General features: G+C 42.9%; 3 protein-coding genes and 1 long non-coding RNA gene across 7 annotated transcripts in view; all 4 read left to right on the top strand.

Annotated features, from left to right (window-relative positions):
• Positions 1 to 5,875: 5,875 nt before the first annotated feature.
• On the top strand, positions 5,876 to 34,795 carry znf318 (zinc finger protein 318). Of its 3 annotated transcripts, none has more exons than XM_080740425.1 (18): positions 5,876 to 6,406; positions 7,457 to 7,572; positions 9,341 to 9,737; positions 10,342 to 10,557; positions 12,212 to 12,426; positions 12,856 to 13,081; positions 15,338 to 15,418; positions 16,153 to 16,310; positions 18,794 to 18,940; positions 19,402 to 19,823; positions 20,503 to 20,597; positions 20,951 to 21,050; positions 21,597 to 21,673; positions 22,176 to 22,433; positions 26,848 to 27,042; positions 27,657 to 27,753; positions 28,296 to 28,414; positions 31,030 to 34,795. In XM_080740425.1, the coding sequence occupies exons 1-18, from the start codon at positions 6,071 to 6,073 to the stop codon at positions 34,135 to 34,137; spliced, it is 6,363 nt and encodes a 2,120-aa protein (XP_080596551.1). In that variant the 5' UTR covers positions 5,876 to 6,070; the 3' UTR covers positions 34,138 to 34,795. The 3 variants fall into 3 exon arrangements, with proteins under 3 accessions (XP_080596551.1, XP_080596552.1, XP_080596550.1); XM_080740426.1 differs by having other exon boundaries at positions 12,880 to 13,081; positions 26,845 to 27,042; XM_080740424.1 differs by having other exon boundaries at positions 26,845 to 27,042; positions 31,030 to 34,794.
• Positions 34,796 to 38,639: 3,844 nt separating this feature from the next.
• LOC308296517 lies at positions 38,640 to 39,485 on the top strand. Its single transcript, XR_013962627.1, has 3 exons — positions 38,640 to 38,769; positions 38,996 to 39,116; positions 39,351 to 39,485. It is a non-coding gene; the product is annotated as an uncharacterized lncRNA (long non-coding RNA).
• A 3,991-nt stretch (positions 39,486 to 43,476) lies between these two features.
• LOC308297037 (uncharacterized protein) lies at positions 43,477 to 58,834 on the top strand. Of its 2 annotated transcripts, XR_013962655.1 has the most exons (7): positions 43,477 to 43,595; positions 49,911 to 50,116; positions 50,902 to 51,058; positions 52,237 to 52,366; positions 52,961 to 53,064; positions 56,946 to 57,056; positions 58,778 to 58,834. XR_013962655.1 is itself a non-coding variant. In XM_080740417.1 (5 exons), the coding sequence occupies exons 1-5, from the start codon at positions 43,500 to 43,502 to the stop codon at positions 53,815 to 53,817; spliced, it is 1,446 nt and encodes a 481-aa protein (XP_080596543.1). In that variant the 5' UTR covers positions 43,477 to 43,499; the 3' UTR covers positions 53,818 to 54,125. The 2 variants fall into 2 exon arrangements, 1 of the variants encoding a protein (XP_080596543.1); XM_080740417.1 differs by lacking the exons at positions 56,946 to 57,056; positions 58,778 to 58,834 and having other exon boundaries at positions 52,961 to 54,125.
• Positions 58,835 to 58,979: 145 nt separating this feature from the next.
• The window catches only part of arhgef33 (Rho guanine nucleotide exchange factor (GEF) 33), a gene marked incomplete at its 3' end in the record, with an annotated part of 19,284 nt that continues 15,763 nt past the window's right edge, over positions 58,980 to 62,500 (top strand). The window contains exons 1-2 of the mRNA XM_080740575.1: positions 58,980 to 59,080; positions 61,459 to 61,502. Coding sequence (XP_080596701.1) covers positions 58,993 to 59,080; positions 61,459 to 61,502 — 132 coding nt within the window. The 5' untranslated portion in view covers positions 58,980 to 58,992. The remainder of the gene's footprint in view (positions 59,081 to 61,458; positions 61,503 to 62,500) is intronic.

Here is a 62,500-nt window from a genome sequence, read left to right on the forward strand (position 1 = left end):
ATTCAGGTCCCTTAGGTCCAGATTTGAGAAGGATGAGAACACGGCGCCAAAGGCCTCACATTTTTTCCACATGCTCTCCATCACCAACCAACTTTCAATGTTTGATGGGAACCACTTCATCAACATGTTGGAACTAAGGTAGCCATCTTGGATATGTGTAATATCCATGTGCCAATATCTTGGCTTCCAAGATTGCCCTACTCGGCCCGAAAACGTCGGGTCGGGTAGAGTCTGCTTCAGGAAGAATTTGAGAACTCTATCACAGAGTAAAAGTAATATAAATAATAGAATTATATTTTTTCTTTTTTCATCGAGTCCGAGACCCGGCCCAACCAATTAGCATACATTTTAGGCCCATCATTCACACAGATCTTTTCTACCCTTTATTTAATAAAGCCAGCCCTTTATAATATCCATTGGCTCATGGAGAGGGCCCCAAACTAGCAGAAATAGCCGATATACAAGCTCACAGCGCGTTGCTATCTGAAAAGTTGGGAGATGGTTGATTGGCTATATTCACAAAAGCTATGTCCTACATTGAAAATAACTAGGCTACTACTCTCAAAAAAGCATTTCATGTTATCTTTAAAGATTTCATGTTTGGTGAAATGCATTTTAATGCATGTGGTAAGGCTTGAACCAGGGACTTTTGGACTGAAGAGCACAGACCTTACCAGCTGAGCCATTGAATTTCCAGGAACTGGAAAATGATTCCACAAATATGAGTTTTCTTCCTTTATTTAACAAAGCCAGCCTTTTATAATATTCATTGGCTCATGGACGCTTCATTTTTTCACGCACACACTTATCTTTCATCGGGACATTAGATGAAGGTCCTTAGATTGTATGTAGAATGTTTCATCCAAATTGCTCAAAAATCCCAGAATAGTGTTTAACTTAAACTGCTCAAAATGGCGGAAAATCTAAGGGCGGAGCTTACTGAACAAAGAGACAGATGTGTTCCTCATGAGTTAAGATAATTGGACAACTGGAGTAAGATTGGTTTCAGTGATATTTGGGCTAACCCTTTATATTTTTGCAAAGTGTCATGAAAATGTGACTGCATGTAGGGCAGAAGAATTTTCATAAAACCACAATATTCATTGGCTTATAAAATGTTATTCTTTCACATACAAACTTCTCACGAAGACAGATTTTAGATATTGGTCCAAAGTTCATGTGAAAAAATTTTTTTTTAACTGTTTTTATACTTCTAAATGGTGGGAGATCTAAAGTCAGAGGTCAAAAGTCACAGCGTCAAAGTTGGTCGGCATGAGGAGACGCACATGTGTAATGAAGTTTCATGGATGTAGGTCAACATGGCATGAGTTATAGCCTTCCTGTTCAAAGTTTGGATTTTCAATTGAGTGCTATAGCGCCACCCTCTGGCCAATGTTTGTGAATTTCATTTCTTGGACGTTTTGCATTCGTGCTTGGCCCCTAATAAAAAGGCCGAAAGTAGGCTACAGTTGAAGTCTCCAGCTGGCCTACATTGCATTGTGTTAAAACAGAGCTATTGTCACATTGTGTTAAACCAAGGGTCTTCAACAGGGGGTCTGGAACCTAATACAGTATCTGGCTTAAAGTCCTGTTTGCAATTTGGTGTTAGGGGAGTTTCTCACCTGAACTGAGTCAGTGGGTCCCTAGACATGATAAATCACCGAGGTGCTCGTCCGCCATAGTGCCACGAATGGCGCAATGGCCATATCAAATATGGCTGCCATCGGCTATGATGAAAATCCAACTTTTCTGTTTTTGGGTGTATATGCACATGTAATATCTCTATTTGGACTAATTGTGGTGTGGGGAATTCATTTCTGATATTGTTTTGACCATTTTGGGTGATTTGGACCTCAAAAGGTCATGGTCAAGGTCATTTTGCTATTCCGAAGACCGTGGGCCATAACTTGGCCATTGTTAGGAGTAAAAACAGGTGCAGTAGGTCTAAATCAACTAATGCTGACATGTATAATTCATTTCTGACATTGTTTTGACCATTAAGGACCATCTTGTCTTTGAAATATCAAGGTCAATGCCATTTTTCAAAAACGATTTTGTTCATTACTTGCACTTTTATAGTATTTTTTGTAAGTTTGTTACTATTTTATAGTAAGTTTGTTTTGTTTATAACAAAAGACATACTAGTGAGAAATACAACAAGTAAACATCCACATTTAACTTTAAAGGGGTGTTTAAAATGGGTGTTTAAATGAGCAAATAAGACTATTTACGATTAAAAGTGACAAATAAAATTACACAACGAAATCAAACACAAAATTAAATAACAATTTCCCTCAAAGTGCACCATATTGTGATTGTGTGCATACAAGTTAGTATGAGGTGTTTTTACGGGATGGATTTGTCATTGTTCCATGGCAAAATATGATGCACAGAACTGTGTCGAGTGTCTTGCTTCAGACATGGTAGGAGTGTACTAAAGTCAAAGTGCTCCTTCCATCCATCAGAGCTTGACATTGACTTTTTGAGGCAGTTCCCATTTCCCATTCACTTGTCCGGGGACAAAAGTCACTTGTCCGGATAAAAATGTCATACATTGAAATAATAACAAAAGGACGGCTAATGACCCCCCTTGCTCCCTCCACTCCATAGTATGGGCACTTAGATATTGTACTCGGTCAGAAGCCATAACTACATGTTTAATCCTCACCTGGCCCATGCAGTCATCTCCTGTCTCCAAGGCATATGTGCCTTGATCACTGTCTTGGCTAGTGGTGCTCCAAGATGAGACTGCTTGATGCAGTGGAAGTGAGTCTCACCAGTGCCATACTGCTGCCAGATCTCCTTCATCCCCAGTGCTTGGAAATATGGGGTGTAGTATAGCAGTAATGTGAAGGAGACAACAACTCTCTGCGGTCTGCTCATAGTTCCGACATCCCATTATTTTGACCATTAGGTTAGTGAAGGTTAGGGTTAGGCTTAGTTATAATGGAGGCTGTACATGCACCAGGTGTCAGCCTCCTCAATCCTATTCAAGATGTCTGCGATCTCTTCTCCACTAGCGACATCATCAACAGAGACAACAGAGCTGATAATGGTAAATGGACTGCATTTACAGTATATAGCGCTCTTCTCCAAAGCGCTGTACAATGTATTTCACATTCGCCCATTAACACACACATTCACACACACATTCTCACCATGAAACCATGCAAGGTGCCCATCGGGAGCAGTTAGGGGTTCAGTGTCTTGCTTAAAGGGGAAGACCACCCATTTTCAATATTGAACTATGTCATTAATATACCTTAGAGGAGTTTGTGTGGAAATAAAAAAAAGTTCCCCCTATTCTGTGTTGCCTAGAACTGGAGGATTGATTTTGGGGTTTGTATTGCAAATTACAACTTGATGACATCACACATTGTACTTTAGCAGGATAAGCAGGAGGCAGCCGTTCTACCTACATCGCCACAAGCTTGAATGGACACCATATTCCGAACACACAGCTGGAGAGCTGTTTGTTCTCCTCAGACACCCAGAATTTGTAAAGTTGATGAGGGATGGGTGCGTCTGTCGACTCTGTTATCTCTGATGATGAGTGGCTCCCTGCAAAAGGGACTGGAGGTGAAGAGATCCCAAAGATTTAACTAGATTGAGGAGGCTGTCACCAAGCTGCTGATACATGTGGAGTCAACTGGCCCCATTATAACTAAACATACCCATAACCCTAACCTAATGGAGGGAATAATGGGTCGCCAGGATTATGAGTGGACCCCAGAGAGTTGTCGTAGTGATACTTCCAAGCACTGGGGATGAAGTAGATCTGGTAGCAGTATGGCACTAGGTGTGCAGCGGCATATGCTTCTACAGCATCAAGCAGTCTCTCATCTTATTGGAGCACCACAAGACAGTGATCAGGGGACATATTATGCCTTGGAAACTGGAGATGACTGCATGGGCCAGGTGGGGACTAAGCATGCAGCTATGGCTTCTGACCGAATACAATATCTAACAAACTTTGGAGAGGCAAAGACCTTGACAGAACAAGACACAGCATTGGTAGCAGAAAAGTACAACTGCTGAGACAAACAAGGCACCTTTCTAGTGCATGTCTTGCCACCTGCTTGCAACAGCCAAGGAACCTGAGGAAAGACTACTAGAACCAATGGAACATGGATGGATGCAAGGAACACTTCGACACTCGAGGATATGGCTGCCTTGCTGATGGATATCGGTGCATCATATTTTGCCATGGAACAATGGCAAATACATCCTGTAAAAACACATCATACTGACTTGGATGCACACAATCACAATATGGTGCACTTTGAGGGAAATTGTTATTTAATTTTGTGTGTGCTTTAGTTGTGTGATTTTATTTGTCACTTTTATTCGTAAATAGTCTTATTTGCTCATTTAAACACCCATTTTAAACACCCCTTTAAAGTTAAATGTGGATGTTTACTTGTTGTATTTCTCACTGTATTTTGTTATAAACAAAACAAACTTACTATAAAATAGTAACAAACTTATAAAAATACTATAAAAGTGCAAGTAATGAACAAAATCGTTTTTGAACAATGGCATTGACCTTGATATTTCAAAGACAAGATGGTCCTTAATGGTCAAAACAATGTCAGAAATGAATTATACATGTCAGCATTAGTTGATTTAGACCTACTGCACCTGTTTTTACTCCTAACAATGGCCAAGTTATGGCCCACGGTCTTCGGAATAGCAAAATGACCTTGACCATGACCTTTTGAGGTCCAAATCACCCAAAATGGTCAAAACAATATCAGAAATGAATTCCCCACACCACAATTAGTCCAAATAGAGGTATTACATGTGCATATACACCCAGAAACAGAAATGTTGGATTTTCATCATAGCCGATGGCAGCCATATTTGATATGGCCATTGCGCCATTCGTGGCACTATGGCGGACGAGCACCTCGGTGATTTTTCATGTCTAGAGACCCACTGACTCAGTTCAGGTGAGAAACTCCCCTAACACCAAATTGCGAACAGGACTTTAAGCCAGATACTGTATTAACCCCTTGGGATCCTCAGAGACAGTTACTAGAGGGGGTCCTCCAAATCAGTTTTTCTTCTTTTATATTAACCACTTGAACCCTAGCGTCGAGGTTTGGAGTAGAGGGGAAAAAGAGCAGACTAAGTACAGAGTGAAAGGTCACGTTTATTGACGGTTCAAGTGGTTATCTGAAAACACAAATTCACATGAATCCAAAATACACTGATGATTGTGCTGTCAAAGTAAACAATTAAACGTTATGGAATCTATGAAAAGGTTGTTGGGGTGGTCCCTGATTCATCTCTCTCTCGACCAAGGGGTCCTTGGCTTGGCCTGAAAACGTTGAAGACCCCTGTAAAACAGAGCTATGCTCACTTCGTAAGTAACGTCGCCTCGTTGTAAACATGTAATTATACAGTAATTATGGGAATAAGCTGTCGTGTCTATTCTTTACCAGTGGAGGGCAGCAACATACAAGCGTGTGTGCGTCCAAAACAGAAGATCACAACATCAGACAGTAAGATCCGGAGTATTCTTTCAGTACAAGAGCTTAGGTGTGTGTGTGTGTGTGTGTGTGTGTGTGTGTGTGTGCGTGTGTGCGTGTGCGTGTGTGTGTGTGTGTGTGTGTGTGTGTGTGTGTGTGTGTGTGTGTGTGTGTGTGTGTGTGTGTGTGTGTGTGTGTGTGTGCGTGCGCGTGCGTGCGTGCGTGTGTGTTATGCTATTCCATATTATAATTATGATTTTTCATCAGTTTTTCAGCTCTGGACTGGTTTTTCATAACTACGTAACACAGTGTTTTATTTTGAAAAGCACAACCGGAAGTGCGTGTCATTGCTACGGTGGCTTAACTTGACGCTCGAGCGCCAAGCGCCGCCATGATGAAGAAGAAGCCTACTTTCATTTAGAGAAGAAACGCTGCCTCTCCATGGGGTTTATGCGCGTGTTGTTGTTGTTTATTATTTCCACAGATAAGACAGCGGTGTGAACGAATTTAATTTAAATTTTAAACACGTAGCTTTGCGTCGTGTCGCTGCACTACAGGATAAAAGAAGCAGAAGGCAGACAGAGCAGAACAGCGTGATGTACCGTGGACGGCCTCCGCCGAGAGGAGGCTATAACTCGGCTCCTCCGTATGAAGGAGGAGGAGGCCGCGGTCCTCCCGGGCCGTATGAAGGAGGAGGTGGAGGGAGGCCCGGGCCCTACAACCCTGCTCCCTCCTATCGGGACGAGCGCGGCGGTGGCGGCCGCTCCAGGCCTCCTCCTCACTACCACCACTACGGAGGAGGAGGAGGAGGAGGCCGCTCCCCGGGCCGCCGCTCCCCGCCACCCCGCCGTAGGTACCCTTCCCCCGGGGCCGGGGGAGACCGCGGCCCGCCGCCCGACTACTGGCCCTCCTCTGGACCCAAAGTTAGAGAGGTATGACTCTAACAACAAAAACAACAACACGGCTGCTTATATCGTTAAATACTGCTATCACATAACTACTGTTATCACACAGCTATAGTTGCCTGCCTGCTGTGGTGTTCTATTAGTTGATGTATTGTTATGATTCTGGTTGATTTTACATTTAGTTTTTTTTAGATAGATTTTTAGGTAGTTTTATTCTGTTTATGTTGTTTAGAAGATACTCAAATGAGCACTTAATGCTAGATGGAACACTCAAGCAATGCATCTGGTATCTGTGACAGTCTGTCACAGTCTGTGTTATTGTGATGTTCTTAATTGTCAAAATAATAATGGAAACAAATAACATGAATTTACTCTTATTAGACTGAATAACTATTGTAACGGTTTAATTAAACAAGTTTGATTGATTGAACATATTATTTATACCATTAAGACGAAAAGCGAGGTCACGCCATCTGTCTTAATTGGCCATCTGTCTTGGCCATATATGGATTCTGTTAGTGTGGTTTTCTTAACAGGGCATCATCTGGGATACAATCCTTTTTATGCCCACAGCCCTTATGGGGATCCCTAACAGAATCCCTTTTATGCCCATATATGGAGATCCCTACTCTGAGTATCTGACAACACTGTGATGTCACCTGTTTATGCCCATATATGGAGATCCCTACTCTGAGTATCTGACATCACTGTGATGCCACCTGTTTATGCCCATATATGGAGATCCCTGCTCTGAGTATCTGACATCACTATGATGTCACCTGTGATATCATAGTGATATCCCCTGACACATCATAGTGATGTGTCAGGGGAACCACAGTGTCAGGTGTTACCCGTCCGGTCGGATACGGTCAAGCTGTGACGGTTCTGATGGTAAACTATAGATCTGCTTTTTTCACAATAGAACCGTGCTATGTAAAATGTAATGCCTCAACTCTTAGTGCTCGTAGGGTGTTGGGGGGGGTCCCAAGTTAAAATATGTTTATTTTGGGGTTCGCGGCCTGAAAAGGTTGAGAACCACTGCTTTATTCCATGTGTGTTTTTGTTTTTTCTTTTCAGAGATCTCCCTCTCCGCGGGGAGGAGGGATGCCACTAGATCATAACCTTGTCATCACCGTTGGCAATGAGTTGACAGGGCCGTCTGGCCCCGCCCCCCCTCGCCACCTACAGAACAGGTAACCGTAGGAGACACACACACACACACACACACACACACACACACACACACACACACACCAGTCCTTCTAGTCGTGCCACATCTGAATTTGATTGGCTATCGCCGCCTAAAGATAAAATATTTTCATGTTTTTGGACGACGCTCTTCTGCCCCCTTTTCGCCCCATCACCTGCTATCGCCAGTAGTTGCCTGGTCCCATAGACAAATGACGCACTTCTGAAAAATACAGACGACCATCGCCCGCTGCTAAAATGCACCGCAAGGCCACGTACACACTAGGGCTACGTATACACTAGGAGTGGGTTCGATTAATTCATACTCCCGACGATGGGTGAATCGATAGAGGCTGCAGCTGCTGTATCGATACGGAGTTATGTGAGTGACACAGTTTTGACAAATGTGTCCGTTTATACCGGGGTAGTGTTGCCAAATCGCACTCTCTTCCCAGACCTCTTAATACACGTCTTCTCAGAGTATGTTTAGTCTTCAGTACAGTTCATATTATCATCATAACACTGTCCTGTACATATTCCAGTTCATACTGACATCATATCCGTCTCTATTACATATTCCAGTTCATATTAACATCATAGCATTGTCCAGTACATACTCCACTTTGTATTGACATCATATGTCTCTGTTCTTCGATATTTCAGTTCATATGACTGCTAGGGATGTTAATCAACGCATTATTTGCGAATCGACGGATCGAGACCAAAAATCGAAGCATCGATCGATTTTCTTCACTTTTCTTTTTTTGTTTTGCGCTAAGCAGCATTACTTTAAGCAAAACAACTTATGCAGCTGCACCCATCATGTTTAGAACTGGCATCAAAGCCCTAATAATGATGACAAATGTTTGCGTTGGCATGGAGTCTGTTCTTGAGAGACTAGAAGCGGAGAACGTTGCGGGAGTGCTCAGGCTGGCTAGTGTATCAAATGTGGAGGTTTGGTCTGCCTCGCTCTACCTCCCTGACCGCGTCCACGGGTGTGTCGCATTCAGTGTTTGCGACGCAATATATTTACATAAACGCCAGGTCGGCTGCCACTCTTAGTTCTTTTAGATAGCCTTTTAAACCACCCTTGCTATGATGAGAACATGGGCTAATGCAATTCATGCAGCAGTGAAGAACATCTGTGTTACTTTGTTTATATGCATGGTGTGGTTGTGTGTGTCCTGCCAGCAGCAGGCTGCTGTTTACTGTGTGCGCTACTGTGAGGTGACGTTTGGGCAGAAATAGTGTTCTCTGATTTTCACAACAAAATGTCACCGGCCCCTGTCTAGTCCCGTACCGCCCATCCCCGTGCTGTACTCGCAAACTTATAAAAGTATATTTTCTGCCCGTTTAAGCCCGTGAAATGCGGGTCCTCGCCGTTGCAGGACCCTGCTCTGAGTGCCAGGCCTGAGTTTCCCAAGTTATTAATTAAAATCGCAAAAACAAAAATGTTTCCAAATGCTAAAAACAGGACCGGAAAAGCCTGCAGATCCTGTCACATGGCCTGCAGCATTTCTTGCTAGCTTGTCTGCTTATAGCATGCTAATCTTTGGTCGCGCCAGGGAGTCTTTCAGTGACCGTCTCTGTATGGCATCGTACATGTGGATTTAGCGATTGTGCACGTGCCTCGTGCACGCGCAAAAAGCGGCAATCACATAAAAAGGGAAGAAATGTATATTTTATCGCGGCAGGCAACCGCGAAATCGCAGTTTTTTTCTTGGCAGTAAATAAGTTTTAACAACATCATGTACATATTTATTATCTTTACAGAGATTCTCCACCGAGGTCCAGCCATGACCGTGGCACCAGGAGGCGGAGTCCAAGCAGGAACAGGGAAAGGGGGCGGAGCAGGGGCAGGAGCCGCAGCCAGGAGCGAAGCAGGGCCAAGAGCCGCGGGCGGAGCAAGAGTCGCCCCCGGAGCCGAACCCGCAGCCCCAGCCCGGACCGCTCCAGGGCTCACAGTCGCGCTCGCAGCCGGGTTCGAACCCCCAGCCCGGACCGGACCCGAGCCAAGAGCCGAGGCCGTAGCAAGAGCCGGACCCGAGCCAGCAGCCGGGGCCGGAGCAAGAGTCGGCCGCGCAGCAGATCCAAGACTAGATCCAGGTCCAGGTCCAGGTCTAGGAGTCGCAGCAGAGGTCATAGCAGAGGCCGGAGCGCAGTGCGCAAGGTACTACTTACTGCTGTTTTGATTAATCTGTTGATGAGGCCTGAGGCTGATTCTGCAAATGCCTTCTCCATATTAGGTTCTTGGTTTACCTACGATCCTAGATGACTAGTTCTATGCATTTGATGTATTAGCTTGTGCTGTCCTTGCTTATTGTAGGTCGCTCTGGATTAGTCCTGAACACAGAGATTTTTGAAAAATGGATTAATGTGTGCAAGTCTTTGAATATATTGACCCCTATTCTATGTATATTCTATGTTTCTATGTTATTGGTGCCACAACTTTTTCATGTCAAGGATCCCCAAAATGATATGTATTTGGCCATGGACCCCCATCTCAAAATATTTCGTTCCAGGGAGTCAGGGACCCCCAGAAGCAAAATTTGAGTTACAAACGTTTGCTCTAAAAATACATATATTCAAAGATTTGCACACAATTTTCACGATTTTTCAAAAATAGCAGATCTACAAGCTCGCAGCACGGCACTCGGTGACGCCCTGTGAGCTTGTATGTCTGCTATTTCTCAATAGATAAAGCATTAAATAATTCTAGGAGCGTCTGCTAAATGCCTACATTGTAAATTGATGAAACACTCGACTCTTTTCAGCCAAGTCGCGAGCGCAGCCGCAGCGTGAGCACCAGCAGCACCAGCAGCAGCCAGAGCAGTGGCGGCGGCGACGACGATAAGAAGGTAAAGAAACGCGAGTTCAAGGAGCTGGACATGGCCAGGAGGAGGAAGGCCCTGGAGGAGACCCTCACCCAGCCCACCAAGTCCATCCTGAAGAGGAGGCTGGACTCTGAGGAATCCACACCCATCAGGGGGGTACGTACCCTACTACTGGGAGAACTGGTCTATTTTAATATATTTATTTGAGTACTTGTCATATCTACAGACAGACAATGTTCAATTGAATGTACGTACATACTCTCCGTACACAGAACATGAAATAAGTAATGGCATGTCTTTAAATACAATAAAATACATATTTTTAGCTACATGTCTTTAACTCACTGAGGGGCATTTTCCACTAGCAAAGAACCGGTTCAGGTTCTTTGTCCTGCCTATGGGATGAACCAGAGGTAAGCTTTTCCACCGAGAACCAAGTTGGTTCCGAACCGTAAAAGTTGGTTTGCGGTCGGTTCGCAAGAACACACCAAGGTTCCAAGAAAGTTGCCATCCCATAGGCGGGAGAAAGAGCCCAAACCTGTTCTTTGCCGGTGGAAAAGGCCCCTGACTGCTAGAATCAAAAATCGTCTTTTCCAGTTGCCTGCCACGCTAATTTTATTAATTTCTTACCTTTTAATGTGCTTGCACTGTGTCCATCGTGCACAACGCTAGATAGCGAATTAGCACAACATGATAGGGTGCAGACTGACAGAGAAATGAATCAGAGAAAAGGGGGGTTTCTTCCATGGCTTAACATTGGAGTGAATGGACAATCTGTTTCCTGCTTCTGGCCTAAACCGGAAGTACAACAAACTGGGCAATAAAACAATTAACTCGTCAAACTCGGCACTGGCGCATTGGACAGCCTTTATAACTCGCCAAACTCGTCACGTGGCAGTCGGTAAGTTAAGTACAGTAGCATTAATGTTAATGGACCTTTTTTAAAGGCTGAAATGTTAAGCCTCGATACATCGTATACTCATATGTCCCAAACTGTTACTTTTCAGGATTCAAATTAAAAAATGGCAAAAGCAGCAGATCTACAAGCTCAAAACGCATCGCTTCTCATAGCGTTTCGAGGCTTGTGGATCTGCTACTTTTGATGCTTTTGTGTGACGCTGTACTACGATCTAGTAGGCCAGGATTTTCATTTAACGACCGCGGTTTTCCCAGTGAACCTGAGTGCAAAGGTGGGGGCGTTATTGCCGATGATGGAGAGGATGGACATAGCTTTTATGTATTGAGAGGAACTCTTGCCGATTTCGTAAGAGACTCGTGCCTATTGCAAGATATTTAAAAGTTATTTGGGGCCATGATGATAACCTCTTCCTCCCACTACTAGACTAATAAGGATTTATATTGTCTGTGTTATTGTTTACAACCACAATTAGTCACGTGTGGCAAGATCGCGGTTCTACTAGTGTTATAGTAGGTTAGTGTAGGCTTAGATTAGAAGCATTTTCAGAAGTTAATTTAATGTTTTCCATTTAATGATTTCCTTTATCCTCATCTAATCTTGCGCTAATGCACGCAAGTGTTTTCGCCAGGTTTTAAGGCTTAGTAGGCTTTTCAGAAGTTAATTGAAAGTTTTCCATTTAATGATTTCCTTTATCGTCATCTTGCGCTAATGCACGCAACTGTTTTTGCCAGGTTTTAAGGTCTTATTTTAGTTGTTTCTTATAAGCTCGAGACCCTCCTTGCCCATCGGCCCCCACCGCTGCGCTTAGGTTCACCGTGGAAAACCGTGGTCGCGTTCATTTATGAAAAAAAAAAAAAGTTAAGACGTTCTCCTTCCTGTTTCCTGTCCCAGAGCATGGACTCTCCCAGAGGACTGGACACGTCCAGCATGTCCCGCGTGGCGGAGCGCCTCCTGGGGGCCGTGAAGGGCATGGAGCCCGACTCCCTGGCCTCCATGCTGGCCCAGCTCAGAGAGCACCCCCACATGGCCCAGCGCGCCGGCCTCGACCAATCGGAGATGGCCGGCCTGCTGGAGCTGCTGGGGGGAGGAGCCAAGCAGGACGAGAGGTACGGAGAGGGAGTCAAAAACCAACGGGACGTTTTAGTGCAGCGGTTCTCACATGTGTTAATGTCAAGGATGACCAGTTTGATATGCATTAAGGCACTAGACTGATAGTGTTCAAATGGACCCATTTGTACACTCTTTCTATAAATTACACTCCTCATGAAGCCTTGAATTTGAGGATATTTCTTTTCGTTTTTGTCATAGGCCGCATTCTGTCTCCAAAATTATTAGCATTGTTAGCCGAATATAATGAAATAAAAATGAATATAATGAAATAAAAATATGACATAGTTTCACCGTAAATCAATGTCATACATCACTTAACCTACCTAACCTTTAATGGTACACTTAATTATTATATAAGGAAAGATTTAATGAAAATACTAATAACGATGCACACAATTGTGATTAACCCGAACTATTGCGATCAGGCGATTCCTTACTAACCGTGACAGGCCCAAGGACGACATCGACGACGAGGAGAAGTTCCTGTACGGAGACAGCAGCGAGGAGCCCAGAGCTCCTGCTGGCGGCAGCTCCTCCTCCCACCACCACCCGGGCTACTCTGACCTGTACGCTGACGTCACCGAGGACTCTCTGTACGGAGACCTGTACCCCTCTCAACCACCCCAACAACAGCATGTATACATGACACAGGTTAGTGTTAGACCTGTACCCTCCTCAACCACCACAACAACAGCATGTATACATGACACAGGTTAGTGTTAGACCTGTACCCTCCTCAACCACCCCAACAACAGCATGTATACATGACACAGGTTAGTGTTAGACCTGTACCCTCCTCAACCACCCCAACAACAGCATGTATACATGACACAGGTTAGTGTTAGACCTGTACCCTCCTCAACCACCCCAACAACAACATGTATACATCACACAGGTTAGTGTTAGACCTGTACCCTCCTCAACCACCCCAGCAACAACATGTATACATGACACAGGTTAGTGTTAGACCTGTACCCTCCTCAACCACCCCAGCAACAACATGTATACATGACACAGGTTAGTGTTAGACCTGTACCCTCCTTAACCACCACAACAACAGCATGTATACATGACACAGGTTAGTGTTAGACCTGTACCCTCCTCAACCACCCCAACAACAACATGTATACATGACACAGGTTAGTGTTAGACCTGTACCCTCCTCAACCACCCCAGCAACAGCATGTATACATGACACAGGTTAGTGTTAGACCTGTACCCTCCTTAACCACCACAACAACAGCATGTATACATGACACAGGTTAGTGTTAGACCTGTACCCTCCTCAACCACCCCAACAACAACATGTATACATCACACAGGTTAGTGTTAGACCTGTACCCTCCTCAACCACCCCAACAACAACATGTATACATCACACAGGTTAGTGTTAGACCTGTACCCTCCTCAACCACCCCAGCAACAACATGTATACATGACACAGGTTAGTGTTAGACCTGTACCCTCCTCAACCACCCCAGCAACAACATGTATACATGACACAGGTTAGTGTTAGACCTGTACCCTCCTTAACCACCACAACAACAGCATGTATACATGACACAGGTTAGTGTTAGACCTGTACCCTCCTCAACCACCCCAACAACAGCATGTATACATGACACAGGTTAGTGTTAGACCTGTACCCTCCTCAACCACCCCAACAACAGCATGTATACATGACACAGGTTAGTGTTAGACCTGTACCCTCCTCAACCACCCCAACAACAGCATGTATACATGACACAGGTTAGTGTTACAGGGCTCCCATGGTCATGACATTCCTGGAAATATTTTGAAATTAGAAAAATAATTTTTCCAGTACTGGAAAAGTTTTGGAATTTATCAAGGGTCCTGGAAGGTCCTGGAAAAAATAGCTATGCATTGTCTTTGGTTATTGATTTTGTTAATACCTCTGAAATGACAAATTAAACATGGGCCAAATTGTCAAATATTAGAGGCAGAAATTGTGAAAATAGCCGATCTACATGCTCACAACGCCTCGCAACGCGAGGCGTCGTGAGCGTGTAGATCTGCTATTTTCACAATAGAACCGTGTTATACAAAATTCCTCAACTCTTAGTGCTCGTCAGGGTGCCGGGTCCCCAGTTAAAATATGATTATTTCGGGGGTCACAGCCTGAAAAGGTTGAGAACCACTGGCATACAATACCTGTCTTTGGGCATTGCGCATAGGAGTAAGCGACTTGTTATTGAGCTGAATTATTGTTATATAGTCCTGGAAATTGGGTTAAATATTCTGGAAAAGTTTTGGAAAAGTTTTCGAAATCAATTGGTAAAAATGTGTGGGAACCCTGGCTCCACAACCACCACAACAACAACATGTATACATGACACAGGTTAGTGTTAGACCTGTACACTCTACAATCACCACAACAACAACAACAACAACATGTAAACTAGGGGTGGGCGATATGGTGATAAATATCGTTGAGAACATACAGTGTCTCCACAATATGCCTTTTCAGAGATATCGTATATGTCGTGATACAATGAGGGAGAGCCTTTAAAAAAAAATCCTGTTGAATTGTTAATACAGAGATTCATTGCAGAATACATTTAAATGTTGGTCTAAATCAGTAGTTCTCAAACTTTAAAATGCCAAGATCTCCCCTTAACTCTGACAGTTTATAAATGAAACCAAATAGACCTGTAAGGGTCCATTTGGTTTAATGTGTATACTGTCAGAGTTGTATACTCTGACAGTATACATATACACATTGCATACTGCCAAATGGACCAGACTAAACTAGATTTAGTCAAATGAAATCACATGATATTTTGTTGACTAATCTAAAACTTTTCAGATGTCTAATACACAACTAAAACAGTTAAACTAAATGGAAATGTATCCAGAAGATTATGACTAAATGAACACTGTCTTCAGGTGCAGTCCAGTGGTCCAGAGGTAACGTACCAGAGCAGCAGCAGACCCAGTCTGACTCCAGACCAAAACATCACAGTTCAGGTACAATGTCCTCTTAATGCACTCTTTCCCCAATCAGGCCAGACCGCACCAGTGCAACTAGTCGCAACTCCTTGCAACAAAACAGTTTTAAGGCCATGACAGTCACACCAATGTCAGTTGTTTGGCCTTAAAACTGTCATGATGAGTAAATGTCCTTTTTCGTTTCCTAAATTAGCCAGTAGCTATGCCCCTCCCCTAAAAGCTTTTGTCCAATGCTAGCTTAGCAACCGGCAGCTTGCCAAGGCTGTTGCCAAGGCAAACCTTGGCAAGCAGGAAGTTATTCTAAGCTAGCATTGGACAAAAGCTTTTTGGGAGGGGCATAGCTACTGGCTAATTGTTTTAAATTATTTTCTCATCCAAAGTCCCCTTTGAGCCACCGTAGTCCCCTACAGCTCATTTGGGACACAAACACTGTGGACAGTGTGATGTCATTGTGGACGACAAATATCTACTTTTGCTTTCTCCGGAGCGATACAATTATGCGATTTAGCGTTGTACCCCACCGCTCACAGTCGGAGCTGCGGTGAAACTCAACCACTCATTCTCTGATATCATAACATCACCTCTGCGTGTCCCGATGAAGCTGGTCGATTTGACATATGGCCCAAGTGCGTGGCACCAAAACTGTGGTAGGGGTAGACCTTCAGGGGCAACCACACTAATAACTTGTGAAACCTGTCAGACGGCAGTAAATGAGTTGAGGTAATTAAACTGGTCTGGAATTCTCCTTCAAGGTGTCCAACAACCCCCCGGCCTCGTCCTACCCCCCCGCCGTGGAGCCCCTGGAGGAGAGCGACCGCCAGGCGGTGGAGGAGTACGAGAAGCTCCAGGACCTCCTGAAGACCATCGGCCTGGACCTGGGCGTGGCCGACATCAGCAAGATGGCCGCCAGGTAGGTTGGAGGGCGTTAGCAAAGACTTTTAATAATGAAGATAGCGCAACCTCATTGGATCCACTAGAGTGCGGCATTGTACACAAAGCCTACAAATAGCCTCCTAAGTGGGCACCGGCTCTGATGGCAAATCTTGCGAACGTCCTATTTACTGGTGCTATAGATCCGGCAAGAGTGTGTTTACTTGTGCTAGAGTCCCGCACGAGTGTGTTACTGGGACAGCTAAAGGGCGATAATAAAGTTGATTTTCTCCTTTTTTGTGTAGCTGAAAAAAGCCACTTTAGTATGACAATTTTGGTAATATTATGTGACTGGTGAAGATCAGGTCCAATATTTAGTTCAGTGACCATGGAGCAAAATAATAGCTCAGAAGCTGTTCACGTTAGCTCTCTCTCTTTGTAAATGAATAGACTCCAAACATGCTTCCGCTTCCTAAAAAGGTATCCACCTATGTCACGCAGAAACGGGAAGTACGGGTCTCTTTTGCCCTCTTGCTATCGCCCTCTTGGGCGTTAGCTAGTTCATAATGACAATTGGAACATTCCAATGTCCTTCTTGTAAATATATAATCATGATTTATAAGAATTGTTTTCCTACATCTTCTTATTTGACTTCCTATTTGTCATGTAAAAACTACCATGCCTGCATCTCAAATGGCACAAAACATTTTTGATTAAAGAATATAATGTGCAATCCACAATATAATGTTTATTTTGGCTAGCTGTATGTCCAGTGGTGTGTTGTGTGTGCACACTTGACGTCATTAAAATACCGTACCGAAGGAAATTATAAAAAAATAATTTTAGTTTATCGTTGCTATCAGGCATGAACCAAATTAATTCATTTTCAAATTCAGTCATTTAACCCTTAAGTTCTGTTCGGGTCATTTTGACCCGTTTTACATTTTCATTTGGAAAAAAAATGTAGAAGTTTACATTTTTTCCACCTGAAACTCACTGGCCTTAAAGATTCTTCTGAGATGAACATGTAAAAAAAATATTTTTGCACTACACCCATGCTACACCCCCCTCATATTTTTTGAACCGTAAGTGCTGTTCGGGTCATTTTGACCCGGGAAGCACAGATGCACAGAAATACACAGTATTATGCCAAAACACAGACACACAGTCACCCCCACTTCTAACCCCCCCCTTCCAAAGCCCCATTCCGAACCCCCCCCCCCCCCACCCTCACTTCCCCCCCTCACACCTAACCCCCCCCCCCCTCCCCTGATGCACAGAAATACAAGGAATCATGTACAAACACAGATACACAATCACCCCCTAACCCCTTCCACCCCTCCCCCCTCCAACCCCCCTCACCTCACCCTTACCTCCTCCTCCCCTCCAAACCCCCCAACCCAACCCCACTCCCCCCCCCGCCACCCCAGATGCACAGAAATAAAAGAAAGCATGTATACTAACACAGACAAAAATTCATCTCCTCCCCCCCCCCCCCCCCCACACACACACACACACACCCTTCACCCCCTCTCCTCCTCACCCCTCAACCCTCACCCTCACCCCTCACTTATCTGAAGTTTTCCTTGTGACTGTACTGTATCTTAGGGGAAATTTTACATTATTCAACATAAGGTGCTGTAAAGTAACACTGTAATTCAGGGGTGCTGTGGATGAAAATGTTGTTTACAGGGGTGCCCTGAGACCAAGGTGTTTGAAAACCTCTGTCCTAGTGTATACGTTCAAGTGTATATTCATATGTGACGTTCATGTGTGTTCACATGTGTGTTCAGCTCTATATGTAAGAATGATGTCCTGTTCTTGAACCACAAGTATTCAATTAATGGGCATGTTGGAAAAAAAAAAAAAGTTCATAAAAACATTGTCTGATTTTTTTCATTGTTTCCTATAAGCATGAGCAATATTGTATTGCCCAGTATTAAATAAAGTAGTTTTTTTTACATGAATTTCAGCTAAATCAGTAAAAACGCCTAGCTCTTTCAGTGTTTAATGTGATATAGCAAAGCAGAAATGCAAACATTTACCATATATATCATATGAATTGTTTGGTATTGAGTCAAAGTCAATGTATCATGATGATTTGTTAAGTTAAAATTTATATTAGTGTTGTTTTTTTAAAACCAAATATCCCCCGGGTCAAAATGACCCGAACAGAACGAAGGTGTAGTGAATCTGAACAGAACTTAAGGGTTAAGGCCTCACTTCATCATACAAGAGCGTCGGGAAGCAATAGTGAAAATAGCAGCTCTACAAGTTCACAATGCGTCGCGAGACGCATTTTGAAAATGCTTCTCTGAAAATATTCGTCTCTTTCCCTGAAAAGTAAAGGTTTTGGACAATATCAATATCCTCAGCGATATTTACTCTCATGTTACGGACTGTAGACAGACATTGTACCAGCTGCCTTCTAAAGTTTGTATATGTGACCTGATGGTCGCTTATCTCCCGATTAGGGAGTCTTACTGGTTTAATGGTAAAATGTGCGCCCCTACCCCCTCCCAGGACCAAGGAGCGTCTCCAGGGCAACAAGCCCCCGCCCAAGACCCCCACCCGCCGCCCCGACAGGAGGAGCGAGCGGCGGGACTCGTCAGGGAGGAGCTCTGACGGCAGCGAGCGTGGAGGGAGGCACCGCAAGAGACGGAGGAGGAGGTTTGTTAGTTTTGTTCTGTCATGGTACCAGAGTTCATTTTGACAGCATGCTTTGATTTAGTTTTAGTCAGTCTTTTGAATATTTAGTTTTAGTCATATTTTAGTCTTCTGTTTTACTTTTAGTCTAGTTTTAGTTGAGTAAACATCATAAGACTGTGTCTCTTTGCTGTGTGTCATTCCCCTCTCTTCCAATACTGTAATATCAATAAAGGCAAAAATCCATTACAAAAAAAGTAATTCATGTAATGAATTCTTAAAAAAAAAGAGTGGTGTACTATTTCCATGAGTATTTGTAAAATCTACGAGCTTGTAGATCGGCTATTAATCTGCTTAGAGTGTGTGCTAGGACCAATCGAATATCACAATCTATTTTTTTATTAGTTGGTTATTGTTATTTTGACGGTAATATCGTATTCACTATAATATGTATTCCTAATGTTTCAAATATTAATTTGTTTCAGTGACAGTCGCAGCTCAGACAGCAGCCGGAGCAGCAGCAGGGGGCGGAGCTGGAGCAGCGACGAGGACCGCAGCAAGACGCGCCACAACCACTCTCCTCCCTCCTCCACCTCCTCGGTGCCCCGCAGCGTCAAGGAGGTGAAGCCTGCCGCTGCTCCTCCTCCTCCCGCGGCCCAGCACCCCCAGCCCATCCCCCACCACCCCGCCGCCATGTCCCCTTACGGCCAGACCCCTCCCCCCGGCATGGTGCCTCCCAACTACCCCCCGCCGGGCTACTACATGCCCTACATGCCCCAGCAGTGGCCGCCCATGTACCCTCCCCCTGGCATGGTCCCGCCCCCCCAGCAGAGCACCCACGACGACTACGGAAGTCCCCCGGACCCCTACAAGCAGGCCTACATGAAACCAGTCAAGGCTGACCCGGGTAAGAGCAGTAAAACCAGTCTAGACTGACCCTAAAGTGCTGTCCATACTGTACGAATATACGCAAAGGGTTTTACTTTTTTAGACCTTTCCGTCACACGGAGCCGGCGTTTTGGGTTTCCGAATACTCAAATCTTTGAAACCGTCTCCCAGAGTGAATACATCTGAAGACGCAGCCTTCGCGTCTCCGTGTGTACAACCAAATACGCATATTTCCGAATGATATATAGTCTGGAACTATACCTCCCGAACGGCAAGTATCGGAAGTAGTCTGCTGCACGGAACTGTAGTCCCATTGGAAACATAACAGAAGCACACTATTACAGACAGTCATTCGAGCGGCATATTCTTGTTATGCGTGTATGGTTTCAGAAAACATTTGCAAACATTATGGAAGTAACTCCCAACAACACCAGAGAAAGACGAAATAACTCCCCAAAAAATTGAAAGAAGACATAACGCTTTCAGTAAGACTTGTTATCGCTACTGCGCCAAGGGAGCGGGTGCGTCACATCCGCTTTATCCCATACTCATCATAAGACTTCCGTTGCCCCAGACTGTATGACGGGAGCACTTGCAAATCGGGGGAAGACTAAGTAGCCTTAGACCAGTAAACCGGGGGGAGGTTAAGTGTCGAACCCTTATCCCATCGGTATTAAAACGTGTAATGTTTCCATCAGGTTTGCAGAGTTCTGTTCAGGACAAGAGGGAGAGCAGAACAAGTCGAGATTCCAGCGTCTCTGATGAGCAGAACAACCAGAGTCAAAAACAAAAGGTTTGGACAAAACACACCATAATGCTCGACACGAACACAACGTGATATGTCTTATCATTTTTGCAAATTAAAACATTATTAGCATTAGTGATTAACGTGATGTTATGATATGATATAATATCGTCTCTGTCGGGTGGAAACCTCATATGTCCAAAACTATTACTTTTCAGGATTCAAATTCAAAAATGGCAAAAAAGCAGCATATAAAAATTAAGCATTGCGCTGCATTTCGAGCTTGTGAATCTGCTACTTTTGATGCTTTTGTGTGATGCTGTTGTATGATCAAGTAGGGCATTAATTAACGGCGGTATGATAACTCTTATGGTTATTCTCTTATTGTTTTATGTGTGTAGGTTCTAGAGGAGAGGGAGAAGCTGCGGACGGAGAGAGACATTCGTATGAAAAAGAAAGAGTATCTGATGAAGGAGCTGGAGAGACTCCGGAAACAACAAGGTGAACCAGCAACCCATGCCTTGCCCGGGGGCATCTCCAGCCCTCTCTCTGTCTTCTCCACAGCTGTACGATGATGTAGACTAGAGATACCATCTCTGAACGTCATTACATTTGACAGAAACACTGCTGCATTGTTCCGTTTCAAACAGTCCGAACTCTAGAAATGAACGTATAAAATGTATTTCTACACTCATAAGAATCGGTGACAATGCAACCAAAAGGACCTACAGTTGTAACTATGAATGCAAATAACCTTCAGGTTAGTCTGGAACTACACCTCCTCAAAGCCATGACTAGAAGCTGTCATCTGATTATTTTGATTTATATTAGGACAAATTTGTGCGACTGGAAAGACGAAACGGAAGCAATTATCCTCTGATCATATTCAGAGTTTTCTTTGCTCCAGACTGTATGACAGAAGCATTTGGAAGTCGTAGGCGGCAACAATCTGGCTGGCGAGACTATGTCCAGGTTACTATTACTGGTCACATTTTTTGCACTTTGGCTGTGTGTGACTGTGTGTGTGTGTGTGTGTATGTGTGGTAGGTGAGCTGCTCAGAAAGAAGCGCAGAGAGAAGGATGGTCATAAAGACCCTCTGTTATCAGAGATCAGCCGTCTGCAGGTAGGCATGTTTTACTTTTAACCCTGAGTTAAAACCTCACAATTAATCCTAGAGGTTCAGTAGAATCATGTAACAAAAACAAAACAAAAAAGCATTCTCTACATTAAATTAAGTATCTTTTCCAAAATAAATGTAGAAGTTAAAATAACAGTAATATGGATGAAGAGCCTTGTAGTCAACATGAATGTTGACTACAAGGCTACATCCACTACATTTACTTAACTTTCGTTATTTTATAATTTTTGTTTTAAAATACTAAATTACTCCTTTTTTTGTCATGGCTGGTATGGCTGACTTTATCAATCTGCAATTTTAAATATTGTGCTAATTGTTTATGATACAAAGTTTCATGCCGTTTCACAAGGAACCTTTGTTAGACTTGACATTCAGTAATGGGGTCTTGTGATCAAAATAAGAGCATTTATAATGGTGTGTAAAAAAGAAAATCTAAAATTGTCCACGGACGCATTCGTCCAATATTGACGCCCCTGCCGTCTTGCAGGAGGAGGTGATGACTCAGATCTCTGAGCTGAGGAAGGAGCACGAGGCGGCGGAGAAGAAGCGCTCGGAGATCGACAAGGTGGCGTTGATCCTGGGCCTGACGCCGTCCGACCGGCCGCGCCGCTCCGCCCGGCCTCCCGCCGCCAAGGAGCCGGAAGACGACGACTCGCCGCCACCGCCGCCCAAGAAGAAACGCGACCGAGGCGGCAGTCCTGAGCAACGTGCCCGCGACGACTCCCCCTCCGACGCCCCGGCCAAGGTAGTAAACGCACAAACACCATAGATGGCGCCGGCCGTAGACATGAAAAGGTAGACGCCTCCTCCTAGGGATGGGACGATAATCGCCATTATTGTTTATCGTGCTTAAAAAAACTCTCACAATAATCGTATTGTGGAGATTAGAATTTGTCGTGAAATTATCGTCCGTCATGCACTGGGATCAATTCACCTTTTTATTTGCTGAGCTGCATTTGCTGAGCTGCATATCATTTTAAACCCTCTATAATTGGTAAAAGGGACCTGGAAATGACTTGATGCAGTCTGAAATAGCCGATCTACAAAACACATTGTGAGCTTGTAGATCTGCTATTTTTTGGCAAATGTTCCGCCCCAGTATAATGGATCTTGGGGATATTTTCATTATCGCGAGTAATATCGTAAATCACAATTTCTTTGGTCTCAATAATCGTGACATGAAAGTTTCTGATCGTCCCATCCCTACCTCCTCCAGCTCTGGGGCGTCTGTAAAAAAGGGAAGGCAATTTTTAAGGCAAGCTTCCGGAATTCTGAAGCACGCTTCCGCGTGCGTCACAGAAGGGGCCGTTCGGTATAGGCCAATTAGAGGCACTCATTTGGCAATGTAAACATTTGTTTCCTCATGCCAATAAAGTTCCTTTTGAATTGAATTTAAAGTCCCGGAAAAGACGCGCTGTGATTGGCCAGTAGTCACTTTGAGTGGCAGCGTGCCTTCCGCACTTCCGCCTTACCTTTTTTACAGGTTGCTCCAATGAACTGTAGCGGCGAATGAGGTATCTAGGTTTTTATATCTAGGCATAGTGCCACTCACAGACACGTGGCAGTAAATACACCAGTTAGTAAACAGCTAGTTGTAATGCTAATAATTAACTATATAATTATGTTTTTAAAAACAGTTTATGGCACAGGGCAGATGACATCATAACTTATAAAGAAATCACTGTTATTTAATAATTTGAACGTTAAAAAAATGTATACAGTGGAAATAGCTATAATATAGAGAACACACTACATTATAGAGAACAGTCTTAACAAGATTATAGACTAGAGAACACATAACTGTCTTATGTTACAGAGAACACAGTGACATTTACTAACATTATGACATAATGAACATTCTTTATTGATAGAGAGGTTTCTAGAGGGAACACCTTTAACAGAGTTAATCTAATAGAGTATAAGAGCAGCTCAGGGTGGCTACAGACATAATTATGCCAGTCACTGAGCCGTATTTAGACCGTTATATAGGTGAGTATGTAGCTAGGTAGATGGATATGGAGATAAAAGAAATGTTATTAAAAAAAGCTGCAATCCATAACTCTCACGTTGTACCTGGGATTCGAACCCGGCTCCACAGCGCCAGCGAACACATTTCTACTGTTGAGCTGTAATGGACTTCCAAGTTTGAGCGCAGGCTACTGTACATTGTGTTGGTTATATATTGTATTAACTTAACAGATTGCTTGTAGTAATCTTTTATTCACGCGTTAAAACAATAAATGGATTGCAGCTTTTAAGAACCAATCGACAGTGGGGGAAAACGTTTCACAAAGCTACCACAGACCTGAGTTAGTCTGAAGAAAGCACCACGGAACCCCAGCGCAGCCAGATGGAACCATACCGCCACCATACCTGCTGTGCTGTCGGACTAGGAGGGAATTCATAATCATCCGTTGTTGTTGGGCAGAAACCTCTTCTCTCCATATTTTTACTACAGCGTCACTCAAAAGCAGTAGATCTGCGAGCTGTCGATCTGCTACTTTTGTTTAATTTTTCATTGGAATCCTGAAAAGTAACAGTTTTTAGACAAGACGAGGTTTCCACCCAACAGACGTTGTGATGATTCTCTATTTAAAGACTTACATCAGACTGAGCTATAGAATCATAAGTTAGTGACTAAGACCTTTTGTTTTAGTCTGTTTTTATCTTTGGTGTTTGTGTTACAGTATTCTTTAGATATACTTCACACAAAAACCTTTAACTCGCAATGATATAAATGAATATATCACATGTCTTTTGTTTTTGAAATCAAATAATTAAGGGTGCGTTCGGATATAGGCACTGAGCGCACTTGGTGTGCCCTTTTGTCGTTCCTTTATTCGGTGCACTCCTTGCGTTGTCGTTCGAGTATCGAATGTGCTGCGCCCCGGGTGTGCTGAGTGTGCCGCACTGACCGACCCTACTCAGGAGTAGGGGTTTGCCAGTGTTGAGTGAGTGTTTTAACTGGTCGTTCGTAAATAAGCCACACTCGGTGCACTCTGCCCTGTGAACTAAAGGTGCGCATATCCCAACGCACCCTAAATTATAGTGCTGTTACAGCGATTCAGTGTTAAACAGTTTCAGGCCATAATGTGATGAACGCTGAATAAATGGTGAATGATACTTCTCTTGCTGTATCATGACCGACAGCAGTGCTTCTCGACCTTTTCAGGCAGTGTGGCCCCGCCCAAAATAAATCATATTTGAAGTGGGGACCCCCCAAAATAAATCATATTTGAAGTGGGGACCGCCCAAAATAATATTTGAAGTGGGGGACTGCCCCGCAGGTTGAGAACCACTGACCTACATTATGGAGGGCCATTCACATCAAGCATCATAACTAGAACTAATGATAACAATAATTATAATTATTTGAGCGACCACACATTGATGATGAACGTTATGGTGTTTTGGTGTGAATAGAAGGATCATGTTCATTAGCCTGGTAAAAAAAAAAACATCCCAGTCGGGTGAATTATTACACATCATTTGGGGCCTGGAACCAAACCGGTTATGCAGAAGACGCATGACGATGTGATTTGGTTTAATCCATTCATTTACATCACAATTATTATTATTATTGTTATTATGAACTGGATGTTATTTGGAAAATGTTCTTGACATTTCGATTGCAGCGGTGTGCCCGTGGAGGGCTTTGATCCATTCATGGACAATAACAGGACCAGTCTCAATAAGTTATTGTTCACATAATAGTACCGATCATCGCTGTTGGGAAACCTTGTTGTTCCATATTTCGTGCGTTTGTTTTGTTTGTTTTTATCCATCAGTGTGTGCTTCATTTAGGCGTGTGTTATTCTTTGTCGCATGACGGTGTCGTGCAGAAATAGCTGATCTTAAAGGTCACCATGCAACGAGTTGTGAGCTTACTACTTTTGATCTATACGTTTTTTAAGTGTTCACCTATATGATCAAAATGGGGAGAACAGCTTGAACATGTTTAAGAGTGTCTGTCGATCTTGTTGTGACTAAATTATAATTACACTTGATCCATTGGATCCATTGTTTTTGTTTTTTAACAGTTTGGACATACAAGGTTCCCACATTGAGGTCTTATCTTAACCCTTTAAGTGCCTATCCCGAACATGTTCGGGATATTCGGGATCAAAAACAATTTTTTATTTGCTATTTTACTTACCCCGAGCTGCTTGGAGCAACGTGGGTGGTCCCGGCTCGCCCAGCGCTCACCAACGAGAGACGCTAGATGCTCCGACGATTTATTCCATTGAAAATGGTTTAAAATAAAGTTTAGACCCCCCCCCCCAATGTTCACCGAATGTTCATTGTAGGCGGCGCAACGTATTCCAGGGTGCCTATCCCGAACATGTCCGGGATATTTAATAAAATGAATTATTTTATCGGAGGCCTCAACAAAGCCCCGGTCTAGACGTCCATCCTTGGCCGGGACTTAGACTCGGCCATCCACGGGCCGTATTCGCGCCGCCCACTCCAATAATAAATCACATCTTTAGACAGGATTTTCTCCGGATTGTGTCCCCAGACCCAAAGAGAAAGTTTTTTGCGGCTGAAATAGCTTTAGATCGGGCTTCTAAATGGGTTAGCATTTTGGCTACGTGTCAGCTAGCTTCCTCCTCTCGACACCCATAGCATTGACTGGAGTGAAAACACAAGCCAGTTGGGAGAGGGTCGACGAAAGCTATAAAGAAGGTCTATGGAGAAATTTCTGGCACTCTAGCACCCCTTGTGGCCGGATGGCACTGTATGAGTTAAGAGTGTAGACTTTTTATGTATTTGCAGGGACCGATTGAGAGTTTGAGACGATTATTTACGATAATTTTAGTGTTAATGTGATGACAAGGCGGTTGTGTGGATTGTTTTGTATTGGTCCTCAGCGCTGGACACAGTCATTATGCCGTTATGACACAGATTGTGTGCTCCTAAATTTTCGTAAATATCGGTTGAGTAACGTCATCCTGTCTGGGACCCAGATCAACTCTGTGGAAGGTAAGATATTTTATCTTTTCAGGGGATGAGTTTTAAACAAAATCATTCTTCAGATTGTCAGATTGTTTCTGCACTTGTGTGTGTGTGAGTGTGTGTGTGTGACTGTTTGTGTGTGTGTGTGCTTGTGTTCCTGTAAAAAAAAGAAAATAACCTCATTAACTTGTGTTTCTTAGCAGAGCGCCGCTTCGTTGAAAAACCAGTCTCCGGAAAAAGCAGAGCTGTCCGTCACTGCCCAGGCGCCGCCCCCGACTCCCCCCGCCGAGCTGTTTGAATATTATGACGCGGGAAACCACTGGTGCCAAAACTGTAACCTCACCTCGGGGTCCATGTTTGATTTTTTCACTCACTTGCACTGCAAATCGCACCGGAAGGTTTGTGTCTGTAATTTCTATAATAATCACGGTTCTATGAACACTTGAAATGTTTTATGTCACTTGTGTTGCATTACCAAGGGCTGTGAATGTGTTTCTGAAATGCAGTATTTTGTCACTTGTTTTACAATCGTAAGAGCTATGAACGCATACTATTTATGTCAATGGTTTTACGTTCTCAAGTTGCACGAGCATGGCGTATCATAGGACCATATTTCATACATTAGTCTCTTCCTTTGTTAGTAATACTGCTAATTTGAGACATTACCAATATAACTCTTATATTGGCAATTTTACTGTGATATTTTATTAGCAATATTACCAACATTGACTTGTTTTTGTTCATTGAAATAGGATTTGGGTGTCGTCCACTTTGCTTAATAGTATTCACGGTGGTTAGTGTTCCGAACATTCAAGATGAAACATAACAGTATCGAGAATATATGCTATGAACTTTACAGCATTACGAATAATGCAATAGAAACTCTACAGTAATAAGAAAATATGGTGTGAACTTTGACTGGTCATAAACGGCAGCTTTGCACCCATTTTCATGATCCAACATTTAATTGTCTGTGCTTAACTTACTCTAATTCTGGCCCCCTTTTCCTCAGACGCTGGACCCGTACAACAGACCTTGGGCCTCCAACCCGTCCAAAACAAGCAGCAAGACTTACTCTGCTGATGAGAAGATGACCAAACCGGCTAAAGGTACTTCACCGTCACCAGGGGATTTCACCAATCCTGAAGCTTTGTTTAAATGTTTTTTTTCCTTTATTTAATGATTGAGCTGTTAAATGTTTTAGTAATCCCCTCCCTTCAGGTTTCGGCTGTCTCTGCTGCATCTGCTGTTGTTGTGTGTCTTTAAGAAAACCTTGACTCTGAAGTTCTGAAACACTTCGTCTGCTGTGCGGAACTGACTCACGTTCCGATGAGCTCCACTGTCCCTGCATCAAAAAAAAAAAAAAGAGAGAAAGAAAAAAATAACGCTTTTCACTGTTCTCATTAAGTTCATGTGGATAATATTATGCATTGAGCTTCTATTATGCAGCATATTCCGTTTTAAAGAAAAAGAGAATATTGTCCTTAGATGAAATGTTGTTGTTGACTGAGTTTGACTAACCGTTGTCGTCTCATGACAGGTTGTGAGATCAGGCCGGCCGGCATCCAGGTAAACATGAATGAAGTGCAGCCGTGTGGTGATGTCTTTCAGGTTAACTCTGCTTTTGCTTTCTCTCTGTTTTTGCTTCCAGGATCAGAGTTCTTGCTCCCCGTCAGAGGGTTCTTCTGTGTGCTGTGCAAAGAGTTTTATGGCGACGCCATCTGTGCGGAGGAGCACGTGACGACGCACGCCCACAATGAGAAATACAAGGTACCCCACTGCGTGGAGAGAGTAGACCATTGGTTGATTTTGATTGAATACTTTGTTAGACAGAAATGTAAACTGGTACATGAGGTACAGTCAGACATTTAGGCCAAGGGTCTTCAACAGGGGGTCCGGGACCCTTAGGGGGTCACCAGAGTTACTAAAGGGGGTCCTCCAAATCTTTGAGTGATAGAAACTTTTTTCTTCTTTTTTTATATTAACCACTTGAACCCTAGTGTCCATATTCTGGGAACTTTAGCCCAAAATAGACAATCTAGACTGTAGATCGTAGGCCCCTGCACAGGCCTAAAATGTGGGCTCGGGCCCGGCCCTGGCCCGTGGACTTCAGTCCAGGCCCGGCCCGTGGCCCGTTTGGTGCTGCTATTTAAAGCCCGAGCCCGGCCCGAAGCCCGTCACCTTATTATTAATTAATTATTTGTGTGCGCTGCGCGCTGCTGCAGCTACACTCTCAAGGGGAGTCCATACTGTCACAGACCACCGAAATTTGCGTCGGAAAGGTCCAGTTCAACTACAAAATGACATCTCTTGCAACTTCTGAAAAGGATTACTCCTAATTTGAGTTCGGAAAGCTGCACGCACGTCAGAAAGTCGAAACTTTCCGACAAAAACTATGGTCGGAGAGGACGGAGACTGAGAGATGTATGTACAGCCCTCTATAGCTGTGCTCGTCTTGCGCTCTGATTAAAAGAAAGAAGTCAACACAACACAACACAACAGCACAGCAAGTAATTACACACACATCACATCACAACGCAAGAAATCTTCCTCCACCCACCGTTTGTTATGTTACTGTATATCTTCACAGCAATTAGATATTGATATTATTGTCGGCTTGCCGCCCGTGGCCATCTCGTAAAATACAGAGTATCGTCGCACGCATCCCGTAACTGATACGGGACTCGGGAGGTCGGGGAATCATTACAGGGCGATTTATTTGAGAAATGACGGTGAAATGGGTGAAACTGCAGTAGTGCTCCTAATGTTCTAGTCTCGCTGTGTTCGCAGAGTAGACTTGTGTGACTGTGAGAAGAAAGAAAAGCCGTCAAGCCCTCGGCTCGTTGCGGCTCTCCATTGGCTAATGTACTCATGTCACGACCAATCAGAGCCGTGGTTGCTATAGATACGGATAGAACCCATAGCCTAGAAGGCTATTAGCCTAGAAGGCTATGGGAGGCAGCACTCACTCACACACCACACTCCATTCTAGCTAAGCGCACACACAGAGACGTCATGTGTGAAATTCACAGCGCGAAATGTTCCGAGCATGGTTCTAAGCCCGGGCCCGGCCCTAGGCCCGTTGGTGAGTTTCGAAACGAGCCCAAGCCCGGCCCGTTTTGGCGGGCCGGGCCGGGCCCTGGTCGGGTCCCGTCGGGCTTGCAGGGGCCTAGTAGATCGGCTATTTTTGGCAAAGAGGTTTGGTGTAGAGGGGAAAAAGAGCAAACTTAAAGGGTCAAGTTTATCAAGTATTGACAGTTCAAGTGGTTAAGTATCTGAAAACACAAATTGACATGAATCCAAAATACATTGATTCTGCTGATCAAACAATTAAACAATGGAATCTCTGGAAAGGTTGTGGGGGTCCCCGCTTCATCTCCCTCAACTAAGGGGTCCTTGGCCTGAAAACGTTGAATACCCCTGATTTAGGCTAAAAGTGTAACAAAAAAAGGGCCCTCCCAGTGGGGGCCCCTCTCTGGGAGGTGGGCCAGTAGGCTACCTACTCCCAGTGGGGGCTCCTCACTGACAGTTGTAGCTCCTACAACTGCGGCGGGAGCACAGAAATGTGTGGGGAGGAGGACTAAATTGGCAGAATAAAAAGGAGGTGTATATATACTGTAATTGGTTACTCTAAATTTTTAATTACAAATTAGCAAATATTAATAATACTACATTTATTATTAATGTTTCTTTCTACATTACAAACGGATAATCCAAAAGCAAATATATCTCCCCTTTGACTTACATTGCACAACAGTGAAACAAATCTAAAAGTCCCGCTTTTACCATACAACAAACACCAAGTCGATTCTGCCAATGTATAAAATTGCAAAAGGTTTTAATAAAAATGTCAAATGTTATTACAGTATTTTAATTAGAAAAAGATCCAGACTGGATCAGGATATTCAAATGGCAAAATCAACAGAGGTTATTTTGGATCATCAGTTTTCAATTGAACTATTGAAGATATTACGCCAACATTTGCAGTTAACATCATGGCAAAGTAACAACTAAATTGTTGAAACATCTGCAACGATAAATGTTTAGTTTGTATCCAAGGAATCAGTGATTAGAATGGTTCACAGATCTGACAGAGCTGACAGTCGTGTTCCCCTTCGGTTGATATCACATTTCTTTTTATATAACTGTCGATCTCAACGATTGATAGATCTTTGTTTCAGCATTTCTACCAGGGAGAGAGGTTAGAATAAGCACGTCATGCTTAATTTAAATCTTCATTTTCTTATTCTTTTAAGATAAAACATTTTGACAAATGAAGCATTTGAAATGATGTTCTTGGTTGATGAGCACAAATGTGAGCCGAAAAGAATCCAAACGTGTGTTTGTGTGTGTGTGTGTGTGTGTGTGTGTGTGGGGTCCAACAGAAACAGATGTACGAGAACCCCCTCTATGAACAGAGGAGGAACTTGGACCGTCAGGCCGGCCTCACGCTGGAGGAGAAAAAGAAACGCAAACACGACGAGGAGCTGGGAAATGGCAAGGAGGAGAAATCAAAACACAAAAAAGACAAGAAGGACAAAGACAAAAAGAAGGACAAAGAAGAGGAGGTGAAGAAAGTGGAGAAAGCGGAGGACAAAGACAAGCTCAAAACACAAGAGAAAATCAAGAAAGAGGAAATTAAACCTGCCAAGAAGGAGGAGGAAGAGAAATCCACCGCACACGACAAGAAGAATGAAGATGACGGAAGGTTCAAACCCATCAGCAAGAGGGAAGATAAGGGCAAGTACAGAGAGAGAGAGGAGGATGAGGAGGACAGGCCCAGGTACAGTAAGAGAGATGAAGAGGACCGCTACAGATACAGCAAGGAGGAAGAGAGTAGAGAGTACAGTAGAGAGTATCGCTCCCACAGGGAGGAGGAACGCTCCAAATACGGCCGTTATGCAGAGCCCAGGTCCCCCAGGTCCAAGTACGACAGGGAGAGAGAAGACGTCAGAACCAAGAATGAAAAGGAATCCAAGCCGTTCAGAAAGCCAGAGCCTTCCAAAGAGGAGAAGAGACCAGAACCCAAAAAGGAACCCGGGCCTCCGCCAAAACCATATGATCCACCTAAAGTCATGTGTGGTCCCAGTCCGGCCATGAGAGCCAAGCTGCGCAAGCAGAGCGCCGAAACGGCTAAAACCACGGCCCCGCCCACCCCCACCACTACCACCACCACCACCACCACCGCCACCACCGCCACACCTGCGCCATTTGGGAAGTTTGTCTGGAAGAAGAAGGAGAACGTCTTAGCCAAGGAGGCTGAGCAAATCGCGGCCCAGTTCCTGAAAGAAGATGAAGCCGCTTTCAAGGAGCGGGAAACCGTTCTAGCCGAAGACTCGTTTGCAAAGTCTGTGGCCGTCGCACAGGAGATAGCTCAGAAGCTGGCTGGTGGACGCGGGGCCGCCCCTGCTCCCTGGATCAACCAGGGCGCCGGCCGGGGAAGGATCCGACCCAACCTCCCCGCTCCCAGCCCAGCCATGATGATGAGGAAGTCGGCCATGTTCACCAAACCAGCTCCTCTCCCTTCCTTCCTCAACTACGTCTCACCCAGACCTCCCGTCTTCGCCACACCTGGTCCGTTGGGACAACCAGGTGTGGTGGTCAACCCAGTGGTCCATGGTTACCAACCCAGTACACCTGCACCTGTGGTTCCACCACAGAGTACAGCTGAGGTGAAGGATTCCGCCGCTACAGAAACCACTGCATTGCCATCACCATCTACGGTAACGGCTAGAGAAAATATAACAGTGTGGCCTGTGGCGAAGGTGACCGAATCTGTGGTAATGGCTACAGAAAGTATATCGACCAGAGGAACTGTGGCAAAAGCTAAAGGATCTGTGGTAACAGCTACAGAAAATATAATGGCCAGAGGAGCTATGGCAAAACCTACAGAATCTGTGTTGGCGGCTACAGAAGATTTGGCAGCCAGAGCAATGCACTACGCTTCTGCATCTATGGTAACAACGGCTAGGGAAACTATGGTAACGGCTACAGAACCCATGGCCTATCCATTTCCACCCCCTGTTTTTACCCCTACAAACACCATGGCCTATCCATGTCCACCCCCTACAAACACCGCCATGATGGCAATGGAGCCTGATGTATACGTGCCAGGTGTCCCACGGAGCGAGCAGACTCGGGCTGTGTTCGTCAAACCTCCACCTTTCATGAATAGTGGCGATGGAGCTCAGAAGTCTGAGAAACTCAAGTCCAACCTGGCCGCAGCCAAAGCTAAAGATCTGTTTGATATTTTCTATAGCAGCATTGGACCCTCCGCTCTGTGCACAACAGAAAAGAAATCTGGCAGTGGCAACAAGAAGAACAACTCTCCTGCCTCGCAAGCACAGCTTCAGGCAAATACGAGTCAAGCAGAAGCGCCACAGTCCACTGTAGCCCAATCCAAACCAACCCCACAACCCCAACCCATGCCACTGGCCCAGAAAGTACCTGAAAGCAGCCACATTGAAGTTAGCTCATTGGCTCCTAAATCTGAGCCGGTGGTGTCCCTACCTACACCCCAAAAAACACCTGAGACCCAGCCACCTCCCCTGACCCAACCCCTTCCCGAGATCAAGACCCAACCACTTCCTGAGATCCAACCATCTCCTGAGATCCAACCACCTCCCCAAACCCAGTCACCACCTCAGACCCAACCCCTTCCTGAGATCCAACCATCTCCTGAGATCCAACCACCTCCCCAAACCCAGTCACCACCTCAGACCCAACCCCTTCCTGAGATCCAACCATCTCCTGAGATCCAACCACCTCCCCAAACCCAGTCACCACCTAAGACCCAACCCCTTTCTGAGATCCAGACCCAACCCCTTCCCGAGATCCAGACCCAACCACCTCCCGAGATCCAACCACCACCCCAAACCCAGTCACCACCTCAGAAAGAAACACTTCCTGAGACCCAACCGCCACCCCAGACCCAGCTAGAGACAGACACCAAACCATCACCGCAGACATCGCTACTTTCCGAGACCCAATCACTTCCCCAGACCCAACCACCTCCCCAGACCCAGCCTGAATCCCAATCTGCCCCAGAACCCCATCCATCCCCAGATCCCCTTCTTCAGCCCACGCTAGACAGCCAACCCCTCCTCCTTCAGCACGAAGCTGAAGCTGAAGCTGATCCCGACCCCAAGCCTACCCCTAAAGGTAAAACCAAAACCCCCCCTCAGGGCCGGGGGCGAGGCCGGGGTCGGGGCCGTGGTCGGGGCCGGGGTCGTGGTACCCGATCACAGACCCGCAAGCAGCAGCAACAGCAGGAGCAATCCGACCCAGAATCCGACTCTGTTCTGGAGTGTTCTGAGCAGCAGACCTTGCAGGAGACCAGTGACCTGGGTTCCCAGGCTGAGAATGTTGCGCCCCAAGACGACACGTCTAACGCAGAGAACCCTGAAACTCCAACAACCCCCACCACCGAAACCTTAGGGCTCCCATCAGACATGATGACGTTGGGCTTTGAGTATGACTTCAACTTTGACTAGAAACTGAACCAGGGGCCTGTTTTAATTTCAGTGTAGCGTTAAAGATGGTCAGTAGATGATAAACGGCCTGTTAGTTCAGGCGACCTGCAGGGCAGCTTGAGATGCGACTCAACGGCCTAGAGCTGAAAGACTTGACTCTGAAACCATCAACCTTTTTGAGTTGATAAAAGCAAATGCTGTCTTTTACAAACCTTTGGAGGAGGTATATTTGTCCCTGGTTCTGACAGCAAATCTCTTTATCTTTCAAAGTAACATACTGTATACTGTGTGTGTTGACGAGCTTCAGACTCATCATGTGTTTATTTCTTCTTTTTGTTTTATTTCCTCGTTACGTCAAGACGAGGTGTTATTGATTACAGGAGCCACAGATCTCATGGTCACCAAGAAAGCCACAGATGGTAAAAGTAGCTCAGCATGGACCAAACGATTCCCCTGAAGAATGTTGGTTTGTATGACAACCTCATCTTGCGATGTTCCCCTTTATAGCACAGAGAAATCACATATTCCACCACAAAACAAAAAACATTAACAATTGTTTTTGTTATTTCCTAGCCTGCTGATCTGTGTACTTGTGTAGCTGAAAGAATCAAAGAAAATGCCCCCTAAAAAAAGCTTGTCCTGATAATGTTGCTTAATTTGTGTTCAAAATAAATAAATAAACGTTGACAGTTGTACAGCCATGTTTGTAGTTTCATTCAAATGAAAGTCCTTTACGTTACAGTAAGTCCAGTTGATAGTATGCTGTAGCCTCACTGCATAACGGAATTTAAACTAAATTTATACCCTTCCCCATGACAGTCTCTTGCCAAAGAGATGTATGCGTTTTAGAAGTTAAAAAGAAATCTACCGTAATACTTTCAGAAATTGAAAAGAAATTTAAAAAATGATTCAACAGAATTAGTGAAAACAGCAGCTCTACCAGCTCGCACCACATAGCAATGCGACTTGTGTGCTTTTAAATCTGCTATTTTCACTAGTTTGGGTCCCGGAGAGGCATCAGATTTCTCTTTTTGGTCTGGAAATACACTAGCCTGATTATCAGACTGAAACTATCCTGGGATAAATACCATTTTAACCACCTCTATTCTAGCCTGGGACCAATACCATTTAACCACCTCTATTCTAGCCTGGGACCAATACCACTTAAGCCACCTCTATACTAGCCTGGGACCAATACCATTTTAACCACCTCTATACTAGCCTGGGACCAATACCATTTTAACCACCTCTATTCTAGCCTGGGACCAATACCACTTAAGCCACCTCTATACTAGCCTGGGACCAATACCATTTTAACCACCTTTATACTAGCCTGGGACCAATGCCATTTTCGGATTTCTGATCTGGTCGGAGGGGAAATAACTTAGTGTCCAAAACCACCGACCAGAACCACTGGTGCCCTGCACCTCCAAAATGATTCTCCTGGTTAAATTTGGTTTAAATTCGTATAATCCTTTTTTTTTTCTTTTTTTTTTTATAATTGTTTGGTATGTTCATTTTTTATTGTAACTTCTTGTAGCGACTAGGGAGAATAAGTTGATTTGCATTCAAGGGGAAAACCACCCATTTTCAACGTTGAACTATGTACTTAATTTGTGTGGAAATAGAAAAAAGTCCCCCTTCTGTGTTGCCTAGAACTGGAGGGTTGATTGTGGCCAATGTGGGGTCATGGCTTGCAGAGTAAATCTTGATGTCATCAACAATGCGCCGCAAAACATAAGCTTTGCGGTGATAGAGATCAGGCCACAGATGTTGTGGTGGTCAGTTGTCCAGGTGCCCACCTCTCCAAGTGCCCAGATGTTTTTTGTGGCCAGTTGTCCAGGTGCCCTCATGTCCCTAGTTACCAGTTGTCCAGGTTCTCACAGGTTATTTTTTTTGTTTGTTATATTTTTAACACAGAAACATCATTTTCTTTGTATATCTTTGTTATTTATATTTTTAATGTGCATATATCAAGTGCTAGATTGTCATGGCTTCAGGGGTACCCTTATTCTGAAGTGATTGACAACCGGAAGTCTGGACTGCGCACGCTCTCAGCGTGCTGATCATAATCACTTCACAGAGGCTGCTGGAAGAACATTCAGTCTTTCGCCCCCTCGTAGCGGGAGAAAAAGAAAATACATCTGGGAACTCAGATTAGAAGAACAGGCCTGTCTGTAGGGGTAAACAACGAATGTTTCAGTTCTGAACACTGCAAACTTTGACTATAACCCCAGTCACTAGGATAACTCTTGCACAATGACAATGTACAGTGTAACAGACAGTAGCAGCATGATGGCTAACTAGCTGCTGATACTATGTTCCACTATCAGGTTCTACTGTAAATAGTAAATACACGTATCATTTGAACGAGTCGAGGAATATGGATCAACAAAGGTCTAACGTTGCTACAGGTAAGAAACTGCATCAACTGGAGTTTTTGCTCCTGGATTACCCTGAAATATGACGGTCGGTGATAACATGACGTACGACCGTCATGGATGAGGATTCACCTGCGTTGGTGGAGGCGAATTCGGCAGCCTATTACAAACTACACAAACATTCAGATTTCAGAAAAAAGTGCTTTATAAAGTCTCAAACCTGTTTAAATACTGTCCGGTATTGTATAATTACCCGGAACCTCCGTGTTCTTTAATAAGAAGCCTTTTTATCCGATATTTCTCTGTTTTCCGGACCCATTTTTGTAAGGCCACGCCCACACCCCAGTAATAGATCTGGGGTTTGTGCGCATGGGGAACATCAGGAAATGCATGGGAAAACGATCATAAAAAGGCTTCTTATTTAAGAACACGGTGAATCCGGGTAATTATACAACGCCGGCCAGTATTTAAAGAGGTTTGAGACTTTATAAAGCACTTTGTTTGTGAAATCTGAATGTTTGTGTAGTTTGTATATAGGCTGGCGAATTCGCGTCCACCAACGCAGGCAAATCCTCATCCATGACTGACGTACGTCATTTCATCAGCAATAATGTATTAAAAGGTTGCATAGGACAAAGTACAGTTTCATGACAGTACAAATCACTGGTACAAGGTCAACTAAAAGAAGATCCTAGTAAGCTTTTCGGCTTATTTACACAGGAACCACTATGTATCTCCTATAACATTGAAAAGACAGACGGATAGAACACAGTAGGCCTACTTTTCATAGGAAATTATCAATAACAAAAGGGGAAAATGCAGTCATAAAATAAGGAGAAACGAAATAATAGTAATAAAGAGAAATAGGAGACAATGGAAAGGGGGAGGTATGGGATTGTCAGCATGATACTGTATGTAACTGATCTGCACAAAAATAAATTAAGGTCTAAAGTGAATATTAATAAGACAATACATGTATGTGTGCAAAAAGACCATTAAAACACAGTTCAGTCTGTGAAGTCTGTTTTTTTAGTTCATCCTATTTGCATTAATAATTATGGGGAAAATGTAGGAAAGAAGAACATTTCGAAATTTAGAGATTTACTTACGACCCATAAGAAAACCATCCACGACACAAATGGATCCCGACTTGGAAACAGTGGTCTACTCTACAGTATACTTGGGGAAATGTCTGTATGTCTGTGTCTTATAGTTAATGAACTAAACATGCCAGACCACCACCGGTATGGTCAGTTAATCCACTAGACTAGAGAATATTTATATTTACTCTCGGTCTCCATCTAATTTGGACCAACTCTATTTGCAATAATCGTGCTGAGAGACGTTGTCCCTGACAACCTTTCCTTCATCCCCACTTCCAGGAGGCCAACTGACCTGCTCCACCTTGTCGCTGATGGTTCCAACCTTGCGTCTGATGTCAGCGTTTGCCTGGCAGGTGGTTCAGCATTGTAACGTGGTGCATTATGGGAAGGTGGAGGAGCTGGTGCAGTTGGTGACGGAGGTGGTTCCCAGCCTGCTGAGTGACACAGAGAAGGTTCACCTTCTGATCGGACTGAGAGCAACGGTGAGATGGACTTTAGTAGGAGATCAGTGGTTCGCTACCTTTTCTTTTTGGAAACATTTACATCTGACAAAAGGCTTTGCCAAGCGTCTATACGAACACAATAATTGCCAGGCGGGGAGGGTGATAATTGTCATTGCTCGTATTCCCATGGGCTGGGGCGGCAGTGCGGCACCTGTCAATCTTGGGAGGGAGGAGTAGAACAAAGGCTCTACTTCTTCCCGGTGGGGCCTCCTGGTGAGTCAGTAGGATACAACGGCAGTGACAACACACAGATGTGTGTGGGAGGAATAGAGGTTATGCGCATTGCATGAAGTGAATGGCAAATCGAGTGGAAATTGGCAAAGTGGGTTTAATGTTGTTTAATGCAATCAGACAAGACTTTTCTGTTTGGATGTATGGGCTGTCAAGGCCAGAAAGTAGTTTTTTGCCACCCGTATAAATTCCTGGTATGATGAGGATGTCACACGCATACCCTCTGTATTCATTGGCATAATGAGTAGAGTACATTTTTCAAGTTTCAAGACCTTTTGTAAATGAGTGATGACGAATATAATTAAGTGAGCGTGTGTGTGTGTGTGTGTATGTGTGTGTACTCAGGAGGAGTTCCCAGAAGCAGACTTACTGGCACTGGTGTGGGAATTCATCTCCAGATTGGATAAACTGCTGCCTTTACCAAACATCAAACAGGTACCGTATAAAAGAATAAACTGTAGACTTGACTTTGTTATTTAGATGACTCTGGTTCAGGGTGAATTAGGCTATAAGATGTCAGTGTCTTGTTCATGGACACTTCGGGAATAGAAACTGCAGCAGTTATGGGACAGAGTTGTGAGCTAGTGTATAGAGCACAATTCGAAATTTAAACACTTTGTTTTATTTGTAAATACAATTGGGTTACTCTTGTTACCTTCAGACAGCAGAGTTACTCAGCGCTGACCCCTTTCTTCTTGAAGAATGTGGTCAACTGGAGTTTGAACCGGACCAACTAAAGACACTGTTACATCATCACACACAGCAGAGAAATGCCAAAGAACGTATGTTGGAAAATAATTATGTTATCATTATTATATTTTTTACACACACAATTGAAAGCAACTGGCACAAATCTATATGCATAGCTCTATGTTACATGATTTCTCATTTGAAATGCGTGATCACGTTTAGTCTAATTTAGTTTAGTTTGCCTCAGAAGAAAGCCACAACAATTATCTGTAAACAAGAGTAAGTTTTCATTCATGAATAATTCTTAAATGTTCCATCTTTCCCAGGTTCCTGGGTTCAGAGTCAGGGTACCGTTCCATCCACAGCATCGTCTCCTCAGAGCAAACCACAGCAGAACTGCTCCAACAGAAAGAGGTGCAGGTGGTCTGGGAGGAAGCCGTCACAACACAGGACTGAGGAGGACAAAGACGGACACTCTGATCACAGCATAGAGGAAGAGGAGGGTGCTGAGGGGAAGCAGAGTGATGAAGAATGGCTTCCCGAGGACTGCAGTAAAGTGATTCTTCAAAGTGATGAAGAATCGCTTCCAGTGAACAATCACAGCATTGAGGAAGAGGAGGGTGCTGGGGGGAAGCAGAGTGATGAAGAGTGGCTTCCCGAGGACTGCAGTAAAGTGATTCTTCAAAGTGATGAAGAATCGCTTCCAGTGAACAATCACAGCATTGAGGAAGAGGAGGGTGCTGGGGGGAAGCAGAGTGATGAAGAGTGGCTTCCCGAGGACGGCAGTAAAAGAAAAAAGAAAAAGAATATACATGTAAATAAAGATTTGAAGGAAGAGCAATCAATCATCTCATCATCAGTGAGGAGTTCAGGTACAGTAGGATACTTCATAGTAGAATGATGTGCCTGGAGCCTCTATGTGCGTTTGTGCGTGTGTGTGTGTGTGTGTGTGTGTGTGTGTGTGTGTGTGTGTGTGTGTGTGTGTGTGTGTGTGTGTGTGTGTGTGTGTGTGTGTGTGTGTGTGTGTGTGTGTGTGTGTGTGTCGGCCCAATTGTTTCATCCCGGGGAGAACATGCAAACTCACACAGAACGGAACCTACTAATTGACAAATTAAGCACTGCTGTTTTCCACAGAAAATGAATGTAGCTTCCAGTGTTTACATAGCATTACACTTGGATTACTACAGCAAGTCATAATCAGTTCTCTTTAATTATTTCTTTCACGTAATGTCTTTCAGGCGTTGATCTCTACACACGACCGGGGTTGCACGCATGCTCTCAGTGTTCGTTCTCTCACAGCCAAGAAGACGCCATTCTGCAACACATCAGACAGGAGCACACCGCCAAACATGACCATCTGCCTCACTCTGACATGAAGCGCAACAAGAGACCAATTCACAGGTGCAGCTACTGTGGCCTTGAGTTTACCCAACTTCATCTTCTGACAGGTCACATAGGAATCCACACGATGCCCTTCCACTGCGACCATTGTGACAAGCGCTATGCGCGGAAAAAATCTCTGATCACGCACCGTCGCTTGCACACAGGCGAGCGGCCCTTCACATGCTCGCACTGCGGGCGTGGGTTCGTGCAGAAGGCCCATATGCAGGAACACTTGCGCACGCACACTGGCGAACGTCGTTATAAGTGTCACATCTGCGGGAAGACGTCGAACCAGCACCTGACAAGACATATGCGCATGCACAAAGGGGAAAAGAACTACTTGTGCACAGAGTGCGGGAAGGCGTTTTTGACATCCGGAGAGCTCAGGAAGCACACAAGATCCCATACTGGTGAAAGGCCGTACACGTGCAAGCAGTGTGGGAAGGGGTTCATTGCCAGTTGCCTCCTTACTGTTCACATGAGGAGTCACACCGGGGAAAAACCTTACAGTTGCACTCACTGCTCCAAAGCCTTCTTCACCAGAAAAGACCTCAAAAGACATACGTTTATTCACTCCGACAAAAAACCTTTTGAGTGTTCTAAATGTGGCAAGGGGTTTACACAACGCTGGAATCAGAAAGTGCACATGCGGACATGTAAAAAGGATATAAAATGATTTCTCAGAGCGGCAACCATAACTGCGGTGTCAAGCGGCACCTATGTGTGTTGCAGCGTGCTGGGAAATAAATATTATCTGGAGAGGTGATAAAGCCCACCAGAAAAACCAAACTGGTTTAAAGTTGCACACATAAAAGCTGTGTGGGAAGGGGTGCGTTGCCAATGGTTATCTTACTGTTCACATGAGGACACACACTGGGGACAAAACGTACAGTTGCACAAAGTCTTCCCCTCCGCAAGTAAACTGAAAAGACACATGTTCATTCACTCTGGAAAAACATTTTTTATTTCGGTTTTATCTATTAGTTTGGTCATAAAGGTCCACAGTATGAGAGGCCTGCTCTGCCGGAAACATCGCGAAAAAACTCACTGTGATGACTGAAAACATCACTTTTCACAGTTTTGTGTGGCCGTTTTTAGAGGAATGTGTTTCGTGCAAAACAAATGCTTGTGATGGATCCAGAATCATGAAAAGAAAACCTAGTTTGACCCTTCACGTGCTACTTAAAGCATGATTCGGCAGAGCAGGCCTCTCATTCTGTGGACCTTAATGACCAAACTAAAAGTACGGCATGACATCACCAATCATCTCACATTTTGGCTATCTTCCTTGTTTCCCAGGTTTGATTGATTGATTGAAGACTTTATTAGAAGTTTGCATAGGAAAAGGTACAGTTTCATGACGGTACAGTTCACTGGTACAAGGTGAAGATCCTAGAAAAGACTAAGCTTATTTCCACAGGAAACCATTTAAGTATCTCATATAACATTGAATGACAGACGAATAGAACACAGTACTATGCAGTATATATGTAAATAAAATAAAGGTCAATTTGTAATGGCTATGCACTCCAGGGAACAGCATTTATCGATTTAGATTATTTTTCCCCTTCTTTTTGTTATTAAAAAGAATGTAATACAGAAAAATAATTTGAGTTTTATAACTACATTTAAATGGTTAATTTATATTCTAAATGTGCATATCATGTGCAAATGAATCGAGTTTCAATGGCTTCAGGGGTACTCTTATTCTGAAGAGATCGGCCACCGGAAGTCTTAGTGTTGCTCACTTCACATAGGCTACGCTCAGCGCGGGTACTATCATTCCACTCTGGTTGTTCCAATCATATCTATGGTTCCAATTAAATTCAAATCCATACCAGCCCTGAATCCTTATTCTGAAGTGATCGACAACCGGAAGTCTGGACTGCGTACCCTCTGTTCACTTCGCGCGTTGTTTTACGGTGTAGGGCAGGCCAGGCTGGCTAGATAACTCGCGTCTTGTATTTTTCTTCATTCGCACCAGGATTCACTGCTTTTTCAACATATTTTTCAACGTTGCTGTATTTCTATCGAGTCTTGATTAGGAAAACCTTTTTATTTATAATCATGAAGGACTGCAAATTCCCTGGTTGCCTGAACAAACGCACAACTGCAACCTGCAAGCGTAAAAGCTTCCATAGTATTCCTCTAGCAGATCCCGAAGTGAGAAGACTTTGGCTCACAACCTTGCGAATAGATTGCGACACTTCTGCAGAAATAACTAAACATTGGATAGTTTGCAGTGATCACTTTGAACCGGAGGATTTCTACCCTAAAGAACCGGAGTTGGAATCTACCTCAACAAAACAAAGAGCAGGGCTTCGAAAAAATAAACAAAAAAGAAACCCAAAGAAAGAGCGCACCAGACTGAGACCTCACGCGGTGCCAAGGAGCTCAGAGGTAAATAAACGACGAAAATCGTTATTTTATTTATTACTTAAGAAGTCATCTTTCCGCTGGAAAGATTAACTTCAATGATACATCCTAAATAGATTTCGTTTTTACATGACCTTGTCACCCACTTTGATTGATCTGCTTTTTGTTATAAAAAAATGTAATACAGAAAAATAATTTGAGTTAAATGCTTAATTTATATTCTAAATGTGCATATGTGCAAATTAATCGAGTTTCAATGGCTTCAGGGGTACTCTTATTCTGAAGAGATCGGCCACCGGAAGTCTTATTGCTACTAGCTTAGTGCTGCTCACTTCACATAGGCTACGCTCAGCGCGGGTATCATTCCACTCTGGTTGTTCCAAATTCCAATCCATACCAGCCCTGTAGCCATTGAAGAACGATTAATTACTTTTGAGTCTTTACTTTAATATCAACCTTTATTATTTTATAACATGAGGGAGTGCCAATATCCTGGCTGTTCTAACAAAAGAAGCACGGCCACTCTAAAGCATAAGAGCTTTCATTCCATACCTTCAATGGACGCTGAACTGAGGAAACTTTGGCTGACGGTTTTAAAAATGGATACAAATATCCCTCATGAAAGGACCGAAAACTGGAGGATCTGTAGTGACCATTTTCAACCGGACGATTTCTACCCAAGAGAACCACAGAAGGCTGATGATGATACACTGCCAATGAAGAGACATGGGCTTAGAAATGCCAAGCAAAAAAGAAATCCAAAGCGAGAGCGTGTCAGAATCAGACCTCACGCTGTTCCAAGGACACCAGAGGTACATTTCTTCAGCGGTTTAATATATTCTGCATTCAAAAAGCCATGACTATGTATAATAGCATTTAGGGCTACTAATACACTTTTTGGTTTGTATAAACCTCGGAGTGAATACCATAATAGTTCTTGAAAAGCTATATATTTGGGTTCTGCTATTAAAAAGTAGACCGTTCATGGGGGTCTATTTCATCCTTGTTTACAATGTTTTCAAATGAACAGTGTTATTATGAAACACAAGACGGGTTGATAATGGTGGTCAACATCCTTGTGTGTGATGATTTCTTGTCTTTTGTGTAGTCCACCCTCCTCCATTATCACCTTTTCCGCTCAGGACAGACATTAGAAAGTACTATAAAACAACACGGCTCCACAGATATATTGACAGCAACTAGAGATGGGACGTTCGCGAACGAATCGAGTGTTTTGAACGGCTCTTGGAAATGCACGATGGGATCCAGTTCGCACTAGGGAGCTGTTCCGCCCTATTCACGGCCCGCCCACTCAGCATCCCCCTGGTGCTGAAGTCACGCTTTGAAGGGGAAACCTTACTAAAGGCCCATAGAGTTAACACAGAAATCGCAAATTTAATGCAATTTCCGAATAAAGTATAAAATACAGCTAGCATGATCAAGAACACAAGATAGTAAAAGGCACAAAGCATTATAATTTACTTTACCGTTCGAAATAATGATTTGTTGGCTTTAAGTCCAGCTATTTCTGTTATAGTTTCCCCTTCTAAAATTACGTCAGCACCAGGAAGTTGCTGAGAAATGTGCTGAGTGGGCGGGCCGTGAATAGGGCTTTACTTATGTAAAAGTATCAATAGGCCTACTGCAATGTAGAAATACTCTGCCACAAGTAGAAGTTTGGAAATAAAATGTAGCCTACTTGAGTAAAAGTACAAAAGTTATTGGTATCAAAATGCTCTTAAAGTACTATTAGTGTAGTAGAAAGTACTCATTATACATAAGTTTTCCAATAAATAAAATGTAGAAAAAAACATTTGAAAATAGCAGATCTACAAGCTCACACTGTGTTGCAGCGTGAAATGTGTAGACCTATGCTCTCTATATATATGGCCAAACGTCTCCCCATAAAAATGTATATAGGATTGAAGTGATTTGTAATTATAATAAACATCTACAAAGTAACTAAATAACTTAGTCTTTTGAACGGCTCTTTGAAAGGAACGGATCCCAGAGATCCGGCTCACTTCAAAGAACCATAAATCCCACCAGGAAGTGATTCTCTCTGACTGGAGCGCATGCGCACAGCGGCGCGGGCATTTTTCCACTCTGGTTGTTCCAAATTCCAGTTTGCTACCTGAGCAGAAAGAGTATACATTCGAGCACATTATTTAGTATCGACCTTTATTCTTTTATAACATGAAGGAGTGCCAATATCCCGGCTGTCCTAACAAAAGATCTAGGGTCAATCTAAGGTGTAAGAGCTTTCATCGCATACCCTCAGTGAACGCTGAAATGAGGAAACTTTGGCTGACGGTTTTAAAAATTGATACAAATATCCCACATGAACGGACCCAAAACTGGACGGTTTGCAGTGACCATTTTACACCGGACGATTTCTTCCCAAGAGAACCACAGAAGGATGATGATGCAATGCCAGTGAAAAGACCTGGCCTCAGAAAGATAAAGAAAAAGCCAAAACAAAAGAGAGTTCATACCTCGATAAAACCAACGGCAGTTCCAAAGGCTCTATTAGAGGTAATTAATTATTATTATTATTATTATTATTGATTATAAATTTTCTTCTAATCCGTGAGTATTGTGTAAATTATAGTAGTATTTAGCAGCGTTATTCTACCAGGCTTATTCTACCAATCATTGTTCTTCTATAGGCTCTAAAATAATAGTTTGACTTGTTTTGAAAGGCAATTTTATTAAGAGTGTAAAAGTGTTTTTCCGATAAAAAAAAATTAACTTTCTGAACGGAATAACACTATAGTCTCCACTCTCCAGTTCCATTGATCGTCAGCTCCTGCAACGGGTTCTCGTCGTTTCAAGCAGAAAGACGTGCATTGTTTTAACACATCTGTTGCCATGGCTTATTTCTGTCTGTACTGTGCTCTTGCCATGTTTTTGACCAACTTCGAAGACAGCCTCAGCATTCAGTTTTATCGTGACAAAATCACACAACACATCGAATGAAAGAGGAGATTCTCTAGTTTCACCCGGTCCAAGAACCATGTTTCTACGATGTTCGCTTCTGTATTTATAGGCCAGACAAAAAAAAAAAAGCGGCCAAAAATGACCCCTTTTTAGACCTTGTTTTGAGAAAAACAGCTTTTAGTGAATGATACTGTATCAGGCTGAAAACTCACTTGATCTTTTTAGCTTTGACTTCAATGACTTCAATATTGTATTTACAGTATTTTTCCTTCAAAGAAATACAAAAGAATAAGACAAATAAGTGTTTTTTATTTTGTTTCTTTACCGTTTTCAATCAAGTGTATTCTTGCTAGTTCAGTGTTTCTCTGGCTTGTTCACATTGTTTCTCACATTGTGCGTGTGCGCGCGTGCATGCGTGCGCCTGTATGTGTGCACGTTCACAGTTCAGAGTCCGCATGCGTGCTCGTGTGCGTGTGCATGTTCACAGTTCAGAGGCTGCGTGCGTGTTCACAGTTCAGAGGCTGCGTGCGTGCACGTGTGAGTTGAGATGAGGCCGGTCAGAAACAGCGGGCAAGGAAAGTTTTCAGTTCTCCAAAGGGAAGTCAGTAGGCTCCTCTGCACGAACCACTACCTATAAATATAGAAAAATAAAATCCATTTACAATACAATGTGTCTCACACGCACGCGCGCGCACACACACACACACACACACACACACACACACACACACACACCACAATACATGTTCTCTATCCCTCTCTCTCTCACACAATAAAATACATTTCCTCTATCCCACACACACACACACACACACACACACACACACACACACACACACACACACACACACACACTTTCTTTCTTTCTATCCCTCCCTCCCTCTCTCTCTCTCCTTCATTTCTCTCCTCCCTCCCTCTTTCTCTCTCCCTATCCCTCCCGCCCTCTCTCTCTTTCACACACACACACACACACACACACACACACACACACACACACACACACACACACACACACACACACACAATACATTTTCTTTCTATCCCTCCCTCCCTCCCTCTCCTTCATTTCTCTCCTCCCTCCCTCTTTCTCTCTCTCTCACACACACACACACACACACACACACACACACACACACACCCCAAGAGAAAACATTTTCTCTCTCTCTTCCTCCCCCCTCCTCTCTCTCTCTCACACACACACAAACCACAATAACCGTTTTACTAAACAATAATCTTACCTTCAGGGGCATCACGTGACACATGATGGTCATCATCATTATCTCCAACAGTATCGTCTGATTCTGAGTCTAAATAAATAACAGATGGGAGGGGGAAAAAAGCACAAATCAATTTACACCTTTAGCCTAAAAGTTTTAGGGGTTTAGAAGACACATTTATCCTACCCAGAGCAACTTAGATTATAAAACATACATTGATTCATCTGACGATTATATATAGGCTATATATATATATATATATATATATATATATATTCTGAGAGCTGAATGGACTCTCCGACATCTGTGAATGATTGAATAGATACATTCTAAATGTAATCGTGGATCACTACTATACCGGCAGTTCGCGATACAAATACAACTTCAGAAACAGAAGGGGGGGGGGGAGAAAGAAAGAAACATTTACCTAACGAGCTGCTGGTTTGGCACGTTCACGACGGGGCCTGTGTGTGGGCTGCGGGCCGTCCCCGCAGCCAGCTGGGGAGAAGCGACCGGGTCCGCCTCTGGTGGTTCTGGCTCCGGTTCTGGCTCACAGAAACCTCCGACTCAGTGTCAGGCCTCGGGGCAGAATGCTGTATTGGCTGTATAGGGCTCTCTCATAGGGCTCGATCATCATGTCCACTCGTCCAGGGCTCAGTGGGTCAACCCGCGGTCGCGGTGTTGCGCTGTTGCGCTGAGTCGGATTACCTCCGTAGTTGAAGTTGGAACCAGACAAGAACGCGATCCACAGTGAGGAGAGGCCGCCGTCCGATGGCTCCACTATGGACGCGTACATATTGCATTCTGCTCCGAGGTCTCTCGCTCTCTCTCTCTCTGTGACAAATGTCCGACTACAACTCGCTCAAACAGGTATGTTTTAGACTCCATTATATAGGTTCAGGCGATGGATTCTTCCTTTGATCGTGGCTGTTTGTTTTGTATTCCAGGGTCGAAGGAACGCAAAAGTAGATTGTCTAGCTGCTGCTGTAGCGCCACCGTCTTTTGACATTGTTGTGATGACTGATGAAGTAGAAAATGTTTGTCACAGTGACCCACTAATGCCAGGACATTCACAGCAGCCCGTGATAGCACTAGAGTTAGTTGTGATGACGATGATTATGAGGAAGAATATGTTGTTTGTCACCGCGACCGACTAATTCCAGGGCTGCATAGCAGCCCGTGATCTAGAGTTATTGTTTTGACCTGGGGGAAACACCCTGGATTCAATCCATTGGTTTCACACAACAGGGCTTCCACTAATCTGACAATAGCGCCATCGTGTGTAATAAAGGTGCAATTGACTAGCCTAATGCACGGAAAGCAGTTCAAAGCAGTGAAATGCATTTCTGGTTTAGAGCGAGTAATGAAGTTAGATATTTGAGCCATTTGAGCCATAGTTTAGCAATATTGTGGTTCATGGGAAGCATTTGTATTTGTTTTTGCTCACATCACTTGTTGAATATGTGATTTCTGACTTTTTTTTTAATCACAGAAGCACCAAAATTTGTCACAAGATGGGGGAGAGTGTAATTAACCTAATTAAGTAATTAAACCCAAACTCGGGAAACTTGGGGTTGGCACAGCGGTCTATTTGAAATCAAACTCGGGAAACTCGGGGTTGGCACCATATGTGTTAAGACGACGATAGGCTAATTACTTTTGAGTCATTTTCAAACGTTATGTTTTATAACACTAGACCTTACCCGTTCGAAGATATGTGCTCCAAAATATGTCAAACGCGAAAGTGAAAAGTGAAAGTGTGTGAGAGAGAGAGAGAGAGAGAGAGAGAAACATTCCTAACTGTGAGAGAAAGGGGTGTGTGTGTGGGGCTACAGATCCCATGGCCTGGAGGAACGGACCGTAACCCTGGCAACAGACAGCAGAGTTCAACAGAAGTGGTTAAGAAAACGCTAATTTAAACTGCTTTAATTTGGGAGAAATGAAATTCGGGCTCCGTCAGTGTTGGTATAATGCTAATGGCCAATACCATGTGAACTTTGGGATCAGTTGCTGAAGCGAGTGAATAGATAAACGTAGATAAGCGTGAGCGTTAGAGCGTGAGCGTTAGAGCGTTAGAGCGTGAGTTTTTCTCTTCGCAGATGAGTAAGCCTGGCTACGCGAGGCTAGTAGGATGGAGTGCTTATATCCTGGCTGTTCCAATAAAAGAAGTAAGGCCACTCGGAGGTATAAGAGCTTTCATCGCATACCCTCAGTGGACGCTGAAATGAGGAAACTTTGGCTGACGGTTTTAAAAATTGATACAAATATCCCTCATGAACCGACCCAAAACTGGACGGTTTGCAGTGACCATTTTACACCGGACGATTTCCTCCCAAGAGAACCACAGAAGGCAGATGATGCAATGCCAGTGAAGAGAGCTGGGCTTAGAAAAGTAACAAAAAAGCCAAATCCAAAGAGAGTACATATCTGGATCAGGCCGACCGCTGTTCCAAGGGCTACGTTAGAGGTAATTTAATCGGCTAAATCATTGGTGGAGAAAGTAAAAGTATCAATACTGCAATGAAGAAATACTCTGCTACACGTAAAAGTCAGGATTTACAAATGTAGCTACAGTACTACTAGTAAAAGTACTGCTATCAAAATGTACTTAAAAGTACCAAAAGTAAAAGTACTCCTGTAAGTGTTTCTCTCTGACTGGAGCGCATGCGCATTGCGCTCAGCGCGGGCATTCCACTGTTGTTCCAAATTCCAATCCATGACCATACCAGCCGTTCAGTGTTTTCCTAACAGCAGAAAGATAGACATTCGGAATCGGTAGCCCACGTGTTTATAATAATATATAACGTTAGATGATAAGAGATATGTTTTTTTTTAGTGCATAAGAAAAGCACTGACTCCTGCTTCATCTCTCTCTCTCAACTACGGAGTCCTTGGCCTGAAAACATTGAAGACCCCTGCAGTTTAAAATGTGGTTGTAATGTCAAACATTGTTTGGTATCTCTTTACTAGTTGAAGGAGGAGCCTGAGACTGCAGTTAAGAAGGAAGAGGAGGAGTCTGTGGTTGCAGTGACCGTGAAGGAGGAGGGGGAGGAGTCTAAGGCTGCAGTGACGGTGACAGTGGAGGAAGGGCAGGACTATGTGGTGGAGAAGGTGCTGGATCGACATGAGCTGAATGGAAGGGTGAAGTACCTCCTCAAATGGAAAGGTTTCTCAGAGTGAGTCCAAGACGTCTTTCTCTCCACGTGATTAACATTTTATATCTTGTGTGGAACAAACTCATTGTCTACCGGCGACCCCATAGACTCAACAATCAAAGTTCCTTGATATATTAGCTACATAGATGGCCAATTCCACACCTTGCAATAGTACAAATTGGGGGGACTGCCCATAAGTCTGAAGGTTAATTAGTCCGAATTTAGTTAGGGTTACTGAGGTTAGGGATAGGTTAGGCATAGTATTCTTAACAAATTCGGACTAATGAACCTTCGGACCAATGCCATGGCACCCAAATTGGTACACATGTTTGGTCTCCTAAGTGGTCAGTCTGGGCACGGCCATTCCACATGAACATCAGATCTTGTGAACGTCTTGTTCAGAAGATGGATTCCAGAGTTGATGGATCTTTTGATTGTGTTTTGTGGTCAGGCCTTGAATGTCATCCTTTTAGGGACTAGGCCTCTTGACCTTTGCTAAATGTCAGGGTAGGAAGAACATCAAATAAAACAATGATTAGTCCATGGAAACAATTGGGAAAACATACATAGTATAACTATCAGTGGGGAATTTATTTTATTTCCAAATGAGTCTATAGTTCATATACACTCAGCCCTGCTGGACTAATCAGAGTTATTGGATTAATCAGATTTTCGACAGCAGTGGTTAAAATTGGGACAATTGCCTGCATAACAGACACCTATAAGCTGTGTGTGTGTGCGTGTGCGTGTGCGTGTGTGTGTGTGTGTGTGTGTGTGTGTGTGTGTGTGTCCTTGTGTATGTGCAGGGAGGAAAGCACATGGGAAACAGAAGAAAACGTGGAGTGTCCTGACCTGATCGCTGAGTACATGATGAGGAAAGAGAGAAAAGAGAAGAGGAATGCAGCCAGTGAGATGCCTGCAGACGAAGGAGAGGAGATGGGAAGCAAGAGGAAGAAATACAAGGTGAGGAGAAAGGGTTAGAGGAGGCATAGAAGGTAGATAGTCAAGGACCCAGTCCCTGATAATGGGAGAGGACCTGTGATGTTCTGCCGTACTTTTTATTTATGTTTTATCTATTAGTTTGGTCATTAAGGTCCACAGAAAGAGAGGCCTGCTCTGCCGGAAACATCGCGAAAAAAAGTTATGGCCATTTGTATATTCACTGTCCCATCAACTTCACTATACAGGAAAAGAATACAAAAAATAAATGTGCTTTAAGTAGCATGTGAGGGGTCGAACTAGGGGTTCTTCATGTTCTGAATCCATTGCAAGCATTTGTTTTGCATGAAAAACATTCCTTGGGCAAAATTTTGGCCCCCCAAATTTTTAGAAAGTGATGAGTCATCAAAAAATCTTCACTTTTCACAGTTTTTGGGGGCCGATATGTTGCCCTAGGAATGTTTTTCATGCAAAAAAAATGCTTGCAATGGATTCAGAATCATGAAGAACCCCTAGTTTGACCCCTCACATGCTACTTAAAGCATATTTATTTTCTTTTTTAAATATTTTTCTTTTCCTGTATAGTGAAGTCGATGGGACAGTGAATATACAAATGGCCATAACTTTTTTTCCGCGATGTTTCCGGCAGAGCAGGCCTGTCATTCTGTGGACCTTAATGACCAAACTAATAGATAAAACAGAAATAAAAAGTACGGCAGGACATCACAGGTCAAACCCTATTCCTTGAGCTTTTGGCCTTGTGGGTCCCTGACTAAGATCTTACCTTATGTACAGTGGCAGGGGAGAGAAATACCATCAGCACAAAAAGAATAAATACAAAATAAATGCTAGGATAGAACAGTGGTTCTGAAACATTTTCATGTAAAATACCCCCAAATGGATAATTATTTGGCTGTGGACCACCATCTGACAAGATTTCTTGCCAAGGTTCCCCATAAGAGAACATTTATTTTAAACAGGGTTAGGGTTAGAAGAATTATTATTTTTAAATTGTGAAAATTGGCTCATCTACAAGCTCACACGCATCGCATTGTGACATATGAACTTGTAGATCTGCTATTTTCACTATTTTTGTGTGACATAACACAAATATATAATAATATAATACAGGATTAAAGTGGTTATTCAGACTGCTCCATTTAGTCGAGTTCAGCTCTTTTTATTTGATTTATGTTTCACAGGTGGTGCCCTCAGAGTACTGGGACTCGGATGAAGAAGAAAATCAGACGGTACCAGAGAACGGTTCCGACAGTGATTTTGATCCCTGGGGTGAATTCAATATCGACAGCGAGTTCACAGAGAGTGACACAGGTATAGGACTGCAACTGTTCTCATCAATTATTCTGCTATTCTATAGCGTTGCTGTCGGGCAGCAACCTCTAATCTCCATATTCTAACTTCTTTTGTAAATGAACATCCGACGTGATCATAATACGGCGTCACACAAAGGTTTCAGATCTGCAAGCTCTAAACGCAGTACAAAGTGACTGGTTTTGAGCTTGGTGATCTGCAGTTTTTTTTTACCGTAAAAGTTACAGTTTTGGACATACTGTATGAGGTTTCCACCCGACAGACGACACATTGCTTTTTGGATACATTTGTTGGGTTTTAATTATACATTTGTTTATATATTAACAAATTGATTAACTACTTTTGGGCTATTTTATACAACATCACACAATGATCTTTGTGCAAAAATAATGAAAATAGCAGATCTACCAGCTCACGTGTTGTGATGTGACATGTTGGGACATTGTTCATTGGCTATTTTCTCTAGCTTTGAGCTGAATTTGCCTATAATGACATGCCCAAGATTGGGATAGATTATTCATTGATTACTTACTTAAAATTAGCTAATTCTTTTTGAATTTTTTTAATGAGTTTAACTGTTGCACCTCTACTCAGATACCGAAGAGCTTGATGAAGAGCTTGATGGAGGAAAATGCCAGCTCTGTCCCCAATGCGGAAAGTTACTCAACAGGCTTCATAAGAAGAACCACACGTGTGAGGTATACAAACTTAAGCCCTATCCTTGTCGTTTGTGTGGCAAATGTTTTGTTTCCGAGTCGCATCTGAAAAGCCACAGCAGGATCCATAGGGAAGGCTACGAGCACAGGTGCACCTTCTGCCTCAAACCCTTCAAAGTAAGGGGAGACAAGATTGCACACGAGAAGCGCCATCCGCCCACAGAGAAACCCTACCTGTGTCCCGACTGTCCGGAGGTGTTTGACAAGCGCCAAGAGCGCCACGACCACCGGAAGAGTCACAGACACCTGTCTCACAGATGTCACGTATGTGACATGGAGTTTCCTTGGAGAGATAAATTGGAGAGGCACATGGTTGTGCACACGGGAGTAAAGCTGTTTGTGTGTGAGGTGTGTCAACGTTCATTCAAGCAGGCAAGTCACCTGAAATCTCACATGCGCGTCCACACAGGAGAGAAACCCTTTCAGTGTCAACACTGCGATCAGAGCTTTACTCACAACGTTAGCCTGAAGAGTCACGTCCAGCGTTATCATGGACAAGTCCCCTCTGACACAGGAAAGAAGACGGAAAGTAATAGTTCTGGGGCTGAATTAGATGTGAGGAATGAAATGGAGAACAATGCTGCTGAGCAAAGTAAGGAAGACACAGAGTACAACCCTGAGGAGGAGGAGGAGATGAGAGAGGAATTGAATAAGCGCACAAAGAAAGGTTCTCACAATGCCACAGGTAGACCCAGAGGAAGGCCAAAAAGAAACGCAGTGCTCATCTCAGATTAGGGCAGGGCAATTAACCCAAAATACTGTATATCGAAACCGTTATTTAGAACCTGTAATCTTAAAACTTCATCTTGTTGATGTAGGTTAATTGAATTATCAAATTAATCAAAGTTTTGTGTTATTTCTTAGATGGTAATGAATCTAAGCTAAATAATAAAGAAGATAAAATTATCATTCATTAATCGTAATGGAAGTTGCGATTTAAGTCTGAAATTGTGATATTCTTTTGAAGTCACATCGCACAGCCCTAACTGAGATCTAAGTAAAAGGGTTAGACTCAAACCTGTAAGGACAAAGGGAAATCCGTGGAAGGTCCATTGGTCTGACTGTCCTGTAAGTGTAAATGACTTGGAGCTGTAGATGAAGACAGAGGTTAGCAATTTGAAGATTTGTTTCTGTTCTTGCAGAAGAGATTGGAAGTTGAGGAACCTGTATACATGAATCACAACTTGCATAGAACCAGTTCGCCCACTAGATGGCAGTGTGTCCTCTGCTTGTACTAATAATATTATTTGGGATCCAAATGAAACATGAGCATGGGACATTAACAAAGGTTACTTGTTTTAACATTTTGGAGTGCTCCATTCATAAAGAGTGTGAACTTTCATTTTATGACATGTATTTAAAAGTTCTCACTTGCCTTTGAAGGGAAATTCTAAAAACCACTGTTGGAAAGTAACACAAATACTCAAGTGTTGTACATATTGTGTTGTGAGCTTCACCACAAAAGTTTGAGAAATCTTCAAAAAGGTTCTGTAGTTTTACTTTGAAATTGTATCCCGTATATGTTGATGCTAATACTTTTGTAATGGTCTTTTTCTTAAGTAAAAAGTAAAAACGTTAATACAGTACTTATACTTGTATTAGTTAGTATCTCAGATTAGGGCAGGGCAATTAACCCAAAATATTGTATATCGAAAGTGAAACCGATATTTAGAACCTGTAATCTTAAAGGAGCTATAGTCAACTTTTTCTTGAAAAACGGATGCTAAATTAAAAATAATGTTCGAAAATATGTTATAAAAAAATATGCTTCAAATATGTGTTTCTGTTAAAAATGTCCACAAAAAGCGTAAAATAATGATAGAATAACCATTTTGGCAATTGTCAGGCTGACACTTTGTTTACATCCTATCAATCCATATAAAAGAATAGACTAGGATGTAAAAAAAAAAGTGTCAGCCTGACAATTGCCAAAATGATTATTTTATCATTATTTTACGCTTTTTGTGGACATTTTTGAACAGAAACACATATATGACGCATATTCTTTTATTAAATACTTTAGAAACATTTTTATTTTAGCATCCACTTTTCAAGAAAAAGTTGACTATAGCTCAAGACTTCAACTTGTTGATGTAGGTTAATTGAATATTCAAATGAAACACATTTGTGTGTTATTTCTTATATGACAACGAATCATAGCAACAAAAATAAAATCTGTGAGATCAAATTAGAAACCCCATTAGTTAATGGGAGGCAAAAGATTGAAATTGTGATATTGTTTTGAAGTCATATCACACAGCCCCAACTGAGATCCAGGTAAAATGGTGGGACTCAGACGTGTAAGGACAGGGAGACGTGTAAGGACAGGGAGATGTCTGTTGGTCTAACTGTCCTGTAAAGTGTAAATGACTTGGAGCTGTTGATGAAGACTGACCTGTACATCCACCACAGAGTATCAGGTTGTTCAATATCAATAGTGCTACATGAATCATGTAGCACAATTGGTTACTTCTTTTAACATTTCGCAGTGCTCCATTCATAAAGAGTGTGAATACTGTATGTACTACAACAGCATTCTGATTGTATCTCGAATTTAGGTTAACTTTCATTTTATTTAACCCTCGTAGGGTCTTTGGGTCATTTTGACCCGGTTTTCAATTTTCAACATCAAGGAAAAGTATGTTAAAATGTGATTTTCTCCATGAAACTTCTTTTGCTTCGTCAACAAATAAAAACTAACCATGTGTTGTCTTGTTGTAGCCTACTGTACTGTTGTACTGGGTTTGTTGAACTAGAATCATTGGTTCTTTAACCAGGTGTGGTCTTATTGTACTGTATTCCTTAAAATTGGTTTTCATCAAAAGGATGAGATAAAATGCTATGTGAAATAATATAGATAAGCTGGATAATATGTTCTATATTATTTGCTGACAAAAAATGTAAAGGGGTCAAATAATTGTCCTGACTAAAACAAGACTAAAATGTCAACAGTTCTTGTCGACTAAAACAAGACTAACTAAAATGACGTTGTCTTGGACTAAGACAAAGACTAAAAGGCTCGTCTTTTTGTCGACTAAAACTTGACTAAAAATAAGGATGAGCGAGGTTGAATAAATGTGATAAAAACTAACAAGGGTGATTGAAACTAGACTAAGACTGACATTAAATTAAAAAAATGGCTCATTAACACTATAGGGACAGTCAATGGCAAAACCAATGTAGGAGACCTTTTCTAAACTGAATTCACTTCTTACTGCTCTAAATAAAGCTGGTCGCACAGGGATTTTCAGCCTCAATGGTCCCATTGACTCTTTGAAGGCGGCTGATGATTTCCTTTTCCTTAAATATGTCACCATGCAGTCTGCCAAAATGTTGCAGGGGTATTTCGACCCATCTTAGGAAAACACTTGTCAAGTTTGGGTTTTGAAACGAGTCTCATCAGTTCTTGTCCAATTCCTAAGAACAAGTGGGCAACAGTGTCTCTTTGAAACAGAACATTCTTGCGGGATGCAATTTTAATTGCATTCACATATGTCTTTATTTCAGAGTCTTCTTGAGTTGTCTTTATTTTGAGTCTTCATGAATTGGCCAAAAAAAGAGCAGAGCCAGATAGCGTGGATGCCTTTCAGTGTGTCTAAAAGAAGACTAGACAGTTCTTTGTAACCTTTTACAATTTACATGTTGGTTCCAATTCCAAAAGGTACAGAATTATGTGTGACAAAATGTAATTGATTCATTCTTTTTGTTTTTGGCTTTTTAATTTATACTGTTGTTGTAAAAGACTAGCTTTGGGTGATCCTCTCCATATCCTCAAAAGATTTGTCAAGATGCATAATTATGCTAGCAAAGAAATGTATCTGCTTGTTTCAGTTTCAGGTTTTCTTTTCTGCCTTTATCTATAGGGGATAGTTTAAATAGACAGAAAACAGAGAGAGAGAAATACACAGCAAAGGCCGTCGGGAGCAGGACTCGGACTCGCAACTTGCCGCAGGCTGCATAGAGTACATTATGTGGTATGTGCCAGGACCACCAGGCCACCTAGTTTTATTTTACTTTGTTTTTCAAACTAACCACAAATTGCTCATGCTCTTTAATTAATGTCAACATATTTGTTGTTATTTTCATTGCTCTCCTGTTAACTGATTGGAATTGTTCCCTTCAGAAAGCTCTGCAGGCTTCTCTTTCTTATACCACCGGCCCAACGGTTAATCCAGCCTGAGACCACTTTACTACCTGTCAAAAACTCAGGGCACAACTCTCTTAGTGTTTTGAAGTGGGTTTTTTTCTTCTCCTATTTCTATTATTCTAGCCTTGAAAAAGAAGGGGAAAAAAAGTAAATGTTAAATAAGGTCTTAGATACATGTATGTGCCAAGAGTGCCTGAGAGGTGGTAAGGTGGTCTAATGATTAGTTCTTCGGCTCAGAGATGCCATGTTCAAACCCCTGTCTTCCCAGAGTTCAATAATCCACTACTTTGGAATTTTCTATGTAAACATATACATGAGTGACTCAAAATGTGTTTATTAATGCAGTGGGCCCTCACATGTCTGAGTTATGGTAGCGCTGTTGGAAATGCTCTTGACTCATTGTCAGAAGGTTGTGGGACCAATTCCCAGCACTAACACCTCTGCATCTGAATAATTGACAATGATAGCTAGATTTTTCTCTCCTTTAAATGTCCATTGTCATTGACAATGCATTGGGCGATTAAAGTTAAATATTTAAAAAACTACAAATTATTTCAAAGTAAAAATCTCAACCATACATGTCCAAAGTAAGGTGGATTTTTTTTAATATTTTGAATCAAGTCGCTAAGTTAAAGTATGAAGGAACAGCGAGGTGCCAAAGTTATCAGATGTGGGATTTAAAAGTAAATTATCTCCAAAACTACAAAACATTTCAAAGTAAAATCACACATTAAAATTGAACCTTACTGTGGACATGCATGCCTGAGACTTTTACTTTGAAATTTGTAGTTTTTGAAATATTTAACGCATTGTCAATGACAATGGACATTTAAAGGAGAGAAATATCTAACCATCAGTGTCAGTTGCTCAGATGCAGAGATGCCAGTATTGGGATTTGATCCCATGACGAGTCACACAGAATGGCTGTGAGACCTGTGTTCTATGCTGACTGCCTCCCATGCTTCATCCATGCAGACATACCATTTCATTTATTTGACAGGGTAGTTCCTTTTTAACAGTAATGAATATGAGTTTACAGTATTTTCTTGCTTAGTTTGTTTCTTGGGCAAATGCCGGATATTCTGTACTGTATTTATATGTTAGGCTAATACAGTAGAGAGCGTATTTCTCTAAGATTCTCCAACATGTGTTTCAGATCCTGAGATACAACCCAAGTAACCCCCTTCAGCCCATTTGCTCAGTTTAACTGTACAATCTCTCCTGCAATGTTTGGACTTTAAAAATGTAGAGTAATCTAATCAATATTGTGGTGTACTTGGTTCACATGAATGGCTATTCAGGGCTTTCTCTAAATCTAATCAGCCAACCATTGATGAACGGGTGTCAAAGCGAAGGCCATGGAAGCTTGTCTCTCATTCTGTAGGCCTATTTCTCTCTCTATCTCTCTACACGCCTATCTCTATTTTTTTTCTCTTCTTGACCTTCCTGATTTCTACCACAATTAATTTCTCTCTCTCTCTGGCTCTCGCTCTTCCCAACATCTCCCTTTTTGACTTTCTTTCTGACATTCATCTTTCCACTCTTCAGAGGACAAGGGCCCTTTTTGTGTGGAAGGGGAATCATAGGACTCACATGATTTGGGGGAGAGAAAGCGAGGGATCACCCGCTGCTACAGAGGAGGACAGGGGAGGAACAAAGGACAACAGACGAGACGAGTGAAAGAAGAGAGTAGTAGTCCTAAGCAGGATTGGAACTTCAGGGCCCTCAACAATCTGGAACCACGCAGGTGTGAAGTGCATAGAATGGACTATCAAACCACAGAGAATGGCCGAGCAGAACACGAGGCAGAGGACAAGGAGATAAAAGGAGAAATGAAGGATTCAACAGAAGGTAAGAAAAAAAGTTAAAGGAATATAAGGCAAGTTTTCTCCTTCAAACCCCTGAGCCAAGGGGAAACTAACACAACTCCTTGATGGCATAATGTAGAAAGGAACTGTCTTCTTTGTAAATACACTAATACAGTTCCTGATTGAGAAATGGCAGCTGTACAAATGACTGTAGAGTACAGCTGTGTGTGCTCTGAAGATATGTTCTTTGAAGAAGAAGATACGTGGTTGTACTTTTATAAACTGCCCAAATTACTATCATACTGTATACACATCCTTTGATAACTCAATGAGCTCACATGTAGTAGGAACCGTTGCTTTGAAGATTTTATGTTTTTTGATGCTTTGTCACAGCCCGATATGAAAGACTTTACTGGCACAAATGATTCTCGTCAATAACTCGGATCACAACATGAATTGTAAAATGGATGGTTCTATAGACAGAATAAACTGTTGTTGGGTACGAGGTACCTTCTTCTGTATGACGTCTGTGTGATTGTGCTCTCATAGGACAGCCGTGGGACATTGTAGACTACTGTCTGCCAGTGCAGCACCCTCTAAAATATGCATGATAATGTATGATAAGTAGGCATTTAAGATGACCTTCGGTGATGCTGCTACTGTAGAAGCTTGGACTTGGCATTTCACTACAGAAACTGAATCATTGTACTTCTTATATGGGACAAGTGTACAATTGTGTTATTGCACTTAAAGAAAAAAACATAGCTGGAACAAAGATTCCCTTGGTTGATGTTCTTATAGTATTATAAAGTTCTGTGATGTTTGTGAACAGGACAGCACTGTTTCCATAAAGCTAGAGTTCAGAAAATCAAGGGTATGATCAGTGATGTCATTAGCCACTTAAACCCTATACTGTAGTTGACCCCTAATTCCACTCAACAGTAAATCTCTTTGCAGAGGGTTCATGGTGCTCTGGTGACAATGAATGAGCAGCTGGACTCAATATTGTTGACTGTTGTTTCTACATATGATAAATGACTTGACATCCTGCCTGCAGCAGTGTCTGTTCCTGTGTATGACTGTGTTTGTTTGTCTGCAAGATAAACTTGAGAACCGTCAGGGCAGATTTTGCGTGACATTTCGTGGGAATGATCAGTAGCTCCCCCAGGGGTCATTGCCATGTTGGCTTGTGTTGCGGTGGACATTTTTGTCAAAAGTCTGTTTTTGCCAGACATAAAAAATGAGTGGACAATAATATTACCAGAAACACATAATGCCCATTGCCCCGAATGTAAGTCTGAGTGTACAAATGGAACCAAATGGACTCTCAGAGTTAAATAAAACATTTGAGAACCACTAGTACTAGTGGACTCATACAGTAATGTGCCACAGTGTCGAGTGCATCTCTCCATTACGACATGTCTCCTCTCCGACAGACACTAACCCTATCTCTTACCCTAACCCTAACCTTAACCTCTATGGAAGTGTTGCCACTCCGACAATAGGAAGTCACTGTTGGACTGGCGACATGTCGGAATGGAGAGCGCCCCCCCCCCCCCCCCCCCCCCACAGTGTCATAATCAGTGTCAAACATCTACTATGCACCTGCATGTATTTAACATCAGTTATGACCACGTCCTTTTTATCCGTGTACAGACGGCCATATTGATGACCCCTGAAGCAATGATTATGTTTTGGGTTGAAAAGTCAAAATCTAAGTCACAATCAGGAGGTGTGCGAGGCCATGTCAGTTTGGAGGTAGTACAACATGTTAAAACTGTTACACAAAATTATAACATGCTTTCTTCCACTGTCTGTATGTTCTCAATGTGATCAGTTTAACTTGTCATACTAAATATATATTATCCTATAACTTAAACATGGCCAACTTCTTCATGTAACATCATTATGAAGCACAGCAATAAAAAATAGTCAAAAATAGTCACTCCCCCCACAAAAGTTCAAAATCAGCAAAAATAACATACATTTATAAGTTCAAAACACGTTGTGAGCTTGGAGGAGTGTCTAGCTTGGAGTGACCAAAGGAAAGATTGTAACATCTTCACCTGTCCTTTGCATATCTTTCCCGCCTGTCCAGTACAATTTGAACATCCTTCTTGCACCACATTTAAGTTTCAGTGCAGGTTTCACACAGGACTGTGGTTACGGTGTCTATGACTTTGTTAAGCACTTAAGCCCTTTATTATTCCATTCCAGGGTTCCATATCCAATAATATCTTTTCAGAAAATAGCAGATCTGCAAGCTCACAACATGTCGCCTTGCAACATGTTGTGAGGTTTTGAGGTCCTCACCGAATGTTTGCCCCAGAAGAGGTACGCTGTGGTTAATGGTTAACCTACAATAGTCTACATGCCACTACTCTTGTTGCAACTTCACATTGCATTTGTGTCTTCCTCTAGATCAAGATAAGCTGGTAGAAGAGACCAACCTGGAAATTGTTCAGGTAAAATTCTATCTGTCTGTCTGTCTGATATATTTTTGGGTTATCAAAATCTTAGTCTTTAAAAAAAATCTCAGACTGGCCCATTTATTATGTCATGTGGATATACGCCAGATGTTCTCGATAAGCACAGTTTCATCAATGTACTGTTAGTACATTCCCAGCGTGCCGTGTTGTGATCTGTACTAATCTAATACACAGAAGCACAGCTGCAGGCAGCTCCATGCACTGAAAAGTACTGCCGCAAAACGTCTCACAACTGCAGGGATCATTATACTGGAATGGAATACTGGACTGTAGGCTGAAAGCTTGCTAACCGTGTTAACAGATTAATTGACCTGTAAAAATCCACTTGGGTTCATATGCTGCAAAATCCTGAGTATTCATTTGGCTCAGTGTACAAATACTTCTCAGGTGCCCACTCTTCCTGTATCCTTTCAAATAATAGAGAGTGTTTTGAAGGGAATTTTTGAATATTCTAAAAACGGGTCCCATTCAGTGTTTGTTCTCATCCAGAGCTCTTTGCAATGAGTATGTATGAGTTGCTTTGATTCCAAATCAAAGTATTAAGGATTATTATTATATTGTGTTAAATTATTCATTTGTAAATCCGAGAGTTTACAAATGGAACCAAATCGACTCTGCATTTGTTTCCATTTGTAAACTCTCAGAGTTAAACGAACACTCCGGGGTTTGTGCAACTTGGGCCAGGTTAGAGTCAGGACTGTGGTGAGAGGTTCAGTAACATCCATACAGTATGTCATCGTGAGATAAGATCACAGTAGAGAATAAGGCAAAGAGCACGGCAGGCAAACAGGACAGATGCTGCATTCAATCTGGGCCTGATGCCTTTCACATGACGGAGAGAGAGAGAACGAGAGAGAGAGAGAGAGAGAGAGAGAGAGAGAGAGAAAGAGAGAGAAGAGTACGAAAGGGAGGGGGGAGAGATTGGGAGGAAAAGGAAGAGAAGCTTCCAACACATGTTCACATGAGCTGATCCC

Source organism: Nannobrachium achirus (genome assembly GCF_963921795.1).
Source record: "Nannobrachium achirus genome assembly, chromosome: 13".
NCBI classification, from domain to species: domain Eukaryota; kingdom Metazoa; phylum Chordata; class Actinopteri; order Myctophiformes; family Myctophidae; genus Nannobrachium; species Nannobrachium achirus.

Bases quoted from the DNA above. Each gene is read 5' to 3' on its own strand.
- LOC308297037 (XM_080740417.1), top strand. From the start codon at position 43,500: ATGAAGAGACATGGGCTTAGAAATGCCAAGCAAAAAAGAAATCCAAAG. The intron at 43,596-49,910 runs GTACATTTCTTC...TCTCTTTACTAG, and splicing joins CTGTTCCAAGGACACCAGAG to TTGAAGGAGGAGCCTGAGAC. The intron at 52,367-52,960 runs GTATAGGACTGC...ACCTCTACTCAG, and splicing joins GTTCACAGAGAGTGACACAG to ATACCGAAGAGCTTGATGAA.
- znf318 (XM_080740424.1), top strand. From the start codon at position 6,071: ATGTACCGTGGACGGCCTCCGCCGAGAGGAGGCTATAACTCGGCTCCT. The intron at 6,407-7,456 runs GTATGACTCTAA...TTTTCTTTTCAG, and splicing joins CTGGACCCAAAGTTAGAGAG to AGATCTCCCTCTCCGCGGGG. The intron at 22,434-26,844 runs GTAGTAAACGCA...TGTGTTTCTTAG, and splicing joins CCTCCGACGCCCCGGCCAAG to CAGAGCGCCGCTTCGTTGAA.